The following is a 72089-nucleotide window of genomic DNA, read 5'->3' on the forward strand; positions in this document are numbered from 1 at the left end:
GTTTGCACACCCCTAGGGCCGCCACTGTTAATCACTACATATATGTCGTAGCCATATCGTAGATTTGACCACTTCATGAAAAGCTTGAGCATTTCATGAAATGGTTGCGTTTCATGAAATGTTCATGTTAATATGACCAGATCGTTAAATCGTCAACATTTCTCGATTTTGTCATCCACGTCTGGCCGTATGGTATAATAGGGTATCCATAAAATATTTAATATAAATCGACAATATTTTGGGTCGACCCATTGGAAAATAATTTCATAAAATCTATTCTGTGGGAACGAAAGCATCTCTTAATAGTCTGTTATCAAAACCGAAGTTACCTGTAGGCATCGATATATATGTACTACGTACTAGATAGAACGTTCCGAACAAAAAGCTTACCACACTGAACTGCAGTGCAGACTATGCAGTGCCCAAAATGGCAAATCAGAGCGATTTTGACGCCTGCGTCAGATGGATGTCTATGAAACGACAATTATAAAATAGAAAATACATATCAAGGTATAAACTTACACATATAAACTATTCGAGAGTCAAGTTAGTAAAATTACACGCTGTTCATGCTATTACAACGCTTGTATATCATACTTTTCATTTATAATTCAATTTTACAAATATGCATTAATTTGTTCCCGCTCGCCATCTTAAATTATGGATTAAGAAAATCGTGCAGAAACAGATGTGCCATAAAACTGGCAGTAGGTAAAATATCAATGAAAACAGACTTCACTTTGTCATGGTATGTTCTTACTTTCAAGAAAAAATAATTAAATTCGCGAAAATTTGTGATAGCCCTCTTAAGAAAAAAAACATCGTAATTAATATTAAAAACTCTAAAAATAAGTTCCTGGTTTTAATATATTACATGATTTTGCATTCAATTAGATATAAATAAACTTTTTGATATATTACACGATTTTGAATTCACTTAGATATAAACTTTTTGAGTAATGAAAAATGTAGGCAAAATACGAGCGACACTTCAGCAATTAATATCAATGAGGATGACTACATGTCACAATACGTCAACGAGATGTCAACAGACGACATAAGCGGGTAAATTATTTGTATGGATGTTCTTGTCTATCGCTAGAATATATGTCAATGCCTGTAGGGTATTATATGTTCTGTGGATATAGCACAAGGTACTTTTTTACCGGTGCTTGTATTGTTGTTATTTTGAATTATTTTGCTGTGTAAGTTCATATTGTTGTGATTTTACAGGACGATCAAAATAGCAAAGTTTTCTGTAATCATAATGCCCCTTTTCCATTATCTAATTTTGGCTCTGAATATTATAAGTATAAATTGTTGCAATGAAAATGGTTTTATAGTATACTGTCCCTGTATGGGTAAGTTTTTGGTTTTGGCTTCCAGTATAATAGTGTTTCGCATGCGGCAACTGTCTGTCTGACCCTCTACCTTTATTGGGCTAAACCGCCCCTTAAATGACACCAACCACGAATACTCTTGGGAAGACAGATTGTCAGACAGACTTTCTGGCCCCAGACTATCTATTACAAGTGACAAAGAAGTAGGTACAATGACAGATGGGACCTAAATTTAAGGGACAATAAATCGGCTCTAAAATGTTTTCGTACAAGCTATTATACTTTAATCATGACTGCATTTCAAAGTGTATTCAAACTCCAAAAATAGTAAATGATCACTTTACCTATCCAAGTCTGGAACTTGATAAGCTTTTTTTAACCATAGTTAACACAAAGCATATTATTTAAACAAATATAAAACTGTATTTGGTATTTTTTTTTGTTTTGCAATCACAGTGGTTTATTTAGGCAAAAATAGTGCATTAAATTGATCCACAAGATTTGATGACTGTTTATGGGTTGACAATAATTTAATTGAAGTAAAATAGCCAGATGTTAAAACTTACTATTTATTTTTCATGAATATGCTGACTGTTTATGGGTTGACAATAATTTAATTGAAGTCATTTTACTGAAGTAAAATAGCCAGATGTTAAAACTTACTATTTATTTTTCATGAATATGCAGGTGTAATTGTTGGTACTATTTGTCTGTTATGTATCTGGTGGTATGTTAAACATAATTCATAACTTAATATGGTTTTTGAAATAAAGGAACCCATTTATAGACTAACCGTGACAAGCCTTGCTTAAACTTTGACCAATCAACCCATGCATTTATTTATTTATTTAAACTTTATACAAAAAAATATTACATTGATGGTCATAATGCCATAGGCATTCTTTCTAGTCAACCTTAGGGTGATGCAGAGAAAACATGACAGGTGCATCTGAGCGATAAGCCTATGTTCCAAATATGTTTCTACATAATTTATTTGACTTAGACAGCTTTATAAGCCAATTACATAATCCAGTAATATCTAAAGTGTCTTCTCTTCCTTTTTTCAGGCAGGTTTGGTAATCAGGCAGATAATTTTTTAGGAGCATTAGCTTTCAGTAAAGGTTTAAATAGAACATTGGTATTACCTCCATGGGTAGAATACAGGTTTGGTGAACCTAAATCCATACAAGTACCTTTTGACACATATTTCAAGGTTGAAACTTTAGCAACATATCATAATGTTATTACCATGGAGAAGTTTATGGAAGAAATGGCACCCGTTGTTTGGCCTGTCACAAAACGAATCTCATTTTGTTACACTCAAAGAATGGGTGAACAAGAAAAAAGTTGCAATGCTAAATCGGGTAATCCTTTTGGTCCATTTTGGGACACATTTAATATAGATTTTTCCTACTCTGAATTTTATGGACCTTTGAATTATGACGTGCATAACAAAGCAATGCCAGAAAAGTGGAAGCAAAAGTATCCTCCATCTCAATGGCCTGTTCTAGCTTTTACTGGTAAGTAATCTTTCATCACTTTTGCCCATAACTATACCTAACATGAGGCTCCTTAAATTTAGTACAATAGAGAAAATACTAACAACTAATAAGGTGTTTCAAAAGCTGTAAAACTGAAAGAGGGTTTAATGGTTCCTTTTTAAGAGAGAGAAAAATAATCATATGTTTAATATTAAAATTAATTTTCAATTTGCAGTGTAAGAAAAAAATAATTATATGCAAGCTCTTGCTCAGTAGGTCAGTAGTAAATCATAGAGTAGGTAAAATAAGCATACGCATTTTTTTTAACGAGACATTAAATATGTATACTAGCAATAGACAGGACATAGTGAACATAAACGTAATACAAAAGCGAAATGGTCACCGGTCACTCAGTCTATTGTGTGGCATTAACCACTCAAACCGAAGTTATTGATGTCTTTATTTTACTCCGAAAGTTTATACAATTCAAACTTTATCCGATGTATATTTATCGCATTAAAAAGTTAATCGGAATAAAAGACAAAGTCTGACTTTGTTGACTATCCACTTTTTCCACCATACCTTTTTTCACACACAACAATTTGGGACTTCTTACCTCTTTAAAAGTTGAAGTAAGCAAAATTGTCCATTCTCCGCCATCTCCCCCTCTCCCATCTTGTGACTATAATTTGAAATGATATTGAATTGTATAATTTTAATTTAATTATAATTAAATTGTAATAGATAGCTGTGTTGCTGGGAAGTTTGTTCTTCACCACTTCTTTTTCCCAGCCATAACACTAGGAAGTGGTGAAAGGGGGGCGTTTTGAGGGTGCTGTCCTTTTGTATTATTTGACGTGAAAAAGTGCTAAAAACTAGCCTATTTTCAATAAACGTTTTTGACTTTGACTTTCCCGCCCGATCCGACGCAGGTATAATCATCGGCAAGGATATTGAGCCTTGACCTTCACCTGCGCAGAAGTGATTTATTGGTTTATTGCCATACGTTTACAGTGCGCAAAGCGATCCCCACTTTTCCGCCGAGAGCTCATTATCCGTGCCGATAACTATACGTCTCCGGTGAGAACGTGCGTAAAGAGGAAGGTGAAGGCGCCATTATCCTGATTTTCCTCGCCGCGGTCAGTTCTTAGTAGGTAAAAATGTAGTGTATGTGTATTTTATCTACTCGGTGATATTACTGAACAAGGGCAATAAAAACAATTTGCCCAGTAAACGAAAGCTTATTTCATAGGCTTCATTTTTTATTATCGGCAAAATTTTGTAAACCCCCGGAGGACGAAGATATCACACCAGGGGCTAGATTCTGCTAAGCTCTAATAATGTGCCAATTGGACAACTATTGAATCTCAACAGCAGTTTTAACCTTAGCGACTAATATAGACCAATCGTATTCCAATGACCTTTCACTGGTCTGCCATTTAGTCTATACTCTATCTATAGGGTAGTCTGCTCTACAATTATATTTCAATCGTTAATCATTGGCCGACAATATTATTTATTATTGAATCACAGAACTTTTTTTACTACGTGATAATATTTTGTCTTTTAAAACAGTAATTTCCTCAACGTGGTGGGATGAAACTTACGTGTTGCACTTGGGTGCAAAGATTTTTCACCTTTTTCTTTTTTGATTCTCTCGCTTTCGCTCAGGATTCTATTTTTTGAAACACGTTGCGCTCGTGTTTCACGTATAGGATCCTTCGATTGCTCGGTCTTCAAAATTGTGCCGCGGTTAAAAAGCAGCTTTCCACTCTTGTATTTCTTTACTGTGTGTAGGCACTGGACGCATATAATCAGAGAAGCCTATCCTAAAAAAGATGAAGCATTTGTTCCAAGAAGTGGTGGCAAGGACAGTGCGCACATGAGCAGTCTCTTGTGGTCCTCCCTCATGGTGGATCATAAATTGATTTAGTGTTTTTTTTTTATTACAGGTGCACCTGCAAGTTTCCCAGTTCAAAAAGAAAACGTACATTTACAAAAGTACCTTTCCTGGAGTGATGACATATCTAATAAGTCAAAACAATTTATAAAGAAGAATATGAGTGGAGGTGGTTTCTTGGGTTTACATTTAAGAAATGGACAAGATTGGGTTAAGGCTTGTAAACATGTCCAGGACAGCACCATGTTATTTGCCGCACCTCAGTGTGTGGGATACAAAAATGAAAGGGGACCACTAACATTATCTATGTGTCTACCGAATCCCGATGACATTATCAAGTAAGGAATGTTTACAAAATCATTAAAAAATTTTAGCCAATACAATTGGACGTCGGAAATGCGAGACAATTGGTCAATTTGCTTATACGCCACAGCATAGCGAGGGTGACTTTTGTTAATTTGGATGCCACGACTACTGGATGTGGAAACCCTAGTGTATGCCTAAGTCTTATTTTTTAACCCCCGACGCAAAAACGACGGGGTGTTATAAGTTTGACGTGTGTGTGTGTGTGTGTGTGAGGGTGTGTGTGTGAGGGTGTGTGTGTGTGAGGGTGTGTGTGTGTGAGGGTGTGTGTGTGTGTGTGTGAGGGTGTGTGTGTGTGAGGGTGTGTGTGTGTGAGGGTGTGTGTGTGAGTGTGTGTGTGTGTGTGTGTGTGTGTGTGTGTGTGAGGGTGTGTGTGTGTGTGGCATCGTAGCTCCCAAACGGATGATCCGATTGTAATGCGGTTTTTTTTTGTTTGAAAGGAATGTCATTCGGGAGTGTTCTTAGCTATGTTTGGTGTAAATCGGTTCAGGTCTTCAAGGTCATCAGCTCGTTTGTTAGGTGTGATAGGAATGTTACACGCTCAGTTTACTTGCAAGCATATGTGGGATCTGAAATTTGAAATACTAATGTTTTCTGGAACCACTGAGCTGGTCTGCTGTTAGGACACGAAGATAGGAGACGTAACCCTGAACTGCCTTTTAGTAAACCCATCGAGTTTGGGCTCGTTGAATTTGTCTTGACTGGTTCTCTTCATGTTTCTAATTGACGAGAACCTGATACTGGAAATGGGATGTGGCGGATGAAACCCTGGAATGGTATATAACCCTGGATGACCAAAGTTTAATCTTTATTGTTTCTCAATCTGTGCAATTCTCCCAGAGCCAGTTTGTCATGAGGATTGTTAAGCAGCTTCCTTTGGCCGAGATCGCATATAGCTACCCCATCTTAAAATAAAATAAATTAAATGAAGAAAAAATTAAGTAGCTCCTTCAAAAAGCATGAAATAAAATTAAATTATAAATTTAAAAAAAACCCCCGACCCAAAAAAAGTACGCAATTATTATGACAAAAGGTTAAAAACGCTAAACCCTATAAAAAGCAAAAAATAACTTTTAAAATAACTTCTCTTTTTTTTTGTCCCCCGACACGACATTTAGTTTAGTCTGACATGCTTTAGTTGGTACATACTTACGTATTGTTAAAAGTTATTTTTTGCTTTTTATAGGGTTTAGCGTTTTTAACCTTTTGTCATAATAATTGCGTACTTTTTTTGGGTCGGGGTTTTTTTTTTAATTTATCGTAAACGCCGCCAAAGAAGGGATACTTAAAAATCTTTAAGTATCGGCGTTATTGCTATAACATACCTACATGCTTTTTTGGCACAATTATTTTATAGCTTAGGTACTTAATTATTTTTGGCGTAATTTATTTATTTACCAAACAAATAACTATCATCACAGGTCTCTATAACCTTAATATAGTAAAAGTGATAAAACTTATTTTATATGAAAGCCTTGTACTTTATTTGGCAGCCAAGTTCAATTCACCAACCAAGTTTGCTCTGAAACTTGGTGTTTGAACAATGGGTAGTAATGTATAAACACTGTACGCACTATTTCAGCATGGCTCAACACTCAACAGTGATGAAACCTATGTCACGCGAAGCCCTTGAGCAGTCAAGTTTGAGTCTTACCTACTACGTTAGCGAGCCTTTGCCAAGCAAAAAAAAAACATTGCGCTCAGCCCTTTTTTTGAGCCGAGACCCAAGAAATTTAGATTTCTGGACAAATTATTTTGTGTGTTATTCACGAAAATGTGAAATGACTCTCAATAACTGTACAAGAAGAATATTGAAAAGTGGGTACAGTGTTCATACAAATTTGCGCATGCTTTTTTCTAAGTATTCATATTCTCGCTAACAATGGAAAATTTCAAAAACTTGCAGACAAGTGAAGAGGGCTCTTAAAAAACGAGAAAACATAAAGTACATCTTCGTGGCTTCAGATTCTAATCATATGATAAATGATTTCAACAAAGGACTGCAGCATGTTGAAGTGTCAGTTGTGAGATTACAGCCGTCGAATCCACACTTGGACTTGGCAATTCTTGGTCAAGCAAATTATTTTATTGGCAACTGTGTATCTTCGTATTCAGCGTTTGTCAAGAGAGAAAGAGATGTAAGAGGTTTACCTTCAGAATTTTGGTCGTTTCCATACAGAAAAAAGAGTAAACACATAGAACTGTAATAAGAGTTTTCTTTTTCCTAACTACTGAGTGCTGATTCCGAGTTTTGTAAGTTTACGCGCTCGATACGTAATTGTAACTTGGCTGAAGTAAAGAGTCGTATGCTACATCACATGATTAGAGTATAGCACATTCATTCATTTTTCCGGATAATGACGTTGACTGTTTCGCAAGTGAGCGCGTTTATAATACGACCAAGTGGCGATGACAGCATTTGTTAAATAAACAGTTCTAAAATTAATGCAACATAATTAAGTTGTATGATATTTTACGCATCCAGAAAGTTAACTTGCAAAACTCGCACTAGGCACTCTGGTTAGATGTCGCTTATTACTGTAAGGAACAGAGTGTCATATCAACATCACATTTTGATTCTTCTAATTTTACAGCGACATACGATTGAATACCAACTGAGATCTAGTTACTATAGTTCGGCCATTCAGAGAATGCGTTCCTGACACGTCGCGATTGAACTGACGACGTAACTTTGCAATGGCGTTGCAGTTACGATAAAAATATTTTTGCTGGTTGTTTACCGTTTTAACAATTGAGGAGCATTAAAACAACATTATTATATCAATAATCAATGAATGTAGTTACGTCGTCAGTTCAATCGCGACGTGTCAGGAACGCATTCTCTGAATGGCCGAACTATAATATAAGACCAATCGTTTTCCAATGATATGACATTTGCAGACAATATTATTCATTATTATTGCATCACAGAAAAAGGATAAGAATGGTTAAAAGATCCGATTACCTACTTCCGATAATTTTTTTTTAATGTTTTAATTAAAGTTTTTTTTTCATGTTTCGAATGTTGAAGCGATTGTGTACGTTACCCAGGCCAGATGTTGTCGAAAATGGTCATTTGAATCTTATAGATAATTATAGTTCGGCCATTCAGAGAATGCGTTAAAGTTTTTTTTTCATGTTTCGAATGTTGAAGCGATTGTGTACGTTACCCAGGCCAGATGTTGTCGAAAATGGTCATTTGAATCTTATAGATAATTATAGTTCGGCCATTCAGAGAATGCGTTCCTGACACGTCGCGATTGAACTGACGACGTAACTTTGCAATGGCGTTGCAGTTACGATAAAAATATTTTTGCTGGTTGTTTACCGTTTTAACAATTGAGGAGCATTAAAACAACATTATTATATCAATAATCAATGAATGTTATAATTCAGTCAGTTCAATCGCGACGTGTCAGGAACGCATTCTCTGAATGGCCGAACTATAGTTGTGCGGCTTCTGTAATTGTTGCGCTTATAGTTTTTTAATTATTTCACAAAAACATTTCCTGCTGGCGTAACGTTACGCCAGCCAGACCTTTTTCTTTCTAATGGGAATATTTAAATAAATATTACCTATAAAATTAGTTGTCTAGATAAAGTAAATGTTGTACCATATTTTGTATTTGTTCTTTCTTCGGTTGCGAAGTTATTCGAGATTTTGCTGGGGTAACGTTTTTGGTTTTGTTAGATCTCTGAAATGGTTAAGCGGATTCTTATCATATTTTGTACATGACTTCCTAGGACTTAGTTTAAATTTGTTCGGCAATAATAAAACCGAAATAATGCATATCTTAAAGGTTATTTCATTAAATGAAAAAACATTTCAATTGGTCCCAGCACTCTCAATAAGAAGTCTAAAGACTTATTTTAAAGCTTGTAACTGCCTTTAAATGTATGTGAAGTTTCATTAGTATCCTGTAAGTATTTAACAAGTTATGATGATATTCAGTTATTCACGAGCACGGTCTTGATGCGTGCGGTGTTATTTGGCCACTGGATTGGATATATAAACTGAATGTTATCTCAATAATTCGTTATATAGATCAGTTGTATGTCAGTAAAATTTCAGCTCAGTACATTGGATAATTAATGAGATAATAGGATTAAAGTCATTAGGAAGTGAATGACCGTGGTAACCCGACCAAGTTTAGGTGGTTACGAAAAAGCGAAAACGCAGAACTCCAGCAAGATCTCGAATAACTTCGCAACCGAAGAAAGAACAAATACAAAATATGGTACAACATTTACTTTATCTAGACAACTATTTTTATAGGTAATATTTATTTATATATTCCCATTAGAAAGAAAAAGGTCTGGCTGGCGTAACGTTACGCCAGCAGGAAATGTTTTTGTGAAATAATTAAAAAAACTATAAGCGCAACAAATTTAAAAATGTGCGCAACAATTACAGAAGCCGCACAACTAATTATCTATAAGATTCAAATGACCATTTTCGACAACATCTGGCCTGGGTAACGTAGACGAAGCGATTGTTTTACGTATGAATATTCTACCTAGGTAATGTCGTTTTGTTATAAGTACAGCAAATAGTACGAGATTTTTAATTACAAAAATATAGCTGTAAGTTTTTTGTTCACCTAATTAAGTTTTAAATAATCATTTTCGTACTTGGAGGAAATTAAAGTGATAAATAAACATGTATATTTTTGCTGTTTATTTAAATTAATCCAGAAAAGAAATCTGATGCATTCTTAAAACTACTTGACGGTAAGTTATTGCTTAAGTCTCTTCTCTTATTTTGTTTTTGATTCACATCTATAATGGAATCAATAGATTCAAAGTAGGATATATTCCAAAATTTTACGTCATTATCATGAGAACATGAAGCAACATATTGACCATCATGGCTAATATCAAGATGCTCCACGGGAAGTCTATGCTGCCCTACAACACCTAACTGACGTTGTGGAAACATATGTGCGGCCCTCAGCACGCCATCTTCACCTGATGTTACTACGATATTTTGTGTTATAGGAAGCATACACTGAATGGCGTGTTTTTGCCCAACATATTCGTCGCTGTGGAGTCCAAATTCTTTCCAATTAAAAAGATATAATTTTCCTGTTGATGAGGCAACAAGCAGCTTTGTATCTGATCGGAATAGTCCCAAGCAGGTCAACTCTGCATCATATTCTTCAGATGTTGTGTAAATTTTACTGAAACATTAAAATTTATTACATAGATATCTATGTACAATCAATATATGTATATGTAGATTCTCGGAATTTTGTTGGTACCCACATATTACAATTCGCCTTATTTCTGATTTGATTGTTCATAGTAAACCGAAATTAAACATAAAGACATACAAACCTTCCTTTCAGATCTATCGATGTAAGAACACCATCTCCACTTGCACAAACTAAATACTTCTGAGCATCATTTGTGATCATATCAGAAACAGTTTCTTCACCAATTTTTATACTGAACACTGGATCTGGTTTTCTTAAGTCCCATAATTTAACTGTTCCTTCATCATCACCTATTAAAATATAAATTTGGACATTTTAAAATGAAGACTTAATGAGCATATATAGGGCTGCCATCTCGAATTTCGCCAAACCCGGACAAAGATTAAAAAAAACCCGGACATTTGAGGTAAATTTTTTCCCCGAAAGGGTCCGAAAATAATATTTAAAAAAAGACCTTTAATTTCACACAATGTGTAATTCTAGCAATAAACACTTACAAAAAAAAAATGATTTGTTTTTGTAATTGTGTTTACAAAAAAATATTATATCTGTGTCTAACGAGTTTCTATCTTTCGTCCATTGCTGATTAATTAATGAAAACATTCGCTCTACATTCGCATTATGAGCGGGCGGCGCGCATTATGCAGAAGAAATATTGCGCAATCCTACTTTTAATTCAGTGTACAGATGCGCATTCTTTGTTTTAAAGAAATTCAGCCAAAGCTGGTTAGCGCTCAATTTTTTCTCTTCGTCTGAAAGATTTAGGCTAAATTCTTTCAAATTGACGCACTCGTCAAATAATTTCGAGTCGTCTATATTAATGTTTCTTTCTTTCAGAAACAGAACAGTTTTTTCTACTTCAGACCGCGATGAATCATCTGAAATGTTTTCCAACATCATCCAATCGAAGTGGTTGAACTCGCGAGGGTGTGGCGAAGAAGGGCGGTCCGTTGTTATTTTATCGTGTTACTCTTACACCGAATGAAGTTAGCGTTTTGTATTATAATGCCGATAAATACATTAATACAGTAAGGTGCTTTCTTACATTAAAATGTCGTACGTCCCCCGGACGGGGTCAAAACGAGGACAAATCCGGGGAAACCCGGACGGATGGCAGCCCTAAGCATATACATATTTTAATCATATTACAAGTTGAAGCAACATACCAGTTACAATTTTATCTCTATCTAGATTCAAAAGTCTGTAAACTGGTTCGTCATGTGCATTTTCGTAACATCTTTTCAGTTTTCCGGATTCAACGTCGGTAACCATAATTGCTTTATCCTGCAAAACATTTTTTTTCGTGAGTTAATCTGTAGGTACTTCTGACTTCTATAATAATAAAAGGGGAGGTGATTGTGTTTTCCCAGCTTTACTATCGTTCAGGGGCATCGTATCATTCTGCTAATTTTACTTAAGCGACATACGATTCACATCCGACTGAGATCCATTCACGACTCAATTTCGATTGAAGCAAATGTGGCATGTGCCGCAATTTTTTTAAATAAATATGTTTATCCTTTTCTGCAATTCAATAATGAATCATCATCATCCTCCGAGCCTTTTCCCAACTATGTTGGGGTCAGCTTCCAGTCTAACCAGATTCATCTGAGTACCAGTGCTTTACAAGAAGCGACTGCCTATCTGACCTCCTCAACTCAGTTTCCCGGGCAACCCGATACCACTTGGTTAGACTGGTGTCAGACTTACTGGCTTCTGACTACCCGTAACGACTGTCAAGGATGTTCAATGACAGCCAGGACTTACAGTTTAACGTGCCATCCGAAACACAGTCATAGGTGTCTAATATATACTTAGAAAGTACATACAAACTTAGAAAAGTTGCATTGGTACTTGCCTGACCTGGAATCGAACTCTCGCCCTCATACTTGAGAGGTTGGTTCTTTACCCACTAGGCCACTACGACTTCCCCTATAGGGAATCAATAATGAATCATATTGTCTGCTAATTGCAATATGATTCTAGAGCAAACTACCGTATAGACCAAATCGACTGCAAGCAAGCAATACCTCCTATCTGACTCCGGGTGGATTTTAAAGGGGAACAATAAAACTTAATAAAATCCTTATTCCGAGGAAGGTATAATGAGATACTGAAAATCCAAGTTTTCTTTTTCTAAGCATAGTATTGATTAATAAAGTTTTTTGTTTTTATTTTGAATCTAAAGGTAGTTTATGGTAGATACAAGTTTTTTGGTTTTTTGAAACAAAAATGTCAGATAGGAGGTATTGCTTGCTTGCAGTCGAAATGGCAGACCAATCGCAAATCAATGAAATGTCATTGGAATACGATTGGTTTTATATTAAGCTGTATACAGAAAGAAAGCTGGAAACTTATAAGCGCTTATCGGCGCTTGACAGACTCAGTTCTACAAAAGTGAGTAAATATGCTCAGATAACTGGTTACACAACAGTACTTACTTTGGCAGTTGAGAATAAGGTGGTCCCTTCATCATCAAATTCTATATCTCTGCAGGCTTTCAAGTGCAATTCTAATGTATTTATTAGTTTTGTTTCATCATTGCTATATTCATATAATAATACATCTCCAACAATGTTAGCAATTGCTATAACATTTTTTGAAGGATGTAGTGATATATCTACAATAAAATCTTCACATATAATTGTTGGAGGATGATCACGTTGTTTATTTTTTTCAGCTTTTATAGCCCTAACCACATCATCTTCATCACTCTCATCTTCTTCTTCTTGTCTATTATTGTCACTAGCTTCGTCTTCACTCATATCATTTTCACCAGGGTCTGAAAAAAACATTTATTATCAGAGAATTGATGATTTTACTCAGTTCCTTTAGTACTTTTGTTAACATCAGATATGAGGCATGAGCTCAAGAACGCACAAAAAACACAAAGTTTTTCAATACAAATAACTACCTAATTATTTCATACCAAATGAGAAAAAAGGGCCCCTAAGACATAACTGTCTGTCTGTTCTGTAACCAATCTGAATCTCATGAACAGTGATAGACAGACAGTATAAATTTTCACAAATTATATTATTGTTACCACTGTAAAAACAAACACTTTCTTTAGTTGATAAGAAATGTATACATAGACACCTACTATAAATATGGTGTCTATCAAGAGAAAAGGTGCATTTTGGATGCTAGCTGCCACACTTTCAGTAACATGGATATAAAAACAGACATTTTAAATGAGGCAGGTTGAAGGTTAAGAAATGCTCTGTGAATGGATTTTCTTAACTCCACCCGTAAGGGGTTATTTAAAGAGACTTAGAATTTAGGTAGGTTTCATGAAGAGAATGAAAATGCTGTAAGAATGGAATTTTACATTATACAAAAATTATGAAAGATAACATAACCTTAAAATTGCAGTAAGCATGTAATGAAACACAATTTATAAAATTTGGACTTACCATTATCGGATAACACATCTTCGCTTGTGTAGTTAGAGGAACTGTCCTCATCTGAGGAGTTCTTGTCGAAGTCCTTGAAATTTTTCGTCATTTTTACAGTAAATCAATTCTTACCATAACAACATACCTACGTATATATTTTTATATTTTCAAAGTGAGATGGATGACAGATGGTATGATGGACGATAATGACCAGGGGGAGGACACTCCGTACATTTTGACAGCTAAGTAAACGAAGAGTCGCCACCTTTTATTTGGCCCGGAAACTATTTACTATCTAAAAGATACCTTAAATTACCAACAGATGGCACTACACTATAATCGATTTTGTTTGTTAATATAAAATTATTTATGCAATATTAATTAGAGAAAAGTATGAGGAAAATATTAGACACTTTAAAAAAAGATATAATAGGCGAATAAATTAAATACGGTTTAAAAAAGCACAAATATCAAATTTCATCTAAAAAGACCTGGTGTCAGTATTCCAAGTAACTTAACAAAACCGATCATAATAATATCAATATGGCGGTTTTTTGCATTCCGCATACACGCGTAAATAAAAAGTAATATATAATAATTATTTGTTTTCCTTCGACCTTTTACTATATTAACGATGACATTTTCTATTAGGGTAAGTAGCACCATATAACTATAACATTGGTTATCGTTATAGTTACATGGTGCTACTTACCCTAATAGAAAATGTCATGAATACCTATGATGCATAATTATAATATTTTTATAGCTATAGCTATGTAGGTAGTTCGGGGCCAATTTAGAGAAAGATGGCGCATTGTCAAATTGGGTTGCAAGAATAACACGTGAGTGGGCTCTCTTTTCCCTATATATTACTTTACTCTTTGATAATGACATAAGAATCGCCAATGGGGTGGGAGAGCACCATAGAGCAATGCAGATTATGCAGAAACCGTAACGCCGGCTCCACACGTTGGCCCCAACGCTCGTTCCAACGCTATTCGTCCAACGTGTGGATCTAGAAAATGGCATTGGTCCCAACGTTGAGGCGAGCGTTGGTAGTTGGCCGTCTCGTGTCGGTTTTATCAAAGGAATCTGCGCGCCAACGTTGGCGATCTGTCCACACGTTGGCGCTTTGCTCAGTTCTGCTACAACACGCAGCGAGTGCGTACGTCGAGTAAAAATGGCTTCACTCATCCAGCAAATCGCCACCGGCATGGACAAATGAAAAAATTAAATACAATTTATCGAACTATATCAAGCACACCCCATAATATGGGACGCAACTCGAAAGGATCATAAAATATTTTTTTTTATAATCATTCCGAGTTTCTCAAAGCAGTTTCGATTTCTGTATCGGACATCTTCACATTGGCCCTGACGGGACAGAACTAGTTTATTGGCCAACGTGTGTACGCCTCACCGAGTTTGTGGTCCAACGTTGGAACGAGCGTTGGTACCAATGTGTGGAGCCGGCCTAAAAATAACAATGTTGGTATGATCTTCCAGCAAGTAATAGTATTCTGACTAGCAATTTTGCAATAACATCTTTTTTAACGTAATTATTATTATTATCGATCTCAGTGGCGTGCACTTGGAGAGGCCTATGTCCAGCAGTGGACTTCTATAGGCTGATGATGATGATGATGATGATTGTTATGATATGCCCGCCTTGATACGCAATGTCCCATCAGTAGTACACGGCCTAGGGCCTATTAGGCTGAACTGCGAGATGACATGAAATACCTAAAAAAAAAAAACTATTTTGGAGTTTGACATTAGCGAGCGGTTGTCATATGGTTGTCATTTAAACTTATTTGTCAAAAAATATTAATCTGTTGCTTGTTCTCGTTTTGTTAAAATAAAAAGTTTATCGTCCGCAGTACACAATTGGAAATCATAATATTTTCATGGGATGAAGTTAATAATTCAAAAGTTGAAAACTTCAAAAGGTAAGAAGTGGCTTTCTTTTCACTCTGTATTCACCTTTGTATTCACGAAAAAATTTGAATGATCTTTTTTTCAGGTAGGGTATGTTTGTGTAAAGTAGAAACTCTGCATTTACAACTTGAATACAAATTGGCTAAACGTTTAACAACACAGCACCTAAGAATACCCACTGACCTAGCTATTGCACCCAGTTTTTGAGGGAACTACTTTCCGCACCCAGATAAAAAGTAGCTTTTGTCCTCTTATTACTTTTATATCATGTATGTGTCGTAACTAAACGCATTCAATTAAATACATTAACATACTGCTTAATATATGTTGATTGGTAACAAGAAAAAATGAATTTTTAAACCAAATTAAATAGAATAAAAATGTGCGAGAATTAGGACACATTTAAGAGTCAGTCATTACAAACAATGGAAATTCCCCCTTTAAAACTGGCAGCTGTCAACTGGTCAAAACATTTGATACTCCTAACTTTATCTCAGGTTTACACATGATGTTGTAAATTATAAAAATGAAAAATTAACCCTCTGGCTAAACCACTGAATGGATTAGGATTATTTTTTACAATTCGCCATAGAATATCATAAAGTATATGTGATTAGGTAAGACTCAACCGATATATTGTAGCAGATTGTCAAGGAAGATTTAGTCTGACAACACGTTAGGAAATAAGACAAGGATATATATTTAAAATATCAATAAAGCAGATGTTTCAAATCTGGTGGATTATATGTAGGTACAGTACCTCGAAAAGTTCAGAAAAATCTAATCAATTCAGGAAAAATACAGATAAATTGCTTAAATGCGTATTTTTCTTATACTATAGTAGTGGAGGTAGTTTGTTTGGTATTCATCCTACCGCTATGATGGTTTTTTGTTTTGTGTTGCAATCTCGAGATTTTATTTTGAACTTTAAGTCAAACAAAGCCAGATGAAATTAAGTGTGGGTCGGGGCTCCATACATTTTGAAAAATTTCCTTTAACATACAACTACCGTGGTAATTAACAGAAATGATTGGATTATTAACACTGGACAATAAACGGAATGGCACTTAGTTAAAGACAACAATCTTACATAATGAAAATCTGAATTTAAAAATAACAAACTCAAAAAATGTATGCAAATACAATAATAATAGTAACTTAATCAAGTATGTAATCATTTTAAGTAGAATATTGTTTAAAAAGACCTATCAAGATATAGGTGTTACTGTAAAAGCTCGAACTATGGTAAATCGTTCGATTTTCCAGTAAAACCTAAGATTTACCGATAATAAATGGTAAATGACCATAAAAGTTTGTACCATAAATCTTTTACCATTGTTTACTTGGTAAATCATTAGGATTTACATAAAAGAAACAGGTAATGTCGAAAAAAAATATGTTATAACTAGTTTAAAGAAGCAATTTGTTAAATATCAAATTATAATAAAAACTAGACGAAATTACTTTAAATATCCAATGTAAGCATTTAACATGTTAAAAAAATACTTGGCCCTAGTTTTATTAATACAATTTCTTGTTTCTTGTTTCTGTGATTTTAAGAAAACTACACAGCTTTAATAAGTAATAGTACCTTTCTGTCACATCAAAACATTTTTGAAAAACTATGAATACTTATTTGTCACCTGCACTACACTTTATGGTCTATCTAAGGTACTGATGGTTGATGGTAATGTTAAGAGTTTCAGTAATCTATATTAATATGATAAAGCTGAAGAGTTTGTTTGTTTGAACACGCTAATCTCAGGAACTACTGGTCCGATTTGAAAATTTCTTTCAGTTTCAGATAGCCCATTTATCGAGGAAGGCTATAGGCTACTTTTTATCCCGGTACGGGAAGTAGTTCCCACGGGATGCGGGTGAAACAGCTGGCAGAAGCTAGTGGTGACATAAAACCGACGATTACCCCTGTATACAATATAGAAATGTACCCAAGTATGATTCCCGGTTATGGAACTATGGAAGAAAACGACTTGAGCTATTATGAATGTTAGAAGATTAGGATATGGGTAACTATGGAGAGTATGGCACAACCTGCCAATGACAATGTATTGAATGGATGTAAATCAGTCAGTTTCTTTTTCTAAACGAAACAAAGCTAAACTACTTTTGAATTTATTAGTTTATAGCGACTTTTTGTGTCGTTAGTTACTTTTGGAGCTGACTGTACTTGTGAGTAAAAATGTAGACAAAAAACAATACATTAATAGCAAATACTTAATCTATTGAATCATTATTTTAAGCATTAGATTATTTATTTGTAAAAATATCAAGATCATTATTTAAGTAGAGTCGAGGTGCCATTTGTATGATGTGACCCAAATAGACCGCACGCCAAGAGTTACCGTCAATTGACCATTAAGTAGGTACTTGAAAATCCTTGCATTCTACGTTGAAATTTTGAAATAACTGTGGTCGGTGCGTGCCGAGAGATAGATTTCTTTTTTAACTCACGAAAAGTTTCAAGCATGTCTAAATACAGTAAACGTTAGCCTTTTTTTAATGAAACTTTTTCCTTGTAAAGTCGTATAAAGCAACATTGCCATTCATCGCTTGCCGTATCGTTAGGCATAAAAGTAGACGGACGTCACCACCCAGAGGTAGGGGAGTGGGAGTAGTACGTAGGTAGCACCGGCACGGTGAGTTCACGATACTCTTTGACAAGCACGTGCAGTGTACACGCGACCGCGTGAGCGTGACCTACTGTGCGCGTAGGATAACGTTGTTTTGCTCACGTGGGATATAATTCGGATGTTTCCCTGTTCAATGCGTAATTGCGAGTTTTAGTGTATCTCTCCGATTTCATGTTTTTTAATTAGTGTCTCTTGTATGTTGTGCATGCAGTGGAAAATAAGTCAAAAGTTAAACAATATAGTCGATGAATTCACAGTAACGTTTGTTTAGGGTCGTTGCGATAGTATTTTATTTTTAGTGTGTGTGTGTGCGTGTATAAGTGCATACTGGGAGTTGATATATAACTACTATTTTTTTCACCCATGAAGAGTAAGTTCTGGTCTTGAATAAAACTATGTATTTATATAGTAAGTAAATAACAAAGCAATCATCAGACAATATAAAGAAGCATTTTAGTCTGATTTTATTTTTATTTTGATCAGGCTTTGATCTGGGGCTCAATTCCGCTAATTTTAATTAAATGACATATGGTTGGTATCCAACTGAGATTCAATGACGACTCGACTCAATTACGAATGAATGGCAAGGGATTCTCAGTTGGAGGGTTGTAGGTGTTGTTCAGATTCAGAAGATTAAACGGTTTTATCCTTTTCTGAGATTCAATAATGAATTATATCGTATGCTATATTATATTACGTATAATTGATTTACGATTGCAATACGATTGTATAGTAGACTACCCTATAGACTCTAGCTAGATAGACCATACCAACCTCTTTTCGTTTCGTTTGTTTCGGAGCCTTTAGGGTGCAAACAACGAATGTTTCCTCTTTATTATATTATTACAGATTAGTACTTATAATAATATGCAGATAAAAAATCATTTTATTTGAAATCGGGAACATGATCCGAGCTCTCGGTCAGCGGTCACAGCGCCACACTCCATAGAGAGGAACCTCCTGACGATGCGTACCGTATCTAGATGTATAACTTTCTGCATCAAAACGCTTGATTCATCCAGGGTCAGGATTATTTATGACCCTCAAAATACGGTTTCGCTTCCTGTAAAGTTGACTTTTTGGAAATAAAATTATTTAATTGCTCTTATCCTTTGATAGGTACCTAAACGAAACAAGAACCTTCGCATGTGATTTTTTTTAATAAGTCTGGGGATAAAACACCAGACACTGTAATAGAATGCGTAAATAGTTTATAAGTATGTTTGAACATTTAATTTTTTGTGAGGTATAATTTATATAAATTGTTTAAAGCCATGTATTCTCTGGGAAACAATGTTTCAGATACACAGTTTCTGAAACATCACGTAGATGTTTACAGCAACAATGTTTCGGAAACTGCCGTCCACACCGTTAGATATTTACAATATGTTGCCCGAGGAAGTAGTGTTGTTGTGTGGTGCCTACATTTATTTGCATAAGTCCATTTCTAGTAAAAAGAAAAAGAAAAGAGAAATTACTTGCTATGGAGACATTTATTTGGCGTTTATAAACAAATAAAACACGCGTCCACACTTGTATCCATATGTTGCGCAACTGATTTGTTTCTGTGCTCCCCGCCACGGGTGGGGAGCACAGAAACATTCGATAAACACGTAGTGTTTACAGAAACAAAATATTATGTTTCTGAAACAAAATTATTTGTTTCAGAAACACGTAGATTTTGTTTCTGAAACAGTGTTTATAAACAATTGTTTCTCAGTGAATACATGGCTTTAAATGACATCTGAAAGGCACACATGAGTTAATATAACGAACCCCTTGTTATTTATTATTTTAGATACAAGATGGAATGGGTTTTACGAAGTCCGCAGATTCATAGTACATTCAGCAACCTTGGATTTCCACATGGAGATGGATATCACGTGAACGAAAATTGTAATGGTATGTGCAGTTAACCTGAACTTATTTCTGCAAAGATTCAACGTAATAGTTTGTTCTCTACAGTGAATTTGTTCTGTTTCAGCTGCTTTGGAGACAATTCTTCATAATATTTTAACAGAAGATAAATACTTGCGTACATACCGCAGAAGTATAAGTTTTGGACAGAACATCAAAAAAGATTTAATACCTCTCTTACTTAATGCCAAAGAAGAGTCAACCGTAGAACTATTGATTAGAATCCTAGTCAACTTGACAATTCCTATCGAGTGTCTGTTATCAGTTGATGTCATTTCAAGAAATGATTTTGGGAGGCATACTATTTTTGAAATTAACAACTTACTTGGATCTACAAAAGTTGCTTTCACTGATCACCGGGCGACGAAAGTCGTAATAGAATTTTTAAAGAAGAATGTTGATTGCGAACAAAAAGCTAAATTAACAGCAGAACAATGTACAAACATAAGTAACGGGCTTTTGTTACTACGGAACATCTTGCACATCCCGGAGGAACCCAGTGGCCAAATTCCCAGCTACAGTGGGCCACCTCACGCTGTACAGAATCAAATCCTATGGAACATATTTAGCCAAAGTATTGATAAAATTCTCATTAAGTTAATGATTATTCCTGATGCGGTAAGTGATGCAAAACTATAAAAAAAAAACACATATATATTTAAGGTAAACGTCAATTTATGAATTTTACTATTACTACATTATATGTTAAGTGAAATTAATGATATATAATTTAATATTATTATAATTGTATTACTCTGTTTTAGACTGCATGTGTATAAGCGCGACAGTGTGCCCGTGATTTACGTTACATAAGTACAAACATGACAAGTAATATTATGCGAAACAGTTCTAAGAGTCGAGATGTGTGTTTTGTATTTGTTTTTCCTTCCAGAATAAATGGGCTGTAACAATGGTTCAATTGATAGCTTTGTTGTACAAAGATCAACATGTTGTCACCCTGCATAAGCTATTGAACTTATGGATTGAGGCCTCTCTATCAGAGAGTTCAGAAGATAATGAGAGTAATACTTCTCCACCAGACAGAGGTACCTACTTTTCATTAACAATCGCTATTGTCACATTTTTAACTTTAATTTTGAAATTAGCATTCTTGCCAACAATGGTAGAAAATACTTTACGTAGTTAGAAGTTTCGTACTTATTATCAAAAAACTGTTCAAATCGATTGAGCACCATGCTCAATCGATCCGGTTTCGCAACTTTCAATTGTTGAAGATCCTTAAATTAAGCATCTGCTTTGTCCCGCCGAAGTTGCGATTACTGAATTTGTCTTGTCAACTTAAAGTCACGCGATTAATGTAATAAGGCTAATTATATTATGTACCAGCTTTTCTCGTAAATAACATTGAACCTGTAAGTAGAGGAAAGAAGAAACGGTGATGAATAAAATTCCCAACAACACAGCTGTCCGTGACAGACAAATTATTTATGATTTTATTATGATAAAATCCATTTTTATTTGCAAAGTTAAACCATGTTACAGAGCTGCCACATTTGCGTAAGATTTTTTCAATAAAGGCTAGGCAAAATGTTTACCTTTTTTTTGGGATTAAAAGCTACATTTAAGTTACTTACTGTGAAACCAGTGGGTAACTCACGACAGACAAGAATTCACGTAATCAAAATTTGCTCTATTTCTATCGACCTTTACAATAAGTTGTGTCCACAGACCAAAATACATCACAAATAAATTTTAACTATACCATGAAGGGCCTTTGAACTGAATATGCTGATCTTAGTTTTAAATTTCACGACGATATTTGTATTGGTCACAGGCAGCGACTCTTCGCCAATGTGTACTTCTGAGCCAACATCGGATTCATCTGACACGGGTGGCAGTGGCAAGAGTAATGACGATCCCAATTCCGTAAACAAGGACTGGGATGCATCCTCGCAAATGAACAACACTAGCGAGAATGGTAATCCACCGTTTCAGACAACCGAAGAGAAGGAAACAGATTCGGGACAGAAAAATACTTCCGCACAAAATACCAATGAAGATATTCTGCTATCCGATAGCGTAAGCTCTTAAGTTTTTTATATAACCTCGTTGGAATTAATTTAAATGAAATAACCAATTTAATTGTTCTTTGTTTATTTTAGGGCAAACCGACATCGTGCAGCAGTGGTGTCCAATCTAACAGGAACACCCAGGGTCCAGGTTCAGGCAATACCGAGAAGAAGACGGTTATATCGGAAAATTCTGACTGCGGCTATGGTACACAAATTGAAAATCAAGAATCAATTTCGACGTCAAGCAATGAGGATGAGTTACCCACTAAAAAGCCAGTGCACCAGAAGCCGCACAACCCCAAGCAGCGCGCCAACAAGGCACGCTCCGGCGCCACCATGCAGGACCGAAAGCGGAAGAAAATCGTCAAGCGAGGCAAATCTAACATGTATGTATTCTCACTTCACTCCGTGTGCCTTAAGAGTTCGCTCGCTACTCATTTTATACTCATCACGACTTTGCCGTTTCAGAATAAACGTCCAGGGATTATCCCATAAGACTCCCACGGATGATGACATTTCTAATGTATTGAAAGAGTTCACAGTTGATTTTCTTTTAAAGGGATATAATTCTCTAGTACAGACTCTTCATAATCAAATTCTCACCAACCTCCAATTAGAAATAGATACATCCCACTTCTTCTGGTTAGTCACTTACTTTCTGAAGTTCGCAACACAAATCGAACTCGACTTGGAAAACGTGAACTCGGTCCTGTCTATCGATATCGTGTCGTACTTGACAGCGGAGGGAGTCAATCTCTGTGAACAGTTTGAGCTGGCCATTAAACTTGATGGTAATGACCTGAAGCCCAACATAAGGCGTTTACATTTGGTAAGTGCATCAACTTGTGTAAACCTTTTAATCTATCTACTCATGTGTAGTGTGTCTGAGTTAAGTGACTACTAGGTGAAGTTCTTCTATCTATGTATTAAATATGATAGAAATATAATTGATAAAATCTGTTTATGTATTGGCAGGTAGTTACAGCTATAAGGGAAATAATACAGGCTATTGACGTGTATAAAAAGTTTTCACACATATGCAAGGATGACCAAGACGCACTTCTTAAGTTACAAATTAAAATGTGTGAGACTGAAGAGCTGAGATCATTGCTCGTGTTACTGCTGCGTCATTACAATCCGAAGTATCATTCCAAACAATACCTACAGGTAAATCAATTATTGTGTTATTATGTGTAAATTAGGAAATATCCACAATTAAGTGGGACCTCCTCAATTAAGTAAACATACGTAGGTCTGCCTCCCACGAGGCTCGTGCACGCAACAGAGCACGCGGGTGGGTCGCTTTCTTTGGTACATGCTCGAGTCGCTAGACGCGCACATGTTTTTAGCGTGCTTCTACGCGGTGCATAAAGTTATAGCAAGTTAACATGCGCAAGTGACCCGCGCGCACGCAACAGGGCTCGCGGGTGGGTATTTTCCTTTGGTACATGCGCGAGTCGCTAGATCCGCATCTTTTTATATGCATCCACACCAAATATTCAGTTCAGTTCAGTTTGCCTAGGGTGACATCTGAAATGGTTGAAAGTAAATTCCTAAAACAGTTAATTTCGATTTTTTCAGGACGTGATAGTAACAAACCACATACTCTTGATGTTCTTGGACAGCGCAATGAAGTTGCCAGAATACAATGGTTCCACCAATATGCTGGATCACATCAGACAGTAATTATTATGTTTATATTACCTGCGTCCCAACATAAAATTTTGACCCTGGATTATTTATACAGCCTAACGCCTAGAAGCCTAAAGGTTATTTTAATGCATACACTACACAAAAATTTCATCAAAACTCGTGCAGTCATATTTACTTGAAAGAGTAAAGGACCGAGGCCGAGAGAGACTGCAAAAGTGCAGACTGAAACCGCAGGCGACACTATCTATATTACACACATCTATCCAAACTTTTACATTAAGTATAATAGAAATAGTATGTGAGCTATATGAAATAACGCCATTCTTTATTTTATTCAGGTTTGCTTCATCTGAAATAATGTACCAGTATGGGTTGCTGCTCGAGGACTACGCTGGCAACGGCGAATTCGTTAACGATTGCATATTCACCCTCATGCATCATGTGGGCGGAGAACTTGAAAGTTTAATTACTTTGTTTCAACCAAAAATTTTGAAAACTTTTACTTCAATTTGGAAATCGGAATTCGAAATTTGTGATGTAAGTTATCTGTACATAAATATAAAATACTTTGCTTTGACTGACTGACGTTTGTATTTACTGAGAAAAATTGAGATCCTTGGCGCCAAAATTTCCAATTCGTCCTCTTAAAAACAACAATTCGTGGCACTTGGGTAGAGTCGTGGTTCGTTATAGTATAATATTTGGAAACGCAACTCACTTATAAAATTTTCTGTTTCATGTTGTAGGATTGGTCTGATCTTATTGAGTATGTTATAAATACTTTCATCAAAAAACCACATTCTCTACAAAGTACTGCAAACTTTCTACTTGATACTGATAGTTTTGAAGATGTTAAGATTGCACCAAAACCTATCACTCCAGCGTCTCAAAGCAAACCAGAAACCGTCGAAGCTGACGATAAGAAGAACCCGGCTAATAATAACACTATTTGCACTTCCAATGGAAATGTAGAATCCAGGTAATTTATATTTGTTTTGGTTGTATTACCTTAATACTATTTTGCATGCAATCTGTTAAAATTTTTAGTTACACTAAAAAAAATTCATTAACTTTAATGCAAATGACTATCCCTCGCACTCAGAGACATTTAATGATTACTTAACTCACTCCTTAGTGACAGATTCTCATAGAAATTCTGCACTGAGGAACGGCTTAAGTAACCATTAAATGTCTCTGAGTGTGTCCACATGTTACTTTTCTCAAATGCACATGTTAATGCAGCGGGTGGACGGAGGACGAGCTTTCATCGCTCAGTTGGAACTACATGCAGTGCAGTGCTCTACCTGATGTCGTCGGGGAAATCATCACGCTGTATAAGGAAGATGGCATTATTAAATCTCGAGATTCTGTTATTAAAGAGCTTTACACACAAAATCTTATTAACAAAGAAGATTACGATAAATATGTCAAAGGAGAGACCGACAGAAATGTTAAAACTGTACAGGTTATGAAAGAAATGAGAGATGACGAAATTAATAAACTCTGTGAGCAGCTTACTCAAGATGGAAAGTCGAAATTTTTAGATTGGGTTCAAAAAGTATTACTGGAAACCTGTTACGTTAAAATATATTTGGATAAACTAGCTAGGAATAGTGAAACTGACTGTGGTACAGATGAAAATGAAACAAAACTGACGAAGCTTAAGAAAACCAATGATATGCATATACTGTCACCAGTCTCTTACCACTCCCTTCGTAAGTACATACTTATTATTTTCCTCGGTGGACACTGGCGTCTAATGGTTCTTTTAGATTGACTTTAATATATTTTTTTTTAAACTCAAGTGATTTACCGTGACGTTGTACTTGTTCTACTTATCATTGACTATTTATTAGCGAGAGAAAATAATAATACCTACGTGTTTATTGTTATGGGTCCATCTAAAAGACGGACAAATTACTGTTTTTCATTCCACATGTCTATTGCGACTGCTTATGCTAATCTCAGTGTATTTATAAACATTTTTAGTTCTCAACCAATCCATACCATTGGTCCCGTGGAACTGCAAGCAGGCGTCTATCTGCAAGGATCTCAAGTTCTTGCAGCTGCTACATAAGTTAGGATTTCACATGCCAGTAGATTCCGGAAAAGTTTTCATCAGGATTCCTCACTTTTGGACTGCTGATTTTCTGTACGATGTGGCTGGAAAAATATCGCCTATAGATAAATGTAAGTTTTTATTTTATTGGTGCTACATCGTCATATACCTATTTACAAAGTCATCAGAAATGAAAAAGGCTTGTTTATTACTTGAGTTGTCTACAAACACTTTTTACATAAAAATAATTAAGGTTCTAGAACGTTTTTCAATTATCAGCATTTTTTTATGTTTACAGCCAAACTCAAGTTCTCTATTAATGATATATCGGACAACAGCATATCGAAATCGATGCAATCTGAAAACCTGTTATTGTTGCCTGACCTCACGAAGGATATCACTATGATGGAGAGTTCCGACAACTTCTATCAAATCCACAAGCAGAAACACCTCGCCACTATGGTTAATTTCACACCCATGTGAGTACGGAATGCATTATAATTGTTATATTGCGCTATTTACGATATGATAGATTTTTCACAAATACTTTCCAATAATTAGTCTCTGAAACTAACTCTAAGGCGGGTTTTAGGCTGATTTTAGAGTCGCGCTGATCACTTGAGTACAAGATCAACATGCTATCGCCACATCTACTAGAACTAAGTTTTTAATTCAGTTAAGCATTTTGACTTACATATAGTATACACTTAACTCCAGGCACGCGTGGACAGCTACACCTAGTTCTAGCTAAATATAATAGGATACTAGGAATAGGCGTAGGCTAGCCGCCATTCGGGTTTTACCCATCAACTAGAACATGTCATCTAGGCATTTTGTCGGTCTTCTCTGAGTTGGCATTCGATTTTGCAACGGTAGTCGTGAAGCAAGCATTATAATGGGAATTTGTCAGTGTTATTGCTTTGATGTTCGCGGTTTTACATAATACTTAATGAATATTGCCGCGTCTGTTAGCAGCACTGACTCGCTAACATGATAGTCCCAATCTGCGTAGAAAAATTGTACTTTAGTATAACTCTGAATTTTCAAAATTAAAAAGCGCCTTTAAATATTTAATTAATTACGTATTTCAATGTTAGCTTTTACAAATGGATGTATGTTTTAGGCCTGGATCCTCGTTTAATTCTGAAGGCGTCGATGGTGATAAACAGAACTGGTTGGAAGTAGTACAAAAATCACAAGAGTACAAAATAGCACTGAAGTTGGGAAGGTAATGATTTTTATTTTATTTTGAAAGCAATTTTATTTTACTGACAGCTTTCACATAACGTATTGTTAAATTTAATTCTTTTCGTTCTGAGGACAAACGAATGGACATTTTTCGTATTCAGGTGCATTTAATGATTGTTTTTTTTTTTATTATTGTGGGAACTTAATTATACTAAGTAGGTACATACCTACATACATGACAGCAACTTCGTGTGATGTAACTACAATTGTGGTTTATCACTTAGTGACAATTAGGTACACTATTGTTTTGTTTACGGAATCTGATATTGAATTGAAACAGGTTTGTAATGCTACCTGTGAGAATCTCAAGGTTACTAAGTCAATGTAACAGTATCAGCCGCAGTAACCGCACAAGCCTGTCGACATGTAAAGTTGGCATGCTGCGAGCAACACGTGGCTGATAAAACTTATTTAAGGGTCGAGAGACCCCCATTTATTCTCAAAATGCCGCTATTCCCTTAGAATAGTGAACCTTATCAATAACAGGTGTCACAGAAACTTTTTTAAACAATTTGCATGTCAAACTTTCTGGAACAATTGGTATACCGAGGAGCAGTGTGATTAAGAATATTTTATTTTTTTAATTAGTAACATAATAAAGAACGAAGACGACGATCAGTCGGACATCGTGATGCAGCTGCCCGTGAAGGACACGGAGGTGCCGGTGCCGCCGCTGCTGCTGGGCGGAGCGGCCGCCATCGGCGCGCCCGCCGCCGCGCTCATGATGCCCACCATCATGAGCATCAAGCAAGAAACCACACACTTCAACTTACCCGTCCCTGACTCGGAACATTATAGGTATGCAAACATACTCTACTCTACTCTCTACATAGATATACTCTACTCTCTTTCGTCTTCGTGCACAATTCTATAAAAAAATATTCGTAACTCGTGGCTAATTATATTTTTTTCAATATTGTCACCAGTGTATGCGAGACGGCATCAGTCGCTTCAGACCTGACTCGGATGTACGTGTCGGACGAGGATGAAAAGCCCGAAGTGGTGCGGCCGCCTATCATCGAAGTCAACCCTATACCCATTGTCGATGAACCGTGTGGACATTCTGATGAAGACAGTGCTGGTAAACGCCCGCGCGTTAACTTTTTTTCCCCTTTTTAAAATAATAATATATCGTAAGCGTAACTGTGTGTTATTTAACATTGTGATGTGATAGAAAATAGATATCATCCTTGGAATTGTATTATAATAATCCTTTTCCTAGAATTTGTGTTGTTACCATTACACGTATTTCCGCTTATACAATAATAAATGATATACGTTACATAATTATAAGATAAAAGGTTGCATTTTTGCAAGACATATTTGTTGGACAGTGCAGTGTTATTATTACACAACTTCATCTTATGTACCGTACGTAGTATCAAAAGAATTTCCCGCCATAGACATTTAGTACTTTATGCATTCCTAAATTTAAGCTACATTGTAAGATGTTTAATTTGTATTAATCATTACATGAACATTATATTTCTTGCGGTATGGTAGTGAAGTTATATACATGTAACTAGGTATTTTCTGCACGAATCCATACATTAAAATATATTTTAATTAAATGTTTAATTAGTTATAGCGGAGTAAATGGATTTAGTATAAACACTTTTTTAATACTTATTTATAATTTATTGAAACAAAATAACAATTATATTTATACAATACACATCTAGCAACAACAAAAGAAACAGAAATATAGCCTTAACAATAAATATTACTGTTCCAACACGCCCGCTCATCACAATCATAAATATAAAAACTACATAAACATCGTTGCTGGCAGTATCCTACCCCGTTGCTAAGAAATTCTGAAATAATCAACAATTGAGGAATGCCATTTCCATCTCTAATGGAAAGTATAAATCTATGTTTGTACAATAATTATCTGTTGATTTTCCATTTACAGTGCTACCATGCATTTCAAACAATTTATATAGTGTTATTACAAAAAATGATAGAAGTTTGAACCGTATGTGAAAAAAAAAAAATATCGCGCACAAAAATTTCTTAAACACGCATTAAACGTCTGTTAATCTTTTTTGTAATTACACTATATAAACACATGCTTTTTTTGGAAAATAGTCCGGAATAAAAAAAAGGGTTATCACAGACAAAAGTTATGTCGTTTAGTAATAAGGTGGTTAATGTTTAAAAACAAACCAGTCAGGTACTTTCCTACAAACCTATCGGTAGGTATGCTGAATTAGTGGTATTTGAAAGTGTTGACATTTGCATTCGTTTTGTGGGGTTTTACTGCTTGATTGTAGTTTCTGGATTCAAAAGATTCAGCATCGCTCCCGCCGTAGTAACTGGATGACGGTGCTCCGTAGGAATTACCAGATGATCCTTCGGAAGAATACTCATCACTGTGGGGTAAAAAACTTTGAATATGGCCGGAGTTGCCTCCGTTGTATGATTGACTTTCTGGACCGAACGAGTCTCCGTCTGAGTGGCCGCCACGCGCATGTGATTCTTGTACTTGGTAAGAGTTGCCAGGATAGTGGCTACCTTGGCTTCCGAGAGCTTCATGTCCGTGCAGTTGCTGGGGGCTTTCAACGTGGGGAACTTTAACTATTTGTGGCACGGGGACGGGGTAAGGCTTATTGATGTGAACAGGATAAGGCACCTTTTCGATCACTTTTACTGGATATGGCACGGGTACCTTGACAGCCACAGTTTTGGTGATTTTTACCACTCTTACCGGAGTTTCAGGAATTTCTACGTGTTCACCAAGAACTTGCAGTTCAGTTTCATAGTTCTCCACGGGTATAGTTTGGACGTGATGTGACTCATGTGATGCAAAGCCATAATATGAGCAACACAGCAATATAATTAATTTCTGAAAAAAAAAACAATTCTTAGTGGCTTACCTCGTCAAAATTATAAGTTAGTAGGTACCTACTTGATTAGTATCTCAACACAATTAATTTGAAACGGATATTTAGTACATAAGGTTTATATTGCAAATATTACAATGCCTATATGTAAACCTGAAGAGTCAATTACCGTAATTAAATACAATCAAAATTGAATAATCTTACTATGTAGGCAGGTACCTATAGGTACTAAGGGCATGACCGAAAATACTCCCGGAATCAAAATTGCCTATGCCTAGGTCTGGATATATCGACTCTGATTTACATAAAGGTACTATTCTACGCCTTCCCGCTCATAACACTTGCGCAACTGAATTGGTATTGTGTCAACTGTCCCGAAGCACCAGATTGTTTTTTTTCCAGACCTACGTAACACCTAGTATAAGACCAGGAAGTAATCATTACGTAAGAAGTTATATAACTTCGACGACATGATTAAATAATAAAAAATAAAAATCGAGCAAAGTCGTACAGTCCAATGAAAGCAATTGAATTGTTCACTAACCGGAATTTCCATTGTCGTACAAGTGTGCGTCCGCGGTGCAGTTAAAAAACTACCGAATGGCGAGTCAAGTTAGTGGCTTATATATCGCACATTCTCTCTTGGCGAGAGACAGGCTGACGTTCGATGCTGCGATCGTCCATTTACTTTCTTCAGTAGCCACTTGCGCGAACAGCAAGTTATCTGCCAGCGATAGACTCCGGAACACTTATCCGTGTCAGTTCGTTCTTTAAAACTTCCGTCTGTAAAATTACTAGGTCAGATGGGATGACGGGCGCAATAGCTTTATAGCAAAACGAAATACCTACCTACTACATTTAACTAAAGCCTTAGGTATAAATAAATAATTTCAAATAAAAAAGTAGGCAGGTACCTGCAAAAGTAGTAAAAGCTCAATAAGTTTCCCTATACAACAAAATTGTAGGTAGGTAGCTCGGTAGATATTTAGTTTTCCATTTTCTATCTTAATTATGTAGGTATATATCGTTGAATACATAGGATACTTACCTAGACGCCGAAAAAAAGCTTGTTCGTATGTTCTACATGCAAATGAACAAAAAGAGAATTAATTAGGTAATATTAGACAGGCACTGCATAATAATATTCGACCGACTGTCTGCAAACTTATGCAATAATAGCGATGTGGACTTAGATTATGATATTTGTCTAGAAAATGAAAGAAATCCCCTACATTTAATTTGGAACAGTTCCTCCCGTAGATTTAGGATCCCATCAATAGATTGGCATTGCATGACAGATACCTATATAATAATACCATCGATAAACAGGGTTACTTGTAAGTAGACCGCATCCTTTTTGAGGTGATAGTATAGGTCAATACGGACAAATTTGACCATGGCATACACTGGGCAAAAGTTAACCCGTTTCAAGATAATCGAATTTCAAGATCTTTTCTTAAAAAGTCGTCTACAGGTACCTAGACGTAACCTATGTACCTAGGTATAATATATTTTGAAACACTTAGATCTATCCCAGTTGAAAGAAAAATATGTTCGTTGGTACCTATTTGTTATATGTAGTAATAGTTCATACCTACAGTCGTGGTGGCCTAGTGGGTAAAGGACCTACCTCTCAAGTATGAGGGCGCGGGTTCGATCACAGGTCAGGCAAGTACCAATGCAACTTTTCTAAGTTTGTATGTACTTTCAAAGTATATCTTAGACACTATAGACCGTGTTTCGGATGGCACGTTAAACTGGGCCCCGATTCTCCTAATTTTACTTAAGCGTCATACGATTCACGTTCGACTCGATTCGACTGAGATCCGATCCCGACTCGATTACGATTGAAGCGTATGTGGCATTCCGCTATTTTTTCTTTGAAATAAACGTTTTTATCCTTTTCTGTCATTCAATAATGAATCATTTTGTCTGCAAATGATTTACGATTGCAAAATGATTGTACAGCAAACTACCGTATGGACCAAAATCACCAAAATAGCAGATCAATCGCACACCAATCAAATGTCAATCGAATACGATTGGTCTTTTATTAGTAGCAGAATGCCCGATATGGTTAAAACTGCTATTGCGATCATATTGCGATTCGATTTCTACTCGATTTTGACATTATTAACTTAGGAGAATCGGGCCCCTGTAGGTCCCGGCTGTCATTGAACATCCTTGGCAGTCGTTACGGGTAGTCAGAAGCCACTAAGTCTGACACCAGTCTAGCCAAGGGGTATCGGGTTGCCCGGGTAACTGGGTTGAGGAGGTCAGATAGGCAGTCGCTTTTTGTAAAGCACAGGTACTCAGCTGAATCCGGTTAGACTGGAAGCCGACCCCAACATGGTTGGGAAAAAGGCTCGGAGGATGATGATGAGTAATAGTTCATACAGCATCAAGTGATCGTAGTGCCGCTTTTTACGATCTTCATGTAGCAAATAATTGCTCGACATACGATTTACATCCGACAGAGATCCAATCACGACTCAATTACGATTGAAGCGTAGGTATGTGGCATTCCACTATTTTTTCTTTGAAATAAACGTTTTATCGTTTTCTGTTATTCGAAAATGAATCATTTTGTCTGCAAATGATTAAAATTGCAATATAATTGTAGAGCAAACTACCGTATAGGCCAAAATGGCAGACCAATCGCAAACCAATCGAATGTCGTTGGAATACTATTGGTCTTATATTAGTAGCAGAATGCCCGATATGGTCAAAACTGCTATTGCGATTCAATTTTGAGATTATTAACTTAGGAGAATCGGGACCCAGGCCTGTTAGTTATAATAGGTCTGATCAGTGAAGACAGAGATTGATCCCAGTACAATGTGATACTCATATAGGCATAGCCTAGGTCAGTAATAATAGTTCAAGAATGGATTTGGGCACACCTATACTGCAACAGCACAGTATCTCAGATCTACAAGTTTTTATCTACAAATTTATATCAAAGCAAGTTTGACTGATGTATTATACTGCCCCCCACATTATTTCTGTGCTACTTGCACCGCTACAAAGATGTGAACAATGATTGAGATGAGACAAGAGCATGAGATTTTAATATAGGAGAGATTCTCAGACTCAGTACAACCTTAATATAGTAGGAGTTTGATAAATCAAATAAACTTTAATAAGTTATATACAAATCATTTATTTCACTTAATACATAAATATTGTTATAAGGAATCAATTATGTCAATTAAACCTTCATGCGATCAGACAGTACCCTCACTATGGAACCGGAACCACCAACATTAAATGCTTTCTCATGCCACAATAACAAATGCCCGCTTGATCCTTCAGTAGGATTCTCAAAACCTTTATAAATATACTTCATCAGAATGTCAACATCATCCAAACACAGGTTACCGACAGCTTCTTCAATCTGAGTAGACTTTATAGCAAGCAACACTTTCAAAGTCAATGCCAAGGCATTATCCTGAAAACATATATACAGCAAATTAAATATGATGTATTAAATGTCATGTAGAATTTTGATGTATACTATACCCATAACCATATTATTTATATTTTATACTAGCTGATCCTGCGAACTTCGTATTGTTCAAACGTTCCCTGGACCTCTAAAAACATTTTAAAACCGAAATCAGCTCAATCGGCCCAGCCGTTCTCGAGTTTTAATCAGACTAACGAACAACAATTCATTTTCATTTATATAGATATAGAATATTATTTGCAATTTTTTCAAGTAGGCAGTTATTTTTTTAAGGATTTAATAATATTTTTTCAAGAATGATACTCATGCCCCTGATGCTATCTTGAAAACACCATTGTATGCATACCACTAATTAGGAACCACTGGCTAAAAGTATTATGAGGTTCTTTTTATTTAATAATTTTATTTTATACATTACTTCTCATACTTACTTTGACTTGTTGATTGGGCGATCCCAATGGCGCATTGTTCAGTACAACTTTCAATGCTTCAGTATATCTGCCTGTATGGTAGAGTTAAGGATTTCAAATAAAATAATGATTATTACTTATAAATAAAAAGGTATGTAAACTATGCAAGTGATTCAAGCATACTACATAGGTACATAATTAGAATTTGGTCGGTTTGTAGAAACAATCTGCTCAGACAATGTTTTGAGGAAAATGATTGTTTTATAGATGATTTTTATTTTATACTACTATTAGCATATCGGGCGTTCACTAGTTGTTCGAAAACATTTATAAAATAATGAATAATCTTAATTGACTGTTTTAAAAGGATATTGATTCAGCAGAGCGCAAACTTCTCCTTCATCCGGTCCGGTCGGTACAGACTGTTCAGCCTCCTCTTCTCTAAAGTTATCTTCATTATATTGATCGATATCGATCTTACGGAAAGCAGAACTGGAAGTATTTTTCGCCATTTGGTGATTTCAAATTGACTAAAATGAAATTATAAGCCGATTAAAATCTATACACTTCAATGAAATTAACAATACTGAAATCAACTGAAATGACAATGTTATGTCAAATTATGGATGACATGCATTTGACTTTGATTTGTTTGAGTTTGACATGAGTTTGACGACATTTGTTGTGTAATGGTCGTGCTTGTTGGCTGGTTGGCAGGCCCGCCGCTAGCTGTTTGTTCGCCCGCGTGCAAAACTGATTATGCCGCCCTACGACTACATACGTTTTGACAAAAAATATATAAGGGGGGGGGGGAGGGTAGATCCAGGGGATCCGGACCCTCCCCGCCCATTCATATCCATCTTACTTGTCCAACAGAAAAAAATATGTACATGCACCGCTCTGATTGCAGAAACCCCACCTACTTTTGGATAAATAACTATTGCAATACATAACATACATTACACATAACTTTTTATTTACTTGAAATGTTCAGAGTAACCTAAGCAGTCCTGGGTTAGCCCATAAGCAAACTAAGCAATTGCTTAGGGCATCAATGCAGTGCAATCATTACCCAAGTGGCCCCTATGTATTGAAAGATTGTGATTAACTTAAACTAACGCACTTAAATATCTATAACAATGTTTAAAGTCAGTAAAATATGTTACTTGGTGGGTTTCCCGTTGAAAACTTCCAAGGCACATTTCATATGTAAGGAAGCGCGAGCGGAGCGAGCGCGAAAATTTTTTAGTCTAAGGACACAAAACAAATAAAAACCACTGTTAATTAACAAAGCTAAGTCAAAAAGTAAGATATGCACAGAAGAGAAGTGCAAAAGCCGCGAGCGAAGCGAGCGCGATTTTTTCCTTAGAGTTTTCATGAAGTAAACATATTATCATAAAAAGCCATAACGGACGTGCGCGAAAAATGTTGTTCGGAATTGAATGCCTCAACAATTAAACAAAGATAAAATGCGATATCTGACATGGAGCCGCGAGCGCAGCGAGCGCGAATTTTTTTGGGGATGCAAAGGGTAAAACAGTCAAAATTGATAGGAGACGACCAAAGCTAGGGCGGCTTTTTCTGAAATTTTATTGGTTTAATTTTGCCGCCCCCTAAATAGCATTTGCCCCACGCTACGCCACTGGTTGATCTTAAATCGATTTTAAGAATCTTTAATTTTGAAAATGTCCTTTCAACAGATGTACCTAATTGAAACCGGCAGTGTAAGTAATATTCTTAGCGCTATTGCTGTGTTCGGAAATATTGAAATCAAATCATTGGTAAAAATATATTGTATTTTTTAAATATTACGTGATAACTCGCTAGATTTGCCGCCCCCTAGGACGTGCCGCCCGCGTGCTGTGCACGCGCTGCACGCCCGCTTACGGCGGGCCTGCTGGTTGGCTGTGGTTTAGAGATGTCCAAAGAAACATACGTAGTTTATTTCTTGTTTTAGCACCCATACAAATAGCTTACCATATACGTAAGGCTGCCTTTTAAGTTCTGGCGTTTGCTAACCTATCGCGATTATAAAAAAAAAATATATATATGCCATTTTCATCTTTTTGAATTTACAATTCGAAAACAAAAGATTTTTTTTTAATTAGTCGAATAGTTTTATTGTACTGTCTATTCAAAGCTGACAAGTCAGTTGTCAAAATGGAAATGTCTAAGGAAAAGGACAATGGGCAAATTTGTATGGAGCCTGGGCTATCAGCGGCCAGCGATGATTTTATGATTTATTGATCTTATTTAGTCTTGTTATTACTGTGTAGAAGTATTATCCCCGTGGGGTATTTCAAACCCCCAAAAAATACGTTTTTGTTCTCATACGTTTTCAGTACTTTGATTCAGTAAGAACACCTTTGTTTAATGCAGTAATGGTGAAGGATGGTAAAATAACAGTTCTAGATGATCTAAAAAATATTACATTATTATATTAATGCATATTCTATTGATTTTTATTTATTTACACACAAGTTTGAGGTTCCTTCCATATAAAATAAACTAAAATATCTCTGAAATGAATAAACTAACATAATGAATAGGAAACATTTTTTTTTGTTTGTTTTTTTATACCCTAAAGGCTCCAAAACTACTGAAGCGTTTAGAAAAATTCTTTCAGTGTTGGAAAGGTACAGTCTTCCCGAGTAACATGGGTTATATTAATCCCGGTACGGTTCCTAAAATACACAGCTGAAACCACGGGAAAATGGCTAGGAATATAACATAATAGGGGGAAAATTTTTTGACGACCTCGATGGCGCAATGGTCATCATGCCGGACCGCCGAACCTGAGGTCCCGGGTTCGATTCCCGGTTCGGTCGACATTTGTGTGATGAGCATGCTTGTTGGCCGTGGTCTGGGTGTTATGATATGTATTTATAAATATGTATATATGTAGCTATATGTAGTTTATCAGTTGTGTTAGCACCCATAACACAAGTTAATAAATAACTTACCATGGGGCTAACCGACCGTGTGTGAAAAAGGTGTCCAAAAAAAAAAAAAAAAAAAAAAAAAAAATATTATTTAGCCTACTCCTCGGTCTAAATCACACTTAAGTCCGCTGCGGGTAACCGAATCTCCTCAGTTTGATTTCTAGCCCAACCTAAATACCACACCACGCACATAACATGTGCGCAGCATCCCAACGTCCGCCTTCCACTAAGACATGAGCAGTAGTAATGTGCCGAGATCAAAGAGAGCAAGTCTAACCGGATGCAGCTGAGTGTGTTATAAGGAGCGACTGCCTAGCTGACCTCCGCAACCCAGTTACCCGGGCAACCCAATACCCCTTGGTTAGATTGGTGTCAGACTTACTGGCTTCTGACTAGCCGTAACGACTCTCAAGGATGTTTAATGACAGCCGGGACCTACAGTTTAACGTGCCGTCCGAAACACAGTCATTGGTGTCCAAGATATACTTAGAAAGTACATATAAAGCTAGACAAGTTGCATTGGTATTTTCCTGATCTGGAATCGAACTAATGCACTCATACTTGACAGGTTGGTTATTTCGTCGAGAGGGCGATGAAGTCAGTGCCGGCTTTAACTCTACCAGCGCCCTGGGCGAGATTTCTACGGCGCCCCCCAACTGCAATTCAAACCCATATGAAAAACAGTGTATAGTTACCGATTGCGCGAGCGAAGCGAGCGCGATTTTTTTTTTATAGTTAACAAGTCAAAGCTAAAATGACGTAAAATGTAGCCCAATCGTACATAAGTTATTGCTGGTTGGTGAATGCAAAAACACGGGAACACAGCTTCTGATTGCGCGAGCGAAGCGAGCGCGAAATTTTTTGTTATATTTTAGAACTCAAAACAAAAATGACTTAAAATGCAGCCCAAACTCTTTGTTGTTGGCGCCTATGTATTAAAATTTTGGGACTTTAAGTAGTACCGTAAATAAGAAAGTTCATATAAAACTAGAAGTTACTTTCTTATTAATAAAAGGACTTAAAAACGACGCTACCTTTTTGCTAGGGTAGACAAAAAAATGTTGAAAAATACAAACAACTGTAAAGTGAAGCAAGCCCGAAAAAGCTTTTTTGAGTTTTGGATCACTAAAAGTCCTGAACATATATAATAAAAGGCTACTGTGAGGTGAAGAAGCCGCGAGCGAAGGGAGCGCGAATTTTTTTGAGTATTGGGACATAAATTAAAAGTAGCTATATGTGAAAAAAAATGTAAATGCAAAGTAGAGAAAGCGCGAGCGAAGCGAGCGCGAAAAAAAATTTTAGTTTTGGGACATAAAAGTAGTGTATCTAACGCACCCGGCATTATACGACAATACATTAATTTAATTGAAATTTCTTGGTCCAGGAGCGTACCGCGGCGCCCCTGAGCCCGTGGCGGCGCCCGGGTTATTCGCACACCCTGCACCATAGGTTAAGGCGGCCCTGATGCTATCCATACATTTGGATACAGTTCTTGTAAGCTGCGATCTTTGATGAAATTTAAAACAAAAATAGGAGTAACATTCTGATCAAGGATTGGTTGGGGGCGCCTGCGGCGCCCCTTATATCCGGCGCCCTGGGCCGTCGCCCAACCGCGCCCTACCCTAAAGCCGCTACGGGATGAAGTACCTAGGACTCGTCCTCGCTGGACGCTGGAACTGAACGTGCCCCAAAGGGTGATAGCCATTAAGCTAATCCGGGGGTACCGCACGATCTCCCGCGAAGCAGCTGGCCTACTCGCCGGACTGCCACCGTGGGATCTGGAGGCGAGAGTCTTCTTGCGCCTGTACGACTGGCGCGAGGAGGATCAGCGCCGGGGGGAAACCCCGTTGCCGCGGCAAGTTGTCGCGCAGCGGGCGGAGCTCCGGCGCGATCTCATGGTGGCCTGGAGGGAGTGACTGTCGCAACCCAGTGCAGAGCACGCCACCATAGTGGCAGTAACTCCCCTCTTTGACTAGTGGCTTGGGAGGAGTCACGGCGCCATACCGCATGACGCAGGTCCTCACTGGACACGGTTGTTTCAGGAGGTACCTGCATCGAATTGGTCGTGAGGAGGCGCCCGAGTATCAACACTGTGCGGACAGCCCCGAGGACATGGTGGACCACACAGTCCAAGTGTGCCCTGCGTGGGAAGAGCACCGCCGGGTCCTCGTCGAGGCTTTAGGCGGCGGCGACCTCTCGCGTCCGGCCCTGGTTCAGGCCATGGTCCGGAGCGAGAGGGAACGGGATGCCCTCGCATCCTTCTGCGAAGCAGTCATGATCGAGAAGGAGGAGGCGGAACGACAGAGAGTTCGCACCTCTCATCCCGGCCGCTGGACCAGGTAGACAACACAGGCGCCGGGTGTCGCGAGACGACTCCCGGCCACCGTTATAGGCGTGGCTCATCGTCCCTCTGTCTACTTAGACGACAGACCCGTGTCGACGGCGCGCGTAGTTCCACGCGCTCCTCAAAGAGATGTCAGCAACCCCAGCGGGGCCCAGTAGTGCCAAGGCCTGCCGGGGCTGCGGGTTGTTCGAAGGAGATACCGCGGCCCTGGTACATAAAAGGCCTACGACGGAACACGACGGTTTTTAGTCAGTAAGAGTCTGAAACTCCCTCGCCGCTGCTAACCCACAGCGGGAGGGGTCATTTGATGATTTTTGACGTCGTTAAAAAAAAAGAGATTGGTTATTTACCCACCAGGACACCACGTTTTTGTTGCATACATAAGAAACGAATAAAATGCATTTTTGTTTCTAGTCACTTAATCCTCTTACTCCACGAGTAAAGGAATCAATGTAAAAAAACTTCTTCAAATCGTATTTCTGGTCGTCAGGTCAAGCAGCAAGCAGTAAGTCTAGTATCAGAGCAGAAGTTTTAAGTCTCATAAAAGCGCGGAATAAACCAAAAATTAAAAGACTGCGAATAATTAAGCGACTTTGCTGCATACAATTTTGTTGCACTAATATGCAAATATCCTTTTTTTCTAAATGTCTCACGGGGTAACGCCCATAGTAAAAGTTACTCCTAATTGCAAGGGCTATCATTTGATACCAGTTTCATGCCTGGGGCCTGATTCTCCTTAGTTAATAATGTCAAAATCGAATAGAAATCGAATCGCAATATGATCGCAATAGCAGTTTTAACCATATCGGGCATTCTGCTACTAATAAAAGACCAATCGTATTCGATTGACATTTGATTGGTGTGCGATTGGTCTGCTATTTTGGTAATTTTGGTCTATACGGTAGTTTGCTGTACAATCATTTTGCAATCGTAAATCATTTGCAGACAAAATTATTCATTATTGAATGACAAAAAAGGATAAAAACGTTTATTTCAAAGAAAAAATAGCGGAATGCCACATACGCTTCAATCGTAATCGAGTCGGGATCGAATCTCAGTCGAATCGAGTCGAACGTCAATCGTATGTCGCTTAAGTAAAATTAGGAGAATCGGGCCCCTGGCCGCCGATAGCCCAGAAACGCCCATTGTCCTTTACGTGTGATCATTTTCTACAACTTTAAAAGGGGATTCTCGCCACTTCAGCGCTTTGAGGAGATTAGTTCTGTGTTTAGTGATGTAGCACCATGCTTTAAGATTGTAGAACGCTGATATTTAGAATTTCAACGTAAGCACTCTAGCTTCAGGCCAGACAGGCCACGTGAGGGTCGTCCAAAAACCGCCATGACGCAAGTTTATATCGAGGCTGTGCGGCAGCTAATCCTCGCAGACGAACATGTAACATACAGTAAAATAGAGGCATCCGTGGGCATTTCAGTGACCACTATCCAAAAAATTCTGCACGAGGAACTTGGCGTAAAAAAGTTGATCTCTCGTTGGATACCCCATTTTCTTAGCGACAACCAACAAACAGCCCGTGTAGGTTAGTGTCGCAAAACTCCGCAGCGATTTAACGGAGGAGAGTCAAAGCATGTCTATGATATAGTCAGGGGTGACGAGTCTTGAATATATGCTTGCGATCCATATTCCAAGCAGCAGTCAACTGTCTGGGTCTTCCAAGACGAGCCAAAACCGACCGGAGTCGTTCGTTCAAGAATCACTTAAAAAAAAAAAATGGTTGCCTCGTTTGTGGCAAAGGGTGCCCACCTCGCCACTATTGTACTAGAATATTGCAAAACGGTTACAGCTGACTAGTATACCACTATTTGTTTGCCACAAGTCATCACCGAATTTAGAAGACCGAATGATCCTGCACCATGACAGTGCAAGTTCGCACACCGCCCGCCAAACAAATACGTTTTTGAATTCCCAAAATGTTAAAATTTTGGATCATCCACCTGACAGCCCTTACTTAAGCAAATTCTTCGTGGTCTACCTTTCAGCACACCTGAAGAAGCTGTGTGAAGTACCCCCACTTTGGAATGGAATAAATATTTCAAAAACTTGTTTGAACGAATGCATTAAAAGTACATTAAATATCGCTAAGTATTCTTAAAAAAACAATAAACAGTAATAACCTATTGGATTGTCTATACTTATTTCAAACGACACAACTTAAAAGGCAGCCCTGGTAGGAGTAAGCGACCCTGTGTGAAAAGATGCCTTGGTATTTATTTAGTTTTCTTTCAAGACTACTAGTCTTGTTCTTGCAAAGCTTGATGCAAATATTTAAACTCATTAGCAGTATACACAATTGATTTTTAATTTAAACAGGATTAAATGGCATTGTATCTAAATAATACAACAAAAAAAACAAGCTATAATTTGATTGATTCTTTTCTGTCAGTGTCACCGTACATCACATCACGTCGCCCTGCTGTTGCCAAATAGTTGATTTTGGCAATATCCTTAAAATCTTAATCACTATCTTTTCGAATTGATAAATCACATTTTCGTAACCACAATGACAATGGGTGATGAACTCCCTGTTACTTCTTTAGTTTTACCCGTTCTCATACGTCCCGTCTTAACTCAGGTATGTACATTGTATTCATTTCTTTTTGTGCTGTCAAGTCTCGGGAAACAGGGAAATATTGTTTTTTAAGTATGTCACAGTTAGAATAGATAATAAAATAATACCACTGGTAAGACGGATGTGTGTAATAATATCTTATTGATTTGCATTATAGAAAGTAACATTGCAATAACTGTTGGTAGGAAGTGATTGCGACACTATTCACTGATAATTTAATGAGTGTTTTTACGAAATGTTACATATTATTTTCATTAAATTGGTCATCATTTATTTACCGGTTGGACAACAATGTTGTTAAGCCCCCTATACCCTATCCATGGACACAAAGGAAAACAGAAATAGACATTCATGGCCTTACTACAAAAACTTTAACCACTGTTTTACACTCGTCTAAAAAAAATGTGGCTCCAAAATGAACCATATGTCAACATCATAATTTGACATTTTTTTAGACAAGTCTTAAACTGACGAAAAAGTTTTTGTGGTAAGACGGAGATTGTTTCTAATTGGTCAGCTATAACTGTCAATGCAGTGTTCAGATCATAGGTACCTATAGATGTAAAAGTTTATTATATTTTTTTAATAAAAGCTTGCTTAACTACTTTGTTTATTAAGTCTTGGTTACCTAGTGGTTAAAGAATCTACCCCCAGTATGAGTATACTCAATACTCAATTCAGTATGTGGGGTAGATTCCTGGTCGGGCAACTTTCTAAGTGTATCTTGGAATCCAATGATTGTGTTTCAGATGGCATGTTAAACTGTAGGTCCTGGCTGTTATTTAACATCCATAGCAGTCGTTATTGTTAGTCAGAAGCCAGTAAGTCTGACACAAGTCTTACCAAGGGGTATTGAGTTGCCCGGTTAACTGGGTCGAGGAGATCAAATAGGCAGCCACTCCTTGTAAAACACTGGTGCTTGGTTGCATCTGGTTAGACTGGAAGCCAACCCCAACATGGTTATGAAAAGGCTCGAAAGATGATGATTATTCATTAAATTGAATACCTATAGTCTTGTCTAATCAACACATGTAAAATGAACAGACTAAAATGTGCACATACTCTAGTGAGCACACTGCATTGATAGATATTGCTGAGCAAATTACAATCTATGAGTGTGCATGCTTCCCACTAACTTGTCTCTGTGGAAAGGGTATAGTTATGTTATCCAATATGAAGAAAGCATGAAACAAGTTACTTTTACCAATACAGAGTCATCATTTTAACATAACAACAACATTTTCAGCTAGAGAAATATGACCTGGGAGCCTCTCAAACGCTTCGTGCGGCTCTGACAAAGGCAGAAGCTGCAGTTCCAGGCCTCAACTATGATTTGGTGGCAGGTATCATGAGAAGAGCTGATATACCTGTTAACATGAATGAGAGCTTGCTGCGGCTGCAAGGAACACTAACTGAGGCTGAATGTTAGTACTTTATTTAGACTGCTTGAAGTTCCAAGTAATATGGAATTTCCCATATTACACTATAAGAAAATGAATAATATATGGTTTTTCTTAGAATGAGTATTTTTATAATTATTTGTAGTGTTTGTACGGTAGACTGCACATCAGTGGTAACTGTCATGCACCTTAACTCAATAGTAATAAGTACGATTTTCCTATAAAACTGTTACCACTGACCTGAAGTTGACTGTACTTACAAGAAATGTACTATTCAAGGTGCAGATTTGAGACTGAACAGAACTGAAGAAGCATTCCAAGAATTAAACAAAAAGTCAACAGCTTTAAAGAAAATTCTGAGTCGCATTCCAGATGAGATAACAGACAGAAAGACCTTTTTGGAAACTATTAAGTAAGTGTGTGTAGTTTTTTTGTCTTATTGGGTGTGGAATATATTGTAGATAACATTTATTTTCTCTAGTTGCTATTAGAGCAGCTTTCTTTTAGATTCATTATTAAATAGAAAATCTATCTATCAAATTGTATTAATTTTCAAGTCCTTGCTCAGTAAAATCATACAGTAGGTAAAACATGCATATGCTTAATTTTTACCTAATATGAAAATCACAATAACCTCTTAGATATTGCAAAGTTATTACAAAGTAAAATGAGCAATAATTTTTTATTTAGCCTAGACTGCTAAAGTTACAGACAGTTTCCTTACTTTACGAAAAAACATCAACTTTACAGAAAATGTTTAAAAATAATTCACAAATGTCCCACTAGATACTGCCCCATTAAAAGCGAGGTACACAAACTGTTTCCTGATAGCCCACGAATGGCCATTCTCATTTAAGTAAGAACAAAATTGTTCTGTCAATTTAATAATTGAAACCATTTAACTGCTTACAGGGAAATTGCTTCAGCAATTAAGAAGCTCCTGGATGCAGTGAATGAAGTATCTACTTACACACCAGGAACAGGAAAGCAGGTTCTAGAACAAAGGAAGCGTGAGTTTGTGAAATACTCCAAGAGATTCTCTAACACGTTGAAGGAATACTTCAAGGAAGGACAGTAAGTTCTCTTTAGCAAATGTTTAACTATCAGCATGTTTTTTTAAAGTCTGATTCCTAAACAAGATCAAATGACTATAGAATTATTTAGTGAAATATCCAAACAATTCCATTGATAAACTTATGTTTAATTGGCTTCTTGTTTATTCAATTTTTTATTGCTTGTGTGGGTAAGGCATTATACTTATTTGTTTACAGGGCCAATGCAGTGTTCGTGAGTGCTTTGTACCTGATACACCAAACTAATCAAATCTTATACACGGTTAAAAGTAAGTCTGAGTAACGCGCATTTGAGACAGTATTAAAATTTTAACCATTTGTATTATGTATCACTGTCTTTAAATATAAATGCATCTGTTACTGTTTTGTTGTTATATAAGTTGGGCACGCTAATATATATTTTTGTTAATATATTTTGGTAGAAAGGAGGAGTTAATCATATAAAGAAAATTATGTAAATAATATAGTTATTCTGAATACCTATGATTGTATAATTAATAAAAATATTTAGAACATGATTTGGTGAGATATTTGATAAGTATTCTGTATCATTGATTTATTGTGAAGTACATTAAAGTAGCAATCTGTTTTTTTAAATTGTCTGTTGTAATCATACGTAAATAAATCAAAATCTGTAGTTTAGAGTACCCAGGCGTTTGAATTGGAACGACTGGCTATCTAGCTATTTTACTATACTTTCAATATTTCTTGTACAGTATATTGTTTGCGTTGTAATAGGTATAAATTTCTTAATTTATTTAGCACTTCTTAAATCTTTTTTTATTTTAAATTAATTTAAAAAACTGTAGAGGTATGTTTTGGGATTCTAATTTAGAAAACTCCCTGGATGAATCATATGCTGTTAAAGCTCGGTAATTTTTACCATTTCCTACGTAATAATTGGTTTAACACCTGATATTGACCCAACTGATTCTGTTTATGACAACTGATATACCTGAATAGTTATTTGTGTTACAAGTGAGCAAAGTTGTTGTTTGCTGCGAGTGCAGCTTCTGTGTCCGAAACAACCGAAGGACTTTATTTGATTCAACAGTAGCGTGACTTATCCTTATCATAATTTTTATAATTCCAATTTGACTGGTACTGGTCAAGAAATTTTTTGTGGTGGTTCTTACTAGATTCCAGGCTCTAAACAACAAAGTTTTGCTGGTGAGGATGGGAGTGGTTATATAAACAAAAGTATTTTATTTCAGTCGTATTGTTAAATATATCGGTGCTTGCATGTCGTCTGTCTCGAAATAGACCTTGACTTGTTGGAAGATACCATCCAATTTTTTTTTGTATCTACATAAATACCTACAGCCACTTATATGACAAAAATATTAATTTTGTTTTTGAAAATAGTTTCATGTTTATGGTCCCAGTCCGATTCCATTCTTCTAGCTAGGCGCCTGGTCGGTTGTAAAGCATAGTTGGTTACACGTTGGTAGATTTGTCGGTATAGTTATACCATAAGTCATTATATACGTAGGTTACTGTAATCTGTGGTTAACTTTGTCTCACTGGGGAGTAAAAATCTTTTTTTCTCACTGTCTGTAAACACAATAACATGTTTGAGTTATTGAAGGGAAAAAACCTATTTATTACTATAGGTACTGGTATTATTTTTATAAATAAGCAAAAAAATATTAAAGTATTACACAAGTAAGGATTCTAATTGTTTAAAAATACTTGATTAACCATTATTATGATGGGATTGTTATGGTAACAATCGTCTATTCTTTTAATATATAATAACAATAAAGTTATAGTTAACAGTGTTTGTGATTATTTTCCTTTTCAGGTAGGTAGCAGCAATTGCATTCCTTGTTTTTTCTTGTATGGATATTTCTTTCAGAACTGTAAAATAATTTTATTGTATTCAGAACTGTATAATAATTGTATTCAGAACATACCACCATATCCAAACCTAGTTCGTTGATGTTGTTATCTAACCCTGTATGGGTTAGGTTAGTGGTGGTTTCCTATTGCTATCGGTATATTCGTTGTTGCAATTTATTTGCTTTCGGTCAATGTTTTTAATAGTAGCGTGGTGTTCTTTCTTGTGGGCTGTTCGCATTTCTTTCTCTCATGATCTCGCATAGATCCGGGACCCCGAAGCCTTATGCGTTGCAATTACAGTGCAAAAACTATATCAATAACTGCATGGTTGCAAGGGTACTTTGGCTAGTAGTAAGTTACAACATGCAAGCTTGTATAACGTCGTTTGGTGATTTTATCTATCACTGTAAAAAGATACTAACTAAATTTCTCAAGCCAATGAACCTCTTTCCATCTCTGAAACAGCTTAAAGATGTCGAAATCTTTATCCAGTTTTCATGCAGTATGCACTATATTGGTTCTTACCATGATTCTGAAATATTTCTACTGACCTAATAAGTGTCTATTACGGAAATTCGTCAGATTTTTTTTCATAATTTAATATATCCATATACAGTCGACTCTCGTTAATTCAAACCTGCGATAATTCGAACCTCTATTTAATTCAAAGTTATCACGAGTTCCCTACAAAATCTCTTTATATTTCGAACTAAATCAATACATTTGTATGCACTTGGTAATTCAAACGAAAAAATCATTGCTATGTAACAAAACGACGCGTTATTTCGAATTCCTAGTCGTCCAACACTCGGCAATTCAAAGTTGCAGAGAGAAAGGGGCGGAAAGAGTGAGGTTAGTCAGAGTCGGAGAGCATTCTGAATTCAGAGTGGCAGCAATCTGCTCTGTAGCAAACCAGTATGACGACGGGGTTGTTTCGAAAGATTACTTAATTCATATTATGAATAAGTACATGTGTGTACACAAATGTATTTTTAAACTTTTGACATTGTTATAGAATAGCAGTCAATAAATAATAATTGATCAACACTTGATAAAAATCAAAATCAAAACTCATTTATTCAAACTTGGCTGCAAAACAGCACTTTTCGAACGTCAGAAAAAAATTACATAAGACAGCCCCCAAAACGCCCACCCTTCACCACTTCCTATGTGTTTTTGCTGGGAAGAAGAAGTGGCGCAACAAACTCCCCAGCAACATAGCGATAATTCGAAATTCTATTTATTTTCTCTCACAAATTTCGAACCATTTAGTATTTCAAAAACTCGATAATTCGTAATATTTTTAGAGTCTCTCGAGTTTCGAATTAACGAGAGTCTACTGTATAAATCTCAACTTAGGGATTGTTCACACCAAACGTATTGTCCGCCGCTGACTGTGAGTATACTCACTGTCTGCCCCAGTATGAACGTCGACTCAATCTGCAGTACGCGTACTCACCAAGCCGACAATAAGCTATAGCGTACGATGCGCTACATATGTGAACAAAAGAATAGGCTAGTGTAGGTTCACACTAGATGCGTACGCTGAGCGGCTGACTATTCTACACATAAAAGAGCTCAGTATTTGAACCCCCCAATCTTCATACATAACAGATGCTATGTCTTCCCAAGCGCATCTTCGTAAGTTTCTATCACTAAATTCTTCTGAATTCGCATTCCAAATACATTCTCTAGAATGTACTTCTGCAATAAACTTTTCGGTGTCGAACATCGCGAGGTGTCACGTGTCACGTCTGTCCTCATTGAAGTTTGTTTCTCGAGTGTATTGCGGCCGATGCGCGCGGCGGTGCGGGCGCGGCGGAGCGGCGCTATTCGGCAACTGCGTCCGCGTAGCCAATCCGCGTCCGCCGTGCATAGTCGCGTAGTAAAATAATCGGCCACTGAGAGTCAGCGACAACAGACGACGTAATAGCGTATAGTCGGTTCGGTGTGAACGACAATTTCAATATATATGGAAAAGCAATAAACTGCGTAACGCGCGCTCACAGTCAGCGGCCGACAATACGTTTGGTCTGAACGATGCCTTAGGCTCCACTCATATTCGGGGTGAAGAAGCAACGCGGTAACTCATGTTCTTCAACGCACAAACGGCAAAACACTTTACATATTTAAATCTATGTTGAATTCTTTGTGTCATATACGTAACAAGAGCCTGGCCAGCTCTTTAGTGACACTCCCGAAGTCCACGCGGGGAGCGGGACGTATGCACTTTTTTCGGTTTTGAAGCACACCACGGGGATGAAACTCAACTAAACAGTAGGTACGTATAGGACACCCGTCAATACCAAAATCATCATCAATCGCTGGTCGCTGATAGCCTAGAGTTGATAGAAATTTACCCATTCCTTTAAATGACCTGGGGCCCGATTCTCCTAAGTTAATAATGTCAAAATCGAATAGTAATCGAATCGCAATACGATCGTAATAGCAGTTTTAACCATATCGGGCATTCTGCTACTAATAAAAGACCAATCGTATTCGATTGACATTTGATTGGTGTGCGATTGGTATGCTATTTTGGTAATTTTGGTCTATACGGTAGTTTGCCGTGCAATCATTTTGCAATCGTAAAACATTTGCAGACAAAATGATTCATTATTGAATGACAGAAAAGAATAAAAACGTTTATTTCAAAGAAAAAATAGCGGAATGCCACATACGCTTCAATAGTAATCGAGTCGGGATTGGATCTCAGTCGAATCGAGTCGAACGTCAATCGAAGGTCGCTTAAGTAAAATTGGGAGAATCGGGCCCCTGACTGATTTTATGAAGTTTTTATTGTGCCTGATAAGCAGACGAAAGTCACGCGCAACATTATTTTTAAACATATTTTTAGATCTACTATGTGGCTATAAGGCAGTAGGCAGGTTGTGCTCAAATTTTGATCATACGCACAGGTCTATCAAAATGGTTTTAGGTACGGTGAGTGTCCGTGGGAATAAAGTCACATTTTTGGCAGTTGAAGTAGTTTGTGACTGGTGTCGGTGGTAAAATGATTTCGTGACCGCGTTTAATGGGTCATGATGCCTGCGTTGCGATTCGTCTCGTCGTGCGGTCGCGGACAATGGCTGGTCGTGCCTCCTGCCCTCGACGCCCCTCCGCTCCGCCTGCCCGTGACACTTGACACAGGAACCCGCACTCCACGACCTCCAAATATTTCCGCGTACACCTTTTTTATCTCAGAAACGTGGACTGCCTACCTACGCATCAATTTACTGACCCAAGGTAAAAACGACATCATCGACTTTAAAATTAGGAATGAAAAAGTATCGACTATGCGATGGTCCGATTAAAATGACTAAGTATATCATGAACTAGTTTTTATCCCGCGGTTTCACCCGCGTCCCGTGCGAACTACCGCTCGTAGGTACCTAGTAAAATATTTACAGCCATATTACTCAGGGATAGCGCTGTCATCTCAAATTTCTCCAAACCCGGACAAACATTTAAAAAACCCGGACATTTGGTGTAAATCGCAATTTTTTCCCGTACGAGTCCGAAACTTTTTAAAAACAAAACAAAACAAGACCTCATATTTAATCCATTTACTATTTCCATATACTATTCAATGAGGTGCTTCCTTACATGAAAAGTGTCTGGGTTTACCCCGGACACTTCTCGAAACCCCGCCCGGACGGCCCACGGACGGTATCCAAACCAGGAAAAATCAGGGAAACCCGGACGGATGGCAGCCCTACTCAGGGATAATGTAATTACCTCTTCATTTACTATTTACTACTACAGTATCCAAGAAACAACAGTGAAATATTTTTTGAAATCGATTCAGTTGTTTTGGAGCCTGTGTAGAGTACAAAAAAACGCAAAAAAAACCGAATAGGTAGTACATATAAGTACTTATAGATGTGTTCCTAGAAGCGTTCTCATTTTTGTGTTAGTATTTTTGTATTCCTTATCTACCTTATATATCTACGTTAGCTGTCAGACAGCGACAACAATAATAAGTAAGTACATCATCATCACGGTTCATACACCCTGGTGACAGGACAGCGAAGTTTTAGAACGGTTCGAAGTACCTACCCAAAATCCAATAGGTACTTATTTTTCATTTCTTGCCACCACTAAACAGAACTTTCATTTCGGATCAAATAAGAATGTTAGGTAGTAGGTATAAGTACCTACTTCTTATGACACCGAATCTTAACAATGAGTCAATCACACGGATCAGTTAAAATATTCATAGCTTTAAACCGGAGGCGTAATCGATTTTAACTTCGACGCTCTCAGTCCTGCGCCGGCGCCGCACTCACCAGATGAAAGTGTCTGATATGACGCCATTTAATATACTTGATCATGATTCATAGTGTCCCTCATAAGGTACTTATTCTCCAGCCAAATATAATTGATTTGCAGAGTTATAAGTTAATAATGATAAACGCTTTAACCCTCCGTTACGTCGTTTCCGTAAAAAGCCGAATAATAAGATACAAATAAAATAAAAATTAGCATTAATAGGTATTATGTTGTTCTTAGTACTTAGGAGGTCATCATCAGTACTTAGGTACCTGTCGATGAAAAATACATACCCAGATTAAATTATAAAATTATATAACTGTGTCTATCTCTATGCCTAAATAAAACCAATATTTCTTGGCTTCCGGGTTAAACCGACAATATTTTTTTTACACCTACTTTCATATTAATAGAAGGCTACTTTATTTTCTTTGTTGATTTATGGTATAAAAATAATCAATCCAAAGAAATAATGCTAGCTGGAAGGATTGTGATGGGGTGGTTAAGTGACCGTGTATACTTGAGATGAGACGTTATGGGTCTGAAAGCACGTCAAGGTTTTGGTCTTGGCAGAGGATTAAAAAAAAAAACAGAAGTGAGAAAGTCTGATTACCAGTTTTATTAGGTTCTAGAAGTAAACAATGTATTCAGTTAGATTAGATGCCCACCCCAACATAATTTGGAAAATAGGTAGGTGCTAGGCAGATTAATTTGTGATTAAATGTCATCTAGAAACATGAAATGTAGCACCACTACATCATTCTATTAGAATATTGGCATGTTAAAGGTAAAAGAGATAAAAATCACATTTGATATAAATGTAGATACGCGATATAAAATGTAAAGTGGAACGATGGATTGATCCTGTGTGTTACCATTTATTTCCACTTACATATTAGCATCACAGACTTCAAAAAAAGCTGTTTGTCGATGCAACACATTTTGAATGTATGCTTCAGGAGCATCCCGTAATTGTTGCACATCAATCTCCGTTAGTAGTTGCAAAAACAAAACATTTATTACTGAACATTATTATGATTCGGTAACCGAAACTGTTATCATGATTTATACTGACCATTCAAATTGGTACATTATACAGATCGAAATGCATGAAAGTTCAACGACGAGTCGACTGTTTAATTCAGGACGGATGACGCTAATGTGCACGGACTACATGAGTTTTGTACGCATCCGAATATTTTCTTTTTAAACCTACCTGTTTTCAGATTTTATTGAACTGAAATTATAAGAAACAAGTGTGTCTTACTGTATTCTAAAATGTTAAAGATGCAACACGAACCTAAGTATAACCCTGTTCAATATTAAATATTGAACCTGAATAATGAAACTCAAAATTATTCATCACAATATTTTCCAGTGAATACCTACGCATGTACAAGTGAGAGCGTGTTTTGGGAATCATAGATGCATCTTCATCATTTAAAAAACGGTTGTTGACTGTATACCAGACGTGCGCATGCATAATTTATGTGTCCATGTCTAGATTTCCCGTTTAATGAATAGAAATCTAGGAAGATATTGATAGACATCAGTAGGTACCACATAAATTTCCTTAAATGTTTTCAGTAGTTGATAAATTTCCATGTTTCAGTAGACAGATGTGTCGATGAAAAGTTTGGCGGTATAGCAACCGGACTATAAATTGACGTTTAATGTTATGCCTGATACAATATTAATGGAGCATCTGCTGGGTGGCGAGGATGGCGGGCAGGCGTCGAGGCGCGGGCCGGCGTCGCATATGCAATGGCGTCTCATGTCATCGCCGGCCGACCCATGAATATACGATACACGCTCACTAATGTGCTGTTTTGTCGGGTCAAGTGTCTGATTGTTGTATCACAATAAATATAGTTAGTTAGTTATAAATTATTTATAACTAACATTTATGTACACGACGTAGGTAAGTACTTATTATTTTAACTTTTGACCACTTGCATTGTCTCAAAGTTTTTTCACACAGAGTTTTTTTATTTTAGAACAACTGAGTTACCCGACATCCGTAGCATCAACGTGCGTTGGTTCCGACTAATAACGTAACTCTTTGGTGCTGCCCGACTGAAAAATATAGAAAGAAGTAATTATTATACGGATAACTCCCGATCGGAAGAAAATTTTAATTTATTTTTCTTTTGCATAAAAAGTGACTTTTGTGCGGGTGTAGGCGTATAGAAATGTTTGGTGAAAATCGTTTCAGCCCTTTAACAGTAGTGCGGGTGAGGTGGGGAAGAAAGACCGAATGTCTGCAAACATAGGTAACTCGAATGGGAACTGTAATGTAGGTATCATGTACAATGACTGTAATCTATGTACAAATTAATATGTTCAATGAAAATGTAATATGTAGGTTTTTACCTAGTATAAAATGAAAAAATGTTTTAGGTTCGCGCTCCTAATAAAATTTTGTTATTACGATCCCCCAATGCGACGTATTATCTTTTATTTTTTAAAGGATACTTAGTTGCTAATGTTGTTCTATATGAGTTTCAATTTTCCTTTTTTAATCAGTATAGGTGTGTCAGTTATGTGTATACCGCTTACGTACTTGGGTAATTATTGCTTGCTTGACTTTATTACACGACAATAGGTCTAATACAATACACTATTAATTGATAAATGATGCATAGGTACTTATAAAATAATACATATAGACAAAACTCATGTGATACTAAATTGAAAAATTAATAAATATAAGATAATCAAGCAAGTAATACATTAGTGTTGAACATTTTTTCATATTAGTAGGTATATTTTGCACTGTTACCTACTTACGTTGCCACCTTTTATGCCATAGAAGCATTGAAAAGTAAACCCGCTTTGAAGAATTATCACTTTTCTATAATCTTAAGTACCAAAACAGACTCATTGCTGTTTTGTTTATACCGATATGACACCTTCACCTACTACTCTACAGAGTATCATCGATCGACAAAATTAAATAATTGTTTACAATGCATAGACACTATGGGGCAAGCACTCGGCATAGTTGTGCAACATTGATGGGCATTATTATTCCCACAGCGGGTTTGTTCCCACAGGTCTGCTGGGGTCACAGAGAGACAACAGTGTGAGTGACAGTGGCTGCGTCGGGTGTCGGCCGGCATCTGCTCCCTGTCGTGGGAGTGCATGCGGAAACCGATCGCACCACTGCGCCAACAATAACACACAAATCAACGAGCCGACCGTGCCGGCTCACCCCTCTGGAAGCTGTGGGAACCACGCAATTAATAATATCATTCGCAAATCCCCATCTAAATCTAAACAAACCATTCTCGAGTGCGATGTGTAGGGTGGGATAATGGGTAAACTTTGCTATACAATACTGGTACACTGACCGGAAGTAGCTTTATTTGGTGCTTTATCGAACAATGTACGTGTATTTGGATTGTTCAACGAAAAAGTTTTTTTTTCAATTAATATTTTCATTGTATCTTTTAGTGCTCTATGAAAACACATTTTTCGAGAAAATTAACGTTTTTGGTTTTTCGGCTCAATATTATTATGTATTGTAAAATAAAACACCAATCAGGATACGTTATATTCAATTTTTCTTCCTATTTACCTACTTATTATTTATAACCACCCAGGCAACTCCTATGTGTTGTGGATTAATTTATAACCACACATCATAACGTGAGTATATTATGCCAAAACGTTATGTTTGTAAGTACTTAGTTAGAGAGCACTGTTCATCATCATCATCATCATCAACATCTCAGCCATATGACGTCCACTGCTGAAGATATGCCTCCCCCTTAGATCTCTACAGATACTTGTTGGAGGCGACCTGCATGATGCATCCAGCGTCTTCCGGCGACCTAAGATCGTCTGTCCACTGAGAGCACTGTTCTTTACAGATAATAAGAACGTATAAAATTATTAGGTATTTTTGTACATGTTGATATTTTAAGGGTGGTCAGGTCAATCATAAAAGTATTGTACAATATGTAATATGTAAAGTAATTAGTACACACATAAAATTTTATATTAGTTTCAAATTGGGTAACAAAAAAGTTAATTAATTAAATGACGTAGGTAATATGGATTCGGGAGTGCATTGCTGGGGTGGCGACCACCACCTGACGCCCGTGATGAGCTGTGCGTGACCGCAGTAAACGCGTGCGCATCCACGATGTTATCATTTGTATTTAATACATTTAATACTACTTAATCAACCACTCTGTCTCCTAACAAAACATCCTAAGTATATAACTGGTTATATGTCATTACTAATATTTCATTTTTTTATGAAAGTTACTACAAAATGTAATAAAAATAATTCTAAGTAAGGAAGGCTTAAACTCTTATAACATATTGGTGTAACATTTTATTGGAATACTAGTACTTCTTTTTCAAATAAATATCCCTATGGCTGAACTAAATAAAGAAAACAACAAAAGAGTCGTCACTATAGTAAAGCCGAGTAAATAAATATATGTACAAGTGAAGTGACTATAGTGTCATGGATCATAAGTTTTTCGATTAGATCGCACGCGTGCGCAGGGCGCAACTGTCATCGGTCGCGTGCCCGCTTAATAAGCTCTTAATGAAATTAACGAGTGCACCATATTGACGGGGATGACCGACCAAAACGTAACAATTACAAATGTACCATGTTGTTTGATACGCTACCCTCTGTTTTGTAGTATAAATTACTGTTAATGTTACCTGCATGCTTGTTGCACTACATCGGAAATGAAAATGTATTATCGAATTAAACAATATGTAATTATTTTTATGGTGGTTTTCCAAGGTCTACCTAGATGACTATTTTATCAGGCTTCTATAAAGTGGTCTTGTAATTAGACGTTTTATTTATTTAAGAAACTGTTAAAGTATAAAAATATTCTTACTTCTTACTAACTTCATACGACGACGGTTATTTATACTTAATCACAGTCAATAATCACAGCTACGGATCAAATGGGAGAAAATTTGATTTACCTATATATAGTTTTTTTTCGTAATAACACCTGATATTTTTACACATCGTAAAAGTCATATACCAGTGATAAGCACAATGACCCTTTTCTGGAACGACCAAGTGGTTTCTTACATATCATCGATAAAATATTCATTTTACTTCCCATACCCATGGAAATCGGGAACGTAACTTTGATATCGGATTTCCATGCTCTACATCAGCGGTTCCCGAATTCTTTTGGCTTCGGAACCCTTTTCGTCCCACCATTTTTCGGCGGAACTTTAGCTTAAGTAAGAAGTAAACTAAAGACGTAAATACACTTAGGTACGGCTCGTGGCGCGTGGTAGCACACCGGTTATATGGTTAGAGACATATTCATTATACTCAGGCGTAGCATGGCTATCTGCCACACGGGCCAGAAAACAATTTAGCCGCTCTTGACTTTGTGAATTATGTGAATAGTTTTCAGTTTGAAGACTGACAAAGTAAACGCAAAAAGAAATAGATTGGGATTGTACAGGTGCGAGGCGAGCGATCGCGATTTTTGTAACCAAAAGAAGAAGTTCCAAGCACCCGCTAGCATTGAAAGACATTCTGTGGTAGCCGGCACCGCGAGCGAAGCGAGCGCGAATTTTTTTTAGTTTAAGTACCTACACAAAATAAACAAAACCACTGTAAATTAATAAGGTCTCAAAAAGCAAATCCACACAAAAAAGCTTATGCAAATGAATAATCAGCTAGCGAAGAAAGCGCTATTGCTTTTTCTGAACCAGAGGAATAAAATATAAACATCAAAGGAAAGCTTGACGGAAGAGCGCGAATTTTTTTCCGTGTTGGATACTTGAGCAATTAAACGAACATAAAAGCATCACACGTAACATGGAGTCGCGAGCGAAGCGAGCGCGAAATTTTCGGATTCGCGGAGGTGCAAAAATTGGAAATAATGTCACACTTTGATTCATGGTAAAAATAGCCACTGAAAATACTCGTATGCCGTGTCATTTCACGTCCTGTCAAATGTATGAAAACGTATAATCCTGGCTGGATGAAATAAGCCCAAAAAATACGGTGATTTTTGGCCGACTCGCTACCTACTTTTGCCGATTGCCGAAGACCTGGAGGTATTAAGTTAATCTACAATTTGTAAAAAACGGAATTAAATTATCTGCTGCCGTGGCCTTCCCCCGCCACTCGTCGCGAAAGTACGAGACTTACACTCCCGAGAACAATTTATTTGAAAATGAATAATAATTTAATATTGTCAAAAGTGACACGATTTACCATATAGAAATTTTGAATTTTCCACGGAACCCCTGAGGGCCTGTCACGGAACCTCAGGGTTCCGCGGAACCCTATTTGGGAACAGCTGCTCTACATGCATAGTAGTAAGTAGTTATTGGTACACCGGTGTAGTATAAAGATTTTCTTTGTAAATATTATCTAGTAACGCACATGGGTGGTGTTTATCTTTGGGTTGCTTAATGTCCTTTAGACGGAATGGGACCCTCCAGTGACGGGGACGTGAAAGAACACGTGCGGCCTCGCAAACACAAGTGGGCTAGTCCTCACACTGGCTCCTTTCAGACACTGATTAGATAAGGCTCTGAGGTAATTAACGGAATCGATTGATGGCTCAGATGCTTTAGCGGCACATGTGACACTACTAAGATTAGGGGTGAGAACTATTTCGCAAATCAACATGAGTGATAGATAACACGAGACACCCAGTTACTGAGATGATAAATTAGTTATACCTACTTATGTACGTGATGTGCACCACATGATAACTATAAAATTACTCTCAAATGATGTCTGGATTTGGTTTTCACACTTCTCTAAAATCTGACTCATAACCAGATTTCAAGCATTGACTGAATGAGTTACGTTACGTACAGTATTCGTCAGCCCAGGTATCGCAAGGGGGCGCATACTCTATTTAAAATCGTAAGGGTGTGCTTGCCGCACATGTGGTTCACTTAGGTGATTCCACTAAGTGGATTCCCCAAAATACATTTCTTTTGTCATATACATATTTAACTCTGTAAGCAAACATGAAAATTGTATATAGCAACAACACCTATGTAGTACCCACTTTTGTGTTGTATTTTTGTAATTTACATATAAATATATAATATACACCACAAAACATGAAGAACCTATCAATCCACATTTATTCTGCGATTGCGGCTAAGCCAGAGAAATGATTTTGATATAAGCACTAAGACTATGTTCTCCACCTCATATCGTTTCTCTCATTACTGAGTGCCCTGACTTCCCTAGAGCATATAGCTTTCTTTGTGAAAGTGTCCTCCATCGGTTATTTTCTTTGTATTCGTGGAGGACAGTGTGAAGTCTGGTCCTTTTTTTCTTTGGGTGCAGCGTTAGGAAGTGTCAGAGTTTACTGACTGAAATCCACCATGTTCCTTCTCGAGCCCTTTGTGTAATCAGGGCCGCTGTAATTCTTTAAGTTTGTCCTTAAGATCGAATTTGATTCATCGGTACTTTGTGTCACTTGCCTTCTAATTCGCCCATCACAATCAGTTGTTCCTATCTTTCCAGGCAATATCGTTTATAAACTGATAAATGTCTATGAAAGAGAATTTCAGGGAATTTGTTGTATCTGTCTGCATCTCCACATGGTCCTTCCTAGGATTCATGTCACATTGATGAAGCTAAACATGATGAAAACTAGGAAGGGTAGTCATATTTTTGCTCAGGATTGAATCAAGGTTACATTGTCTGAATTTTCGGGTTCCTAGTAGATAATTATATTGGCCGTCTTTATAATGCATGTATCTATAAAATCTGTATTCAATTTACATAAGCACAGCAAACAAAACTATAACAAGTTGTCGTTTTTATAAATTGGTAGGATGCCTACTATACAGTTGCACAACAACAACTAAAGCATTGTCATCGTGAGAGTAAATACGTTTAACGTCATTTTATGAATATTCAATTAATAAGATTTATTGAATATTTGTGTTCGTTATTCAGTAAGTGGTCCACATCGTGTGATCTTGGCGACGGATTGGGCTCACCGCACACCTGCTTACAGCTTCCGATTGAGTACTTTGAAAGGGAGAGCCCGTTCGACCCACCAGCCAGTCATCGTTATTTTCTCAAACAATAGATACTGGTTTATAATTAATTCAACATAAATATGCACTAGTTTTTTACGGAGCTTCTTTTGTTATGTACCGATCGATTTTGTCGAGGCGTAGAGCAAACTTCTGAATGAACGTGATATATTGTTACCGCTTACAATTATATTGTTACGCGGGTTACGTTCTAAATAAACAGTTTTTAGCCGACTGCACCCAAAGAATGAGATGATAGATGACGAAATGGAAGTGTATCAAACCGATGTTGGTATCTACTGTGAAAGGAAGAAATGTCTCCGTATTGTTAGTAGTTTAATAAATTAATTTACAGGGCCCATAAATACTAAAATTATTAATCAATCTTTGGTAATTAGTGTGTAATTTTTTATCACATAGAAGAAATAAATTATAGATGAGTTAATACAAAATGTTTTAAATTATTTATATGTATGTAGATCCAGGATGTCACGAGTACTTTTGGGTGCCACCGAGTGGCCTGTAGATCACCGAACAAACACGCTTAGATTGGTCAGATCATATTGCTGTGTCAATAAATCATCGGAAGTCATGGGCAGGTGTGTTTAATGTACGAGTATAATATCCTATTGCTCCACTTTACCAAAATAGTGTGTTTCATCCGTTATCGGTACAATGGCCGCAGTAAGGTTCTGTATATTGCGTGCGGCACATGTACCTATGCAAATAACATCAAGTTATAGGTACCGGAGTCGGTACATGGTCGCTCCTACTCCGGATGTGAGGACTTGAAATACAAATCATATTAACGTAAGAAGCGAGGGCACATACAACACGTGCTCGCGGCACATAGGTGCTCAGGTGAAGGGGGAGCGTACAGCTGTTTCCACAAGAGTAACATTAGACCACGCCCGCCTTGTGCAACGATACAATTAACAGTCGTTTATTGTTGCTCTTTGTAGAAAACCCGTTGAGATGGCTATTTACTATATTTAATAAAAAAAAAGAAAATATAAACTAAGTAGGTATCATGTTTACAGCAAATACTTTTATCTACAGCTTAAATAATCATATTATATCTATAATAATGGTTAAGATATAGGTAAATCTTGAAATGTTTATGAATGTGTAAATTGCTAAAACGTGTGTAATTACTTTGGTACCCCTTAAAATTGAATAGATTGAAACTGGACCACTCTTGCAATCAGGGTCTTGGTCTAACAACTACTACTAACGCTATTTAAGTTTAAAAGTTAAACTAAATTGCCAAAAACGTTTTTTGTTCTAAAGTTACATTTAGTTGATACCGTCGATAGAAGATACAACCTCTATGTTGAACAATCACAGCGACACATTGTGTGGCGGGTGCGTTCGAGCGAAGGTGAATTTCTTCGAAAGTGAGACCATTTGCAGCGCCGCTCCAACCTGTAAAGAATCTATTGTCAGGGAAGGATCAGACGCGCAGCTGCCGCACACTTGCATCAACTGCCATTTATATCTTATGATACTACTTGTATCACCGTCATAGTTATGAACATACCTACATGTTTATTACGTATAAATCATGTAATTGAACATAGCTGCATGGGAACCAAAAAAGGTAATCAACGTTTATTCTTCCACGGAAGTCAGGCTAAATAATTCTAAACAGTTAAGCTTTTGGCAGTGGACTAAACTGAAAAGTAATTCGTATATAGGTACTTCTATTCTATTCTATTTTTGAATATGGCAATCCGTGTCGATGTCAATTCGACGATTCTGCCAATGACAAGTGGGATGTTACACAAGATCGGCCACAGCACCATCTTAAATCAATATATATATATTTTTAAATTTATTTTAATTAAAAGCACTTCTTGCTTCTCATCCCACTTGTCATTGGCAGAATCGTCGAAATTGACATCGACACGGATTGCCATATACAAAAATAGAATAGAATAGACAAGTGGGATGACAAGCAAGTAGTGCTTGTATGGTATATAGGTACTTATTTGTCCTGAAAGTAGTTTTCTTAGATGTCTGAAACCTATTTAATGCTAGGAAATTCTTCAGAGAAATGAATGGAAGCGTCGTGGCTGGTAATATATTTTTTGAAGAATGTTTTGGGTTTTATTTTACGACTTTTTTGCGCTCAAGAATTTATATGAAATCGGCTTTTATTTATTTTGTGACATAAAGAATCGATTGCATTGTGTTGACGGTCCTACCTGTGCGTCGGCACATGCCAGTTTTTGTGCAAATACTTACGTCAGGAATGCTTTGTGTGCGTATATCTGCCGCCATGATATGTACTGCATCATGACTGAATCTGCATAGCGTCTAGATTTTTCTACAAATCGTGTTTTTCTAGTTTAGCCATTGAGTTGCGCAAACGTCGCCAGATCCATTGCACAGATAGGCGCGCTCGTAGCTCAGGCCCTGAACTCAGCTAACCTAATTGACAAGCGGTGGCCGCGCACGCGCACACATCATCGATCAACTTGACCACCTCACAATCGAGTTACGAAATTCACATTCGTCTAGATACTGATCCTGTACAATTACCGTAACAGCTGGAGCTGGACTAGTTCCATTACGAGGAAGTTTAAAGGCATTTAGGTAATGTTTTGTTGCTCACAGATATCTACAATGTACGGTAGATATATTGCTCAATTCTCTATCTATTGTACCCAGGTATTTCATATTTTTTAAGATATATGTATAACTAGCTTCTGCCAGCGGTTTCACCCGCATCCCGTGGAAACCTCTGCACGAACCCGGATAAAAAGTAGTCTATAGCCTTCCTCGATAAATGGGCTATCTAACACTGAAAGAATTTTTCAAATCGGACCAGTAGTTCCTGAGATTAGCGCGTTCAAACAAACAAACTCTTCAGCTTTAGAATATTAGTATAGATTTAAATTATGTACAGATTTTCTCTTTTCGCCATTTCAGGATAGCAAGTTTGAATCTGAGAATTCAAAACATGTTATATTCATACAACTTACGAAAGTTATAAATCATTTAAAAATACTCTGTTTATTCAAACGTGTAGTACAACGAGACCAACGACAGGTCATAGACAAGCATTGAAATATTTTAATATTAGACTTTATGGTAAACAACCTATTGCGAACGCGTAGTTATATCTAGTTGGGCACCAATTCTTGGTAGCGACGACGTAAACCCAATAATAGCAGAATTTATTATTTATTACGATAGCTATAGGACTAGTTATAGAACTGGCCAGTATTTCCGCAATTTTGCACGGATTACAAACAATGGAACAAGTGGCTCGGGTGAAGTCACTGCGTGTGTGTCGCCTGCGCTGCTACGAGATGGCGCGTGCGCAGGCTCGCCGGTGCGCGCCTGTTTTTTCATAAACTACGTCAGTACCTCAGCTGGCACATTGGTCGCTAGATAAATCTGTAGCCTGCTGCTAAACTGATTCTCTGAATTGCCTAGACCGCATCACATTAGCATGAAGTGATACATTATGATTCATTAATGTAGACAGATGTGGTCTAGAAAAAATCTATCTTCAAATACATCAATTATTTAAACATTGACCGTAAACACCTTTAAAATAACGGTTTTTATGTTATTTTTTACGGACTAAAAGTTTCAGCTTCCTGCAAATTTGCAAATAATCCTTGGAGTACCTTTTAAGTACTTATAAGAAGGTCCACTGAAATAATACTTGTGTATAATAAAATAATGATGTCACTTTTGTAGATAGTAAGGATAAAATATGATGAGTGACTGGGAGGAATGAAAACGGAGGACACAATAATCACAGACGTTAATAGTTTATGCACACGGTTTTGTAATAAAAGCTGGCTTTAAATGAAGTTAAGTCAAAACTGGACAGTTATGTCAATATATCTTATTAGCACATAGCAGTGGATGACATGTCGCTCGTCGCGCCGGACGGAGGAACAATCGGCGAGCGGCGCCCGCGCACCGATCTGATCTGCACTCCTGCGCCGCGGCGCAAGTCACAAGCGCAGCATATTTAATTTAATATAACCGAAATAGTACTTACAGTTCATTATTGATGGCATATGATGATGTTGTTTGTTTATTTAAGGCTTCATTCTTGGTTTCCACTCTCAGTACGTCATATCGTTATTATACTTCGGCCGTTCAGAGAATGCGTTCCTGACACCTATCAGTTAGTCACGACTAGTGATGGGCACAACATAACACTGAGTTCGTTACCGTTCCTTCAAAATGAACCGCCGCATTATTTTAAGATTATTTTCGTTTTAAATTGGCGGAATCATTTGTTTTATATTTTAGTTATTTAAGTGGAAACCAAAAAAAGGTAATATTCATATAATAAAATTGTTTTATTTATTCTTTGTTACAAGTACATTGAATTGAATGTGCGAACAGAATATTAATCAGACTCCGATTTGCTTGAGGAGGTGGTGTCTTCATCATCATCTTCGCCTACATGTATAATTATATTATTATCAATAACAGAATCAATCCTGATATCTCGGTCTAACAAAAGCCGGGTAATCAAATAAAAACAGATCGAAAACACTTGAAAAACGTGGTCTATGCGCACGAAACGACAACGGACGACTGTTTTAGCGTCACAAAATGGCGGCCCATAACGCCATTTGGGGTTACCATTTTTAATCTAAGTATAAAAATGCGGTTTGGTCATAGTTTTATTTTTATATTTCATAAACGTTATAATTAAGTCTTATAGTCCATTATTTTCCAATTCTTAAAAAGAAAATCAAAACGTATTATTTTATATTATAACTGTATAAGAACAGATTACGATACTTGCCTGTTATTTTTAGCACAGCACTACAAAATATAAACCGCTGACATAACCTTGTAATAGCGCAGTATAGATTTAGAAAAATATTGTTTACCAAGTTATTTGACACTCAGTTTGGCACAAAATTATAACATTCATTGATTATTGATATAATAATGTTGTTTTAATGCTCCTCAATTGTTAAAACGGTAAACAACCAGCAAAAATATTTTTATCGTAACTGCAACGCCATTGCAAAGTTACGTCGTCAGTTCAATCGCGACGTGTCAGGAACGCATTCTCTGAATGGCCGAACTATAATGATGTCAGAGGTAATAGAAGGGTGTGGTGACCTGGAAATCGGAGCATTTTGCTGTTGGATACACTTCAAGTGACCGGAGCAGGGACTAAAGATCAGAAATATCAGATTTTTCTAAATAGGTGGTGACCTCATAAATCTCAAGTATTATAAAGAGGAGTATCAGAAGCAGCACACAGTTGGTAACTTGTGGCAGTGTCTAAGCGCAATGGTATTGCTTACAATCGTTTCCTGCACGCAATGCGCAACAATATTATACGTACATCATTATTTCTTGTTACTGACAGCGCAGATAACTGAGTGAAGATGTTAACTGACGGGCTGCGGGTTGTTGGGCTGCGGGTTGTTCGAAAGAGATACCGCGGCCCTGGTACATAAAAGGCCTATGACGGAACACGACGATTTTAGTCAGTAAGAGTCTGACACTCCCTCACCGCTGCTAACCCACAGCGGGAGGGGTCATTTGATGATTTTACGTCGATAAAAAAAAAAAAAGATGTTAACTGACGCGTCCTCCTTATTATATTGTTACAATCTGCACCTCATTTCAGTTGTACCGTTTTTGTGTGATTTAAAGTTGACAATCTGCTGGTTTGATTGACGTTAATCGGTGAGAAATAGCTATGGATGTAGCCGAGGAATTTAAAGCCTGTGATGTCTAGATAAGGACACTATTTACACTCTCATCGAATAGTTGTTTTAATCGTATTTGTTCTATATCGTACGCCAATTATAGAAATATATATAACTTTAAAACTTTGGAATTGAATTTGCAATCAAACCATGTGTAAAATCAAATTATTGTAGTAGACACAGGTCATACGCAGGAAGTACCTTCCCTATTCAATAGACAATAAGTGCATTAGAATTCATAATAGTTGTATTATTTCGAGCAGAGAGCCGGTTTAATATTCAAACGAGATTCGCGACTGAGCACTATGAGTAGCAACAGCAGTAACGAACATGACTAATGAACTGATTACGCTTACGGCGTCTCGCGGGAAAACGTTAGGCGTCAGCAGGTATTCATTGATCGCGGCTATCTGATTCATTCATAGCGTATTTGTCTGTCGCCGTTCATTCCGCGATGTTAATTGCATGACGTTAGTAGTTGGTATTGGATCAGCTATCGACAGATACCGGCTGTAAACACGTCGTCTATATCGCAACAATCTATTTATAATCACCGGCCGGCTAGACCACTGTGTGTTAAATGTCTGATATTTACGATTACGAGCCGAGACGCCGGCTCTAGTGCGGTTTGACCCACTCAAATAGAACATATCGATACTTTAGTATTCCGCTTTTCAGTAACTTAGTAGTAAGTAGATGTATGAGTATTGAGAAGATATGAGCTTCGGGCATCATAACTCTGTTATGTTAATAGCTGATTAATAGTGGAAATACAATTCCAATACAAGAAATATTAAGAAACACCAATATTTTTACCTCCTCCTTTTATGAAGTCGATTAAAAAAATTGGATTTAATAAAAAAATATTAGCGCGTAAATATGCGAGCACACTCGTTGAAGTCTTTTTAAGGAGATAAAGTGAGTTATCAAATGTTGTTACAAATGGTATTAGCAACTAGCGTGTTATTATAGAATGTTTGTAATTAGCACCTGTCCATCATTATCCGTAGAGTTAAAGTATCGACATGATTGCTAGGTAAGGCACTAATCTGGGAACGATTAGCGCAGCCGCGGCCGCGGTGCGGCGGCGAGGCGGCGCGCGCACGTGCGCAGCCAGCCGGTGAGTAAGCTCGCGCTCCCACTTTACACAGGTTACTTTGTTTATTAAACCAAACTCCAACATCACCTGACCCTTATTACAATCGCTTACGGTTCAAATTCAAGTGACGCATTCCTGCGACATATGCAAATATGATATTGTCGCTGCACTGGCCCTTAGCACAACTATCTCTAGACTGTCACGCAAACAAAATCCAAGTAAACAACTGTTCAGAAAATGTGTCTCGAGTATTGTAATTGTAATAATTGTAAGCAGTGTAGGATAATTGACCACCTGTTTTTGTTATATTTACCTAACGCAATAACATGGCATTCTTGCAATAGGAATGGATTCTAAATACACGTATATACCTATATACGTTTTCTATGTCTAGTACACAGTATCTACCTACTTACTTTACTTTTAATCAGAGCAGGTACCAAAACTTTTTGACATTATTTTTCTGATATTCATTCATTGTCCTAAATAAAAACCTGATGTCATTGTCACCTACCTACTCATCCTTAACACACTTACATAGGACTTTGCTCCAGGCATAGCTATGGGCCTCTGAATAAACAGTTTTTTTACTTAAAGAAGTTTTTTTTTATAATGATATGCCGACTCTATCATTACTAAATAGCTGTATAATTTACCAAAACACTAGTAAACTTCGATTTATTATGTCTCTCAAATGGTGACTACGATTGATCAAAAGCCTGAAAAAAAAATTGCTATGTATAAAATCTCAATGACAAACAAGAAATCCAAAAATTGTAAGGTAAAATAGGTTGGTATTTAAAACGACAACTTGGTAATCCATGAAAACAATAAGTAAGTGCATGCAATAGTTGTCGTTTCAATCAGTCTTGTAATATGAATATCGGTTTTCGACAGTTGACAAAAATAAAAATACCTACCTATGCAGGATCACTTTATTAATAGTAATAGTAGTGGCGTAGGTACCGCACATTTTGCGCGGTGACCCCAAAGCCGGCTGCTACAGTTATGTATAAGCTACACAATGAATCAATGGTAAGCAGAAAAAATAGCGATAGATAGGTACAAAGCGCCACAGATGCGCGGAATACTGTCACCTGCGCGCACGCACGTGCGCCGGCGCAACAAACACGCTGTGACGTCACACTGCGACTTACAAACAAACAGATTGTGTAAAGCTATTCTGTATTTATTTTATTTTCTGCCTTTACAGGATATCGTTTTAAATAAATAGTAGGTACAACGTTCTTATTACAAGTATTATCGCATTAAAATTGTTCAATTTAATTAATACATAGATACGACTTTACGATACAATATGACTGTATGTGAAATTCTGGAATTGAAATAACGACTAAGTATTTGAAATAGTGCTAAAATCATAACGTAGAACTAAAATGTGCGGATACATACATAGGGTAGATATAGAATAAGCTAGCTAGACTCATTTTTTCGCCACTTACGGTAGCGAAAATAAATCAATCAGCATTCGTGAACATGAAAAGGTACAGGTCATGTAAAGTCCCATACATGTCATGATCATATAGATCCAGGACTCTTTTAGCCAATTCACAGACAAATTACATTAGGTAACAAAATGCGTATATGTCGAATACTAGTAAAATGTGATAAATAGCGTGTAGTTCGAGCGGCTGTTACCTGCGCAGACGCATTAGTGCCGCTCATCACATCACTGCTGCGGACGCGACCACCCTTCACTCCGTGCGTGGTAGTCTCCATTTATTTTCATTAACCAATATCCTATAATTTACGTTCCCTAATGAATTTAAGATGATTCCACGCTATTTTGTTACTTCCAAATGAATTAATAAATGTTTAATTAAAATGTTTTATTTCTTTGGGTTTCACTTTTTTAACGTATTTTTGAATGGGTTCGGTTTATTTCATATAATTAGTTTGACGGTTTGCATAGTCATTGTAAGTATAGTGTATTAGTCACTGTGTTATTGTATTATGTTCGTTGTGCAATTCAATATTTATTTTCTCAACGGTTAGAACTTACAATTCCCTTTGTACTGGATCCGATTAAAGAGTTAAATATCCAAATCACTTTAATATTGTAGGTTTATATTATAAAACGCGTTTAACGTAAGCGCTACCCGTTATTACAATTTTGATCCCCTCATTAAAGAACAATTGGAAATTTGAATAATAATATAGCAAATAAAAATATTCTCATGGGTGTACCAGAGTTAGAATTGCTCCATTTCAAGTTCACAGGGGAGAGCGATTAGTTATCGACAAAACACTCACTCAAGGCGAACAAAAGGAAATTGCACCCATTATTATACAGAGCTGTTAAAGTTTTGTATCCGCAAATTATTTCGAGTAAAAGGGTTCAAAGGAAATTATTTCCCATGTAATTCCTTCAAATGTACAAATAAAAATCAAACTGCTCAAGTTTGCTTCTTTTTTTGTTTGTTGCTTTATTTTTGATATCTAGTTGGAATTGTTCACGATATCTTGCTTTAAAATCTAATATGTAAGATTCCTACCCGACATGCGGGTCAGAGCGAATTCCGTAAAGGGTTCTCCGCGCGGTCCAGCGGTTCTAGTTAAAACAACAGGAGATCCGCTATTCTTTATCTTATTTCATGATCTACGACACACATAACAAAACGTTAAATGATTCGAAAACTGCAAATAAAAATAAATTAGCAGTTACATAATATACTGTAGAAAAGTTTTGTACATGAACTTGCATATACATACATGAACTTACATATACAATGTTCAGATAATCACAGAAGAGTTAGTAGTTATATTTTAAATAGTTTTATCAAGCTTTAATGAAATCCCTAGCGCAGTACGAATGGCAATTACCCGCCTCTTTGTCAAGCGAGATAAAGGGCTTGGCAGCGCGACACTAAATAAAAGATAGAAAGTGGCTTTATTTCACTACAAGAATAGATTCAAGGAGCTAATTTACCACTCGTTTATATCGCGCAAACTAGTTAGAATATAGCTTTGCTCTTATTGTGCTGCTTGAGTGTGTTTTTCGCTACTTGTGCAAACAATATTATTTGTTCTCATTAGCTACTTAAGTACCACTTTCCAGCTTTTTTCAGAGTGTTTTTATTTTGTTTACTTCACCTAAAATAAACTTTGTTTTCTTTAAAAAAGAAAATTAGAAATCTGTTAAAGTTTAAGGAAATATTTGAGTTTAAATAAACATTTTCTGGTACGATGTACTAAAAAAGTGAGTTATGCACTGACTAATGCATTTCTAAGCCTTCAGTAGACTGCTCAACTGAAAGGCCTTGCCTTTCAATACCCATACAAGGAGTTCTACGAGTAGGTACCTGTATAGTGAAGAATACCTAGTTTATATTAATTTAGTCGAGATTGAGTTAAGTGAATGTTGGAAGCGCAGGCGGCGGCTACGATAAAGCCTGCGCCACGTTAGCGCTAAGTGAGGCCCGATAGCCGCTGACGAGTCAATCGCGCCCACGCGAACTGTCGCCGCCGCTGTCTTTAATAACGTACCCCACTCCGAACACAACCTTATAACGATTTCATTTAAAACAGCTTCATTGTTCTTCAAGTTTTGCAACAAAATAAGGTTCGTTAGCTCCGTTCTTACTCGACATTGCCACAGAATTAAGAAGCATAAGTCAAGAATATTTGAAAAATCTACGTCACAAAATAAGTCCCATTACAAAGGAACTTCTAGTTATATCATACGCGATCTTAGTTTTTCATTAAGGCTTGAATAAAGAAAGATCTCAAGATCGACTTCCTTCAGCGTGCAGCACACGGACACGGCGCATAATAATAATAGTTAAGTGCGGCATGCATAAATCTCAGCTGACCTTATCTGTAATATCTAAAAGCAAGCGCTTACACTTATTCCATATTTACATGTATATTGCGACGGGGCTTAAATAATTAACTGCCTTTTAAGTTATTCTTTTAGTCTTTATTTGTGCACACAAAAGAGAAATGCAAGCGCGATTACATGTTAAATGCGCTTATGGCGGCAAAGGAGCCGCCGGGCGGGCGTAGGAGCCCTAATGCAGTGTCTATGTACGCGGATAGCTGCCGGCTATCTGCCGCCTGCGCCCGCCGCACCGCTACTCACACAGAATTACAATCGATAACCCCACGACGAAGCTTCCAAGATCTTATTTAAAAGCCTCACTAATCACCCTCGCCACCTTACTGGGCTCTAAGAAAGTTAAGCCTCTGCAATATATTTTTTAGAAAATATTGTCAGTACTTGTTACGCCTTGTAACTGATAGAAATTATATCAAATCAATTGAAATTATGATTAATTGCCTGTCATGACTTGATACAACTAACATTAAAAATTGCAATCGCATTTCATTGCTAGCGAAACATAATACTTAGTGTCAGGCGGTACTCTATCGTTAGAGATCTAAAACAATTGAAATATAAAAGACTCTTCAACAAAACGTTGTTTCACAACACGATGATAGGCGAAGTGTGATGGCGAAGTGGGTACCTACGTATTCATTAATTGAAAACCGTCTGCAAGATGGCGTGTGGCAATAACGCCAGCAAGCCACAATTATCTCGTCACAGTTTTGAGATCAATCAAACCATATCACGTTATGTGGGTCATTAATTACTGTAAACAGTAATTACTTTAATTATTCTTGACAGTCTTTGTGTAAAGTCGTGAAGTCGCCGCACGCCTTCGAAGGTCGGCGTGGTGTCTATTACAAAGAGGACTCGAGAAAGGTGATCTTTCTGCTGCCCTGTCAAATGCAACAGTACTTCAGAATAGTACTTATGTTTGCAAAATTGAAATATCTCGATATTTGCCAAGCGTCCCCGTCGCCACGTACTCCATCTATCCATACCCTAGATTGTAGAGTCCTGTACTGGGATTCTATAAAACTCGATCAACAACTCGCATTTCACTTCGATTCGTAATGTCATTTCATACTTTAGGGGAGGTAGGGGAGGGATGGGCACTTTTTCACAATTTATTGCATAAAAAATCAGATTTTACAGATCATTATCAACTTTTATTGCCATTTCTTATATTCGGCTAGATATAATGAAAGAGCTTTCCTAAAAATTACAATCAGTTTCAACATTACGAGATATTTAAACGGTTTTATTTAGCTCACCCCGTTTGTTTAAGAGAATACCAATATTATAACTGAAGTACAGAGGCTTTTGAAAACATATCAGCTGGCGGGGAAACCACATAAAGGGAATACTCCTTATTAAGAACTAAGTGTTTTTCTTATTATTGTGTGCTTGATTCCAATTTTTCAACTATAAACTGTGTCAATACTTACTTTTACACGAGTTGTAAGTCCTTTGCCTCGACGTTTTGTGGGCTTTATCAGGGGCAGTAAATCAGACTCCAGTTGGTCAATTAGCTCCTTTGACAATCTATATATGCTCACATAGTCATCATCGCGAGTTAATAAAGGTAAACTACGAATTCTAGCAGATTGTTGACGCTTTTCTAAATTATCTAAAGCATGAGCTTCTTCTAATAAAGATTTAAGCAAAAACATTCTAGCCATCGTTAAATGTAGGCACTTAATCACTTTAAAACACTTAGAACTTTATTTAAACACTATTTTAAATATAATAGTCTCTAGATCAAGTTGGCAACGGTACCTGAAACAAGATTCTATAAAGGATTTTTCGCGCAGATTTATAACCTCACAAATTTTCACTGACGAAGAAAAGCCTCCCTACCATAGAGAGCATTGGACACTTTTGACTTAGTTTATGAAAAAAAAATCGGTAAAAAAACTTTTAAGTTAAACGGTTTTATCTTATGTGCACTGAAAACTAGAAAATAAAAAATAGTTACTTACCTGTCAACCTACGTAGGTGGTCCCGGTCATATTAGACTAAAATAAAAACGTGGGGCCCATTAACTATTGCTGTAGTACTCTCTTCTAAAGGTATAATAGGTGTGGATTGCATCGACTTACTATAATTGTAACTGGAGATTTTGACAATCAATAATTAATAATAGAAAATACACATACCTTTCATTAGTTTTCTCTTTATAACGATCCGAAACCGCAACAAAATATTTAAGTACTTTTACGAGTGTTTGTTCTTGACAACTCACAGAAATGACAGATAGTCTATGGATGAACACCGTTACCAGTCGGTAACGTAAACTACCCAATTAAAAAAAAACAAAACTATGATCAGAAATCAGAATAAAAGGACCCCCCTTTTATTCTGATTTGATCATGTCTCCCAACTGCCCATCTCTCCCCTACCTCCCCTATAGATAGACAGATTTTGACAAATCTGTCAAAATCTCGACTTTGATTTAGTTCAACTTGTCAACACGCTCGATAGTGAATTTTTGACAATGTCAATCACGAAACTTTAAGGTAGAATTCCGTGGGTCGCGATTGTCGCAGCCGCGCGCGACAAAAGTCAACCTATGAAAATGTATGGCACCGCTGCCGAGGGCTGCGACAGTCGCGCGCGGACGACGAATTTCGTGAGCCGCTCGCGGCCGTACGCTTCTCAACATGGTCTAGCGCTTAATAACATCTATAGAATTTTAGTAAAACCAGAATTAAATTTTTGACAATGCCGCGAGCAGCTTACGAAATTCGTCGGCCGCGCGCGACTGTCACGGGCCTCGACAACGGTGCCATACATTTTCAAAGGTTGACTATTGTCGCGTCCACGGAATTCTACCTTTAGATCGAAGTCGAAGTGAGAGTGATGTCGAAGTGAGTTGTGATATTTTATAGAATCGACATGCTGGAAGCGAGCGCTACAAATATATACTACATATATAATTATATCACAAACAGGTTTTTTTGTTTTTCCAAACTCAAACTTATTGTTTTACTTCAAATAAGCTTATAAAAGCTCTTCCGAAACG

The 72089-nt window shown here is 37.0% G+C and overlaps 6 protein-coding genes and 1 long non-coding RNA gene across 11 annotated transcripts; 4 read left to right on the plus strand and 3 right to left on the minus strand.

The window, feature by feature from the left end:
* Positions 1-1125: 1125 nt before the first annotated feature.
* On the plus strand, positions 1126-7296 carry LOC124645724 (GDP-fucose protein O-fucosyltransferase 1). Of its 2 annotated transcripts, XM_047185594.1 has the most exons (5): positions 1126-1361; positions 2408-2860; positions 4774-5059; positions 6667-6902; positions 6991-7209. In XM_047185594.1, the coding sequence occupies exons 1-5, from the start codon at positions 1268-1270 to the stop codon at positions 6996-6998; spliced, it is 1077 nt and encodes a 358-aa protein (XP_047041550.1). In that variant the 5' UTR covers positions 1126-1267; the 3' UTR covers positions 6999-7209. The 2 variants fall into 2 exon arrangements, with proteins under 2 accessions (XP_047041550.1, XP_047041549.1); XM_047185593.1 differs by lacking the exon at positions 6667-6902 and having other exon boundaries at positions 1131-1361; positions 6991-7296.
* Positions 7297-9747: 2451 nt separating this feature from the next.
* Positions 9748-13912, minus strand: LOC124645723 (WD repeat-containing protein 55 homolog). The gene is made up of 5 exons (XM_047185591.1): positions 13717-13912; positions 12742-13082; positions 11467-11584; positions 10422-10590; positions 9748-10264 (listed from the first exon to the last, which is right to left on the minus strand). Exons 1-5 carry the CDS (start codon positions 13805-13807, stop codon positions 9766-9768), a joined length of 1218 nt encoding a protein of 405 aa, XP_047041547.1. The 5' UTR covers positions 13808-13912; the 3' UTR covers positions 9748-9765.
* Positions 13913-15490: 1578 nt separating this feature from the next.
* On the plus strand, positions 15491-28809 carry LOC124645719 (protein timeless). 3 transcript variants are annotated; one of them, XM_047185586.1, is made up of 17 exons: positions 15491-15647; positions 20086-20189; positions 20272-20822; positions 21097-21250; positions 22000-22244; positions 22328-22623; positions 22706-23066; positions 23213-23404; positions 23819-23919; positions 24229-24427; positions 24637-24869; positions 25133-25605; positions 25880-26080; positions 26248-26428; positions 27073-27177; positions 27786-27995; positions 28124-28809. In XM_047185586.1, exons 2-17 carry the CDS (start codon positions 20093-20095, stop codon positions 28314-28316), a joined length of 3792 nt encoding a protein of 1263 aa, XP_047041542.1. In that variant the 5' UTR covers positions 15491-15647; positions 20086-20092; the 3' UTR covers positions 28317-28809. The 3 variants fall into 3 exon arrangements, with proteins under 3 accessions (XP_047041542.1, XP_047041540.1, XP_047041541.1); XM_047185584.1 differs by lacking the exon at positions 15491-15647 and adding an exon at positions 17645-17663; XM_047185585.1 differs by lacking the exon at positions 15491-15647 and adding an exon at positions 18309-18657.
* Positions 28810-28812: 3 nt separating this feature from the next.
* Positions 28813-31352, minus strand: LOC124645728. Its single transcript, XM_047185599.1, has 2 exons — positions 30588-31352; positions 28813-30045 (listed from the first exon to the last, which is right to left on the minus strand). Exons 1-2 carry the CDS (start codon positions 30597-30599, stop codon positions 29410-29412), a joined length of 648 nt encoding a protein of 215 aa, XP_047041555.1. The 5' UTR covers positions 30600-31352; the 3' UTR covers positions 28813-29409.
* A 1834-nt stretch (positions 31353-33186) lies between these two features.
* LOC124645732 (actin-related protein 2/3 complex subunit 5-B) lies at positions 33187-34542 on the minus strand. Its single transcript, XM_047185605.1, has 3 exons — positions 34295-34542; positions 33944-34016; positions 33187-33494 (listed from the first exon to the last, which is right to left on the minus strand). The coding sequence occupies exons 1-3, from the start codon at positions 34432-34434 to the stop codon at positions 33255-33257; spliced, it is 453 nt and encodes a 150-aa protein (XP_047041561.1). The 5' UTR covers positions 34435-34542; the 3' UTR covers positions 33187-33254.
* A 7053-nt stretch (positions 34543-41595) lies between these two features.
* On the plus strand, positions 41596-46052 carry LOC124645729 (programmed cell death protein 10). The gene is made up of 5 exons (XM_047185601.1): positions 41596-41801; positions 43045-43222; positions 43478-43610; positions 44111-44272; positions 44470-46052. The coding sequence occupies exons 1-5, from the start codon at positions 41730-41732 to the stop codon at positions 44552-44554; spliced, it is 630 nt and encodes a 209-aa protein (XP_047041557.1). The 5' UTR covers positions 41596-41729; the 3' UTR covers positions 44555-46052.
* A 5488-nt stretch (positions 46053-51540) lies between these two features.
* LOC124645734 lies at positions 51541-53792 on the plus strand. Of its 2 annotated transcripts, XR_006986267.1 has the most exons (3): positions 51896-52306; positions 52383-52952; positions 53442-53792. It is a non-coding gene; the product is annotated as an uncharacterized LOC124645734 (long non-coding RNA). The 2 variants fall into 2 exon arrangements; XR_006986268.1 differs by lacking the exon at positions 53442-53792 and having other exon boundaries at positions 51541-52306; positions 52383-52826.
* Positions 53793-72089: the final 18297 nt, after the last annotated feature.

The sequence above is a fragment of the Helicoverpa zea genome, chromosome 3, assembly GCF_022581195.2.
Source record: "Helicoverpa zea isolate HzStark_Cry1AcR chromosome 3, ilHelZeax1.1, whole genome shotgun sequence".
Lineage (NCBI taxonomy): Eukaryota > Metazoa > Arthropoda > Insecta > Lepidoptera > Noctuidae > Helicoverpa > Helicoverpa zea.

Coding starts and splice junctions, on each gene's coding strand:
- LOC124645724 (XM_047185593.1), top strand. CDS start 1,268: ATGCCCCTTTTCCATTATCTAATTTTGGCTCTGAATATTATAAGTATA. Junction 2,861..4,773: donor GCCTGTTCTAGCTTTTACTG/GTAAGTAATCTT, acceptor TTTTTATTACAG/GTGCACCTGCAAGTTTCCCA. Junction 5,060..6,990: donor AATCCCGATGACATTATCAA/GTAAGGAATGTT, acceptor AAAAACTTGCAG/ACAAGTGAAGAGGGCTCTTA.
- LOC124645723 (XM_047185591.1), bottom strand. CDS start 13,807: ATGACGAAAAATTTCAAGGACTTCGACAAGAACTCCTCAGATGAGGAC. Junction 13,083..13,716: donor AGATGTGTTATCCGATAATG/GTAAGTCCAAAT, acceptor TGTTTTTTTCAG/ACCCTGGTGAAAATGATATG. Junction 10,265..10,421: donor TCGATAGATCTGAAAGGAAG/GTTTGTATGTCT, acceptor TTAATGTTTCAG/TAAAATTTACACAACATCTG.
- LOC124645719 (XM_047185586.1), top strand. CDS start 20,093: ATGGAATGGGTTTTACGAAGTCCGCAGATTCATAGTACATTCAGCAAC. Junction 20,823..21,096: donor TAATGATTATTCCTGATGCG/GTAAGTGATGCA, acceptor TTTTCCTTCCAG/AATAAATGGGCTGTAACAAT. Junction 24,428..24,636: donor CGGAATTCGAAATTTGTGAT/GTAAGTTATCTG, acceptor TTCATGTTGTAG/GATTGGTCTGATCTTATTGA.
- LOC124645732 (XM_047185605.1), bottom strand. CDS start 34,434: ATGGCGAAAAATACTTCCAGTTCTGCTTTCCGTAAGATCGATATCGAT. Junction 34,017..34,294: donor GTTTGCGCTCTGCTGAATCA/ATATCCTTTTAA, acceptor ACTCTACCATAC/AGGCAGATATACTGAAGCAT. Junction 33,495..33,943: donor CGCCCAATCAACAAGTCAAA/GTAAGTATGAGA, acceptor ATATGTTTTCAG/GATAATGCCTTGGCATTGAC.
- LOC124645729 (XM_047185601.1), top strand. CDS start 41,730: ATGACAATGGGTGATGAACTCCCTGTTACTTCTTTAGTTTTACCCGTT. Junction 41,802..43,044: donor TACGTCCCGTCTTAACTCAG/GTATGTACATTG, acceptor CAACATTTTCAG/CTAGAGAAATATGACCTGGG. Junction 43,223..43,477: donor AACACTAACTGAGGCTGAAT/GTTAGTACTTTA, acceptor GTACTATTCAAG/GTGCAGATTTGAGACTGAAC.